The sequence below is a fragment of the Trichoplax adhaerens genome, genomic scaffold, assembly GCF_000150275.1.
Source record: "Trichoplax adhaerens TRIADscaffold_24 genomic scaffold, whole genome shotgun sequence".
Lineage (NCBI taxonomy): Eukaryota > Metazoa > Placozoa > Uniplacotomia > Trichoplacea > Trichoplacidae > Trichoplax > Trichoplax adhaerens.
The window spans coordinates 435,494-507,582 of NW_002060965.1; the positions used below are offsets into that span (position 1 = coordinate 435,494).

The 72,089-nt window shown below is 32.8% G+C and overlaps 8 protein-coding genes across 8 annotated transcripts; 3 read left to right on the forward strand and 5 right to left on the reverse strand.

Moving 5' to 3' along the window:
* Positions 1-4,008: 4,008 nt before the first annotated feature.
* On the reverse strand, positions 4,009-16,359 carry TRIADDRAFT_61461 (uncharacterized protein; the record flags this gene model as incomplete). Its single annotated transcript, XM_002117432.1, has 37 exons — positions 4,009-4,119; positions 4,390-4,512; positions 4,813-5,018; positions 5,156-5,194; positions 5,327-5,365; positions 5,560-5,617; positions 5,734-5,782; positions 6,065-6,153; positions 6,314-6,357; positions 6,551-6,588; positions 6,959-7,007; positions 7,164-7,240; positions 7,358-7,460; positions 7,603-7,655; positions 7,778-7,866; positions 8,096-8,204; positions 8,324-8,407; positions 8,514-8,538; positions 8,682-8,739; positions 8,822-8,968; positions 9,396-9,499; positions 9,883-9,970; positions 10,120-10,167; positions 10,293-10,363; positions 10,455-10,566; positions 10,684-10,729; positions 10,824-10,868; positions 11,499-11,526; positions 11,622-11,709; positions 12,054-12,201; positions 13,423-13,504; positions 13,601-13,691; positions 13,809-13,933; positions 14,057-14,085; positions 14,187-14,261; positions 16,132-16,181; positions 16,315-16,359. 37 exons carry the CDS (start codon positions 16,357-16,359, stop codon positions 4,009-4,011), a joined length of 2,865 nt encoding a protein of 954 aa, XP_002117468.1.
* Positions 16,360-21,957: 5,598 nt separating this feature from the next.
* On the reverse strand, positions 21,958-24,826 carry TRIADDRAFT_61462 (uncharacterized protein; the record flags this gene model as incomplete). The annotated part of the gene is made up of 8 exons (XM_002117433.1): positions 21,958-22,041; positions 22,217-22,338; positions 22,433-22,487; positions 22,573-22,695; positions 22,842-22,914; positions 23,377-23,448; positions 24,477-24,586; positions 24,758-24,826. The coding sequence occupies 8 exons, from the start codon at positions 24,824-24,826 to the stop codon at positions 21,958-21,960; spliced, it is 708 nt and encodes a 235-aa protein (XP_002117469.1).
* Positions 24,827-27,251: 2,425 nt separating this feature from the next.
* TRIADDRAFT_32599 (uncharacterized protein) lies at positions 27,252-29,864 on the reverse strand (the record flags this gene model as incomplete). The annotated part of the gene is made up of 1 exon (XM_002117434.1): positions 27,252-29,864. A coding segment is annotated over one exon (2,613 nt), but the record flags the coding sequence as incomplete, so codon positions are not given.
* Positions 29,865-33,522: 3,658 nt separating this feature from the next.
* On the forward strand, positions 33,523-34,120 carry TRIADDRAFT_61464 (uncharacterized protein; the record flags this gene model as incomplete). Its single annotated transcript, XM_002117381.1, has 2 exons — positions 33,523-33,778; positions 33,954-34,120. 2 exons carry the CDS (start codon positions 33,523-33,525, stop codon positions 34,118-34,120), a joined length of 423 nt encoding a protein of 140 aa, XP_002117417.1.
* A 635-nt stretch (positions 34,121-34,755) lies between these two features.
* TRIADDRAFT_61465 (uncharacterized protein) lies at positions 34,756-40,521 on the forward strand (the record flags this gene model as incomplete). Its single annotated transcript, XM_002117382.1, has 22 exons — positions 34,756-34,908; positions 35,069-35,226; positions 35,310-35,422; positions 35,727-35,836; positions 35,959-36,063; positions 36,174-36,256; positions 36,349-36,469; positions 36,704-36,836; positions 36,950-37,068; positions 37,153-37,230; positions 37,521-37,766; positions 37,951-38,025; positions 38,260-38,371; positions 38,455-38,543; positions 38,660-38,737; positions 38,812-38,865; positions 39,559-39,610; positions 39,703-39,767; positions 39,907-40,008; positions 40,088-40,135; positions 40,231-40,299; positions 40,450-40,521. 22 exons carry the CDS (start codon positions 34,756-34,758, stop codon positions 40,519-40,521), a joined length of 2,235 nt encoding a protein of 744 aa, XP_002117418.1.
* A 1,384-nt stretch (positions 40,522-41,905) lies between these two features.
* TRIADDRAFT_61466 (uncharacterized protein) lies at positions 41,906-53,069 on the reverse strand (the record flags this gene model as incomplete). Its single annotated transcript, XM_002117435.1, has 11 exons — positions 41,906-47,508; positions 47,625-48,168; positions 48,278-49,260; positions 49,328-49,553; positions 49,844-50,005; positions 50,316-50,397; positions 50,530-50,636; positions 50,684-50,810; positions 51,666-51,769; positions 52,952-52,983; positions 53,051-53,069. The coding sequence occupies 11 exons, from the start codon at positions 53,067-53,069 to the stop codon at positions 41,906-41,908; spliced, it is 7,989 nt and encodes a 2,662-aa protein (XP_002117471.1).
* Positions 53,070-63,482: 10,413 nt separating this feature from the next.
* On the forward strand, positions 63,483-65,414 carry TRIADDRAFT_61467 (uncharacterized protein; the record flags this gene model as incomplete). The annotated part of the gene is made up of 4 exons (XM_002117383.1): positions 63,483-64,405; positions 64,854-64,927; positions 65,109-65,228; positions 65,326-65,414. 4 exons carry the CDS (start codon positions 63,483-63,485, stop codon positions 65,412-65,414), a joined length of 1,206 nt encoding a protein of 401 aa, XP_002117419.1.
* Positions 65,415-68,353: 2,939 nt separating this feature from the next.
* On the reverse strand, positions 68,354-69,441 carry TRIADDRAFT_32564 (uncharacterized protein; the record flags this gene model as incomplete). The annotated part of the gene is made up of 4 exons (XM_002117436.1): positions 68,354-68,519; positions 68,618-68,803; positions 68,912-69,103; positions 69,260-69,441. Coding segments are annotated over 4 exons (726 nt in total), but the record flags the coding sequence as incomplete, so codon positions are not given.
* Between the last annotated feature and the right edge of the window lie 2,648 nt (positions 69,442-72,089).

Here is a 72,089-nt window from a genome sequence, read left to right on the forward strand (position 1 = left end):
GTACTGTACTTCACTCTACCAAACTGTCATGTAACATGGTGCAGAACTGAACTGACCTGCAGTTGCGTACTGTACCATGTTCCATTACAGTTTAGTAGAGTACTGTACACTGTACAGTAATGTTATTAGTTCAGTAATGCAGTACAGTACTGTACACTACTGTACAGTGTACAGTACCAACCGTCATACAGTGTACTGCACTGTGGACTGTCATAAAAGAGTCATACTGTACAGTACAGCTTGCTACAGTACTGAACTGAACGAAGACTGTACAGTACAGTACTGTAAACGACCACAGTGGAATGTACTGTATGGTTCAGTACTCAACTGCGGCGGTCAGCAATACTGCAGTTTTGCATCATGCTACAGTTGCGCAGTCGAGCCAACCTCGATGAGAATAGTGTGCTTGGTACTGCAGCGCTGGATTGATACTGTACTCTACTGACATGGAGACGCTGTCCTATACTCAACTTATACCTGCTGTTTTTGCGCATGCGGTCGACATCAGACTCATCACTTGCCGATCGTGGTGGCCATATTGGTAATGGAAGTCGCTCCAGTAATTCGAGTAAGTGAAAATGATTTCCTAGACCGATGTGATCTTTCCACTTTAATATCAAACACATCATTTTCAATCTTTACATTTCTATTTTTACTGTAGTTTTCCCGTTATGCGGCATTGCTCGTTGGCATAGCTTATGGTGTGAACAGAAACGGTAAATTTTTTTCTATTGTATCCAAGGCTACTACAGTCGCTTTTTTTTGAGTCAATCCAGCAGTCATCAATGGCTATCAAATCCATCCATTGAGCATCAGTGAAATGGATGGATAGATGTGTAGTGATAAAAGTCCATTATTCAAGTGTGTAGAAATGATAGAGTCGACAGGAATGAATTGGATATCATGTTAACTAGTGTTATTAATGTCCATCATCAATATGCTACTTAGCCAAATTAACACGATACGAAGAAGAGCAGAAAAAGGCTGCTGAAATCTTTAAAAAAGCCAAGGAGAAGAAAGCCAATGAAAAGGAGACAACATCCATTTCCTAGTGACTATTGTAAGTGAGTGGATAGCCATTGCAATGGATGCATACTTTTCACTTGTCACCTTCTTTCAAGATGTTTCAACTATACTCTACTTTGCTTGTCTTATATTGCAATGGATTGTAGCCAATTTACAAGCTGCAAATCATCGACCTGATCATGAAATCCCATTTATCTGACCCTCTCATCATGACTGGATGGATAAAATAGTGGCTTCAAGGATGGTCTTTTGGAAAAGGCTATTAACTTGTATTCATAAATGTTACCATCAGATATCTTTTGATAATATCTGTTCAAACCTTGCTATCCTTTACAAATGGTTCTTATTGCAATGATAACATTTGATGTAGTGACTATCACTGTTATTTCTTAGCGCTATTAAAAATTCAATCTAATCTTGCATTCGTTGTTTTCATTTTCTTTTACCCAACACTCTTTTACTAGCCCAATAGTTTACTAAACATACTTATCCTTTCAAACATGCCTATTACTATTAATACAACTACAATGCAAGTAGGTGATAATCATACGCGCAAAACGACACAGCAGTCAGCTAATACGCGTAAAGGCATGGATAGCATCAAGCTCGGACGAGAACACTACGATAAAGGATGACCATAACTCCGTTTTAGTCAATGTGGGATATAACCGTCTTGCTAACCATCTGGCAATACTCTTATCCAACCTGTAGACTATTCATTAGTTCAGGTAAAATACTTTCCAAATCAGTTGATTCTTTTATTTCCTTACATATGGTGAGTTATTATTAATCGTCTTTGACTATAGAATGACTACAAGTAATAATTCTTACTTTGCCTTAATATCAAAGTAGAGTCTAGGGCCTAGGGTTCAAAGACTGCTAGGCAGATAAAGACGCCTTTCTGAGCTCAATGTCAATATCAAAGTAGTTCCACATACTCGCATTATAAATGAAAATATACAGTACAATTGCATGCTTTCAGGTTTAACAGTTAACAATGACTACGGTCAATCCGATATAGTTTAATAGCGTACAGAATTTGATGCGTGTGCTGTCAATAAGCTCAAACCTCAACGAAATCCATTTTCAACAACTGAATCTAATATTAGCAATTTTACAGTAGTTTAACCGAAAAATTTTTAGAATGGAAGATTTGCAATTCACAATATTGTACTACTGTATGCCCCGAACTTTTATGGTAGGATACGATCATATCAAATATCCATCCTAACTATGCATTAAAACGTAGTCTATAATTTATCTATCCTAAATTTGATAGCACACCTGTACAGTAGCTAAGATGTAACGGTAAAAACCATTTTATTAGTCCAAGCATAATTGATCAATCATACAACATAAAAACGTAGTCTATAATTTATCTATCCTAAATTCGATAGCACACCTGTACAGTAGCTAAGATGTAACGGCAAAAACCATTTTATTAGTCCAAGCATAATTGATCAATCATACAACATATCACTTTCATTTGCTTTCAAAATAGATAATCAATTAATATGCGTAAATAATATATACCTTATATACAACTACAGCATAACCGCCACTATGTAGGCGATGTTTTTCAACCTACACTTTTCACATTGGTATTGATTAGGTGATAGAAATAAGTTAATCTTACGTAAACTATTAATCGGCTCATAAAACAATCTAGCTTATAAGTTATTCAATCACAGCGTAGCCGCTGCAAAGTAGGTAATATTTTTACACACGTTTCACATCAGCGTTGATCGGGCGATTTATTGGGTTTCTGAAAAGGTTGATATAGCACGAATGATAACATGGTTACAAGCTTTCCATGTCAGAAATAGAGTTACCGAAATCAAAGTTATAGTATTAACCACAGTAAGGTGACTGCTGTCAATAGAATTATTTTACAATCCGCTAGATCAAATTTCTCTATTTTAGTAACTCCTTCGCTATCTACGTCGTATATTACAAAAACATTCGTAATCACCCGGCTGACGCAAGAAGTAATACCTATAATTACAATTCACTTAATCGAAATGATTGTACTAAACTAAAATAGTACAAGATGCCATCAAATCATCACAGTGTTATTTGCTAACTTAACAAGTTTTCTCAATTTCTTAACCTCTTGCTTTGCAAAGAGCTACAATGAATATTAGTAATTTATTCAAATATTTTATTAACTTTCATATCAACTCTACCATGACTGTTCATGAAACTATCGACGAAGTTAATCTCAACTATCAATTAAATAATTAGACATACATAATGAGATTAATTTGACAGGCAATAAAATAATGAACATACAGCAGCTTGATCACTGGGCATAGATAGGGCTAAAGAATAATCGATTATTGTATATATGTGCATATCAAGCATAGCGGAAGAGATTATTGAGATATACAGCAATACTGCTATTAGCATATCATAATTAACAAATAGATTCATGGGCAGTGGCTACCTTCTCTCAGTAAGCTTCATGAAACAGCAATAAATTACATTAACGTTACAATGTAAACAATATCGACGAAAAAATAATGATATAATATACGTATTGGTAATTTAGTTGGGTATCATCACATTACACTAAAGTTAAATTTATACTTCACAATGTTTTTAACTAATGGAATGAGACATCTGTTTTTACTTGTTTATAGTATGGAATTTACGAGTATATCATTTTTAAACAGTAAATAAAATTTGAAAGGATAAAAAGTGCTAATGTTTACTGTAAGATATTACTGCCATAGAAATCAATACAATATAGTAGGATTTTGTAGCAGTGATAAGATTGGCGTATTAAATGTCCGATCAAATTGGCTATTGCTTAAAATGCTAGAATATCTACGAAAGTTAGCATGACTAATGGTCAATAAAGTATTGTAACACCATCCATTAATATTTTACCTTTGCTAATTTAATATACATATTAGGATGCAATAACATCATTGTAGATCTCTAGAGGCCATAATCAATCCAATACTACTGCAGTAGATATTAAAATAATGCTTCTTCCGGAATTGCGTCAATTCGTCGATTCTGCTCTTCTATTCTTGCATTTATATTCTTGAGATATTCTTCAATGCGCTGTTCAAAATCTAGTAATTGCTTGATGTAAGGATGAAATATTTAGACATGATCAACTATTTCGGTAGATCAAATCTATTTGCTAATAGCTTACTATGTGATGTACCATAAGAGTACTCAATAATTCGCGTAAATGTAAATAAATCGCGTTTAGAACACAAATTACTCACATTTACCGATAATACTTTAAATTTTTATTAACTAAATTCAATCAACAATGTGCACTTTCAAAGTAAAAAAATAGATAAGGATACAAGGGTGCTGATTCGTCTTCGTACCGTCCATACTAACATACTGTAATCCATTATAAAAACATCCAGCAGGCAATGGTTTTGCCTTTAATTCATTACGAATTTTTTGTACCTCTCCAGATGTTAACGACTCTTTCGTCCTTAATACTTTTTTTTTCGGTTTCTAGTAAAAGCCGACAAAAACTCGATGAATAGAAGCATCGCAGGTTATTTAATTACTATAATGTAATCTGTTTTCTTCGATATGTTTGAAAAATAAAAACTATAGGTAAAAACGCCCAAAAAATACCAATCGTTATACATATTAAAGCCATGCATTTGTGATCAATTTTGTACAAATTGATGCAAGAAATTGCAACATCGAATGTATGGGATCACGTCGTACATTAAATTTCAGGTGATGTCATATTTATGTACAATGCTGCAACATTTCTCAGTAGAGCTATATTACTACTAGACCTACCGCCGGCCTACAGCCTGTCAGCCATTGTTTTAATCGGCCTTCGTCTAATCCGGTACCGCTAAATATCATAAATGATTTAGATGCATTTTCTTGCATATTTTGTGCAGCCCCAGATGGCTTAGGTGGTGTAGGTAAATGACCAACAGATTGCATTACTACTTTTTGACTATAAGGGCAACAATCGATCTCATGATAACCAGTTACATCTAAATCAGGTAGTTCAATAATTTAATTATTTTATTAAATAAGCATTGGCATGTTGTTTGGCAAGAAGATATTTTACATACTATTTGGAAGTAAAATATAATACAAGACATTAATTTTCAAAAGCTCCGCTACATACCAATTAGTTCAGTCAAGCCGCGAATATGATAAATTTTGCCTAAAATAAAGACATTTACTTAATAAGTTTAGTAAAGTTAATAATATTAATGTTATCATTTCTTTCAAGATATTAGAGCATTCATATAGAATGCAAGATGTAAAATATTATTTCATCCTAAGTCATCTATACCTTGATTGTTGATAGTAGAGGAATTGCGATCCCTAAGGTCTACAGTGTCAATAGTAATTCATTGATATGAATCACAATGATTATAAAAATTTATACGCACGGACGAAAATATGGTGGCTTAAAACGGCAACGCCATGCTTTCAATAATTGGCAGGTATGTTTCCGTTAATTTAATTTTGCGACTTACAAAATAAATTTAACCGCGTACTGTAATTACAATTTTTCAAACCAACCTTTACATTGTTTCAATATTTTGGCTTTATCCAACGGTAAATTGAATTTCAAAAAGTGCTAAATACACCCACAAATAAGAATTAATTAAAATTAAATAATAGAATAAACCTCTTGCAGCATTAATAGAAGCATTCCAAAATCCATCACTTTTCTCAAGAGATATAAATCTTAACCTCAGTTACTGCAGGTAGAGTTTGACCAGAGGCAAAAGCACCGATAGATCTAGTCAGAGTAATTATTTTTAATTAAACAAATTTCAGCTTTAAATCACAGCACTATTACAGCTATTCAATCCGGAGAATTTACATATCAGGATAAAGTAATAATCGCTTCCGAGCTAGAGAGGCTTGGCTAAACGTATTTTCACTAATAATCAAATCGATGTCTGAACTCCTAGATCCGGTTTATAAGCAATTAAAAGCGGTCCAATTAGTAAATAAGTTTGAGCGAAGAACAATGATAAACAGTACTTGATTCAAAATCTCGGCACCATAGTAATTTTACCTCGTAATTTTTCCACTTCGAGCAGCAATAAAGGCAACATCAACATTTAAAGTTCTAATTAATTTCTGTATTTGCAACATATCTTCATCCTACAAAATTTTAATTTTACGTGTGAAGAATATTAGGGATGCTGTTATTTAAGATGATTGATCTTTCTAAGTAAAAAATTGTCGCGTAAAAATTTTAGTCAATTCGGAGAAGCAATAATTTCACAAATTCTTCAAAATTTGTAAAATACAAATGCCTTACTTTTTGCTCGAAGCCATCATGAAAGACAATGTTATTGACTAATCCTAAAGGATAAAATAACGTCCTGACATTATCATATCATAGAACGAGAATTTTAATACAAGAGCACTTATTGCTAATCTCAAGTGATACCAATACTGTACCCAATAAATTTTATAACAACACGATTTAGCTACAATAATCGACACAGCAGTCAACATAGCTCTAAAGATATGCATTATATACAAGCCCTTTTACCCGTTGCACAAAACTCCAACAATTTTGGCATCATAGTTCTGCAAAGTTAAACGTTCATTGTTTTAAGTTAGTAAGGATAAGATCACAACAACGCAGTTAATCACATGTAAGTTGACGCTACATACTGTATAAATATATGGCTTAAATAGAAAAGAATGATACAAAAATTAAAAAATTGAGGAGCAGTTATAAAATCAAGAAACCTTAAAAAAGTGCAATCTAATTCTATAGCAAATTGAGTTTCAAATGTAAAAGTGTAAAGGCTACAAATTATTATTACAATTCTGGCTTGATACGCATAGTAACGGTGTAAGAGAAACAAATAAAATTACTGCGAAAATCAGGTATTATTTAAGATTCTACCAGTACTGCGATCATTAGGTGAAAGTCTTTCATTATCTCACTTACTTCCCCTCCATAAAGCAATTCTGATGATCAAGACACGCAGTTACGGCGCCTAAATAGAAGAAATGACGGCAAGAGTATCACTCAGCGGTATAATACCTTCGAAAAACAGTTGATACGCACAAGCAGTAACTAATTTTCCCTTAGTAACTCCTACTAACTATACTATAATCAATTTAGCATACACGCATGAGTAAACTTAGCTAACCGATGCGCAGGTTTTTAGTTAAAGTCTTATCTGGATGAGATAATATTGCTTGAATAACATCGACAATGTCAGTGAATCTACCAGTGAAAATAAGAAAAATCAGTTGTTATTAAATACAGAATGTACGTCCATTTTTTTAAATTATAAATCATTTTAATTAGTGCACATTTTAAACTCGGGTATAACAAACTAACCCTGACGTCTCCAAAAGCAGCCTAATCCTTCTACCAGTAGATAGACGCGATGAACGAGAGTTCTTGTGTTTGCTAATCAGATTACTTAACCTTTCCTGAAGTTCTGTAACCAGTAAACGCATAGCGCATCCGTATTAATTAGTAACATACTCTTTAGCAAATGTTCCCGTTAGTATGTTATAAAGGCATTATATCAATTATTAAAGAATATTTTTCACTATACGATATTCAATATTTGACATTACTTTCTCCTTTGAAAGTATTCAAGTCGTTAATCGATTGACGCAATACCATCCACCTATAACGTATTAATAATAATCAACTTTAAATATTAATTAAGTAACTACACTATTCTATTTTTTGTATAATATAAAACACAAACTTTAATTTTGTAGAATTATATGAGTGGATAGCGAATACCTATTGTTCTCTTTAGCTAGGGAAGTTAATGAAGTACATAAACTTTCCTTTCCACAACCAGGAATGCCAGTGATTACAGTGATGATGATCTAGTTTTAAAGATTCATGAAATCATAATCGAAAGGACATATAGTCAGTAGCTGATACGGTCATAAACATAAATATAAGTGAAATCCAGGAATTAACATAGTCAATGATGGATTTAGAGTACATAACCTTACGTTCATATCAATGGTGAATACTTAAAATAGTGTTACAATTTAAATAATTTCCATTAGATGGATAATGTAATTTTAAGTTCGCTTAGATAAAACATACTTCGGCAGTGTCTTCCATTACTTGCTGTGGATTGCTAGACTGCAATAATGCTATATCATCTTCTTTGATATTAGTGGCACAGTTACAGAATTCAAAAATAGGCCAAAAGCTAAAAGCACATAATAGTGTAATAATACGATAAAATCAATTTCCGTTGTCTTAATATAACACTAATTAACTATCAACAAACCTCACGCTATTAAGTTATGTCATATTGCTTCGATTTACCTGGCAAAGTCGTATAATCTTTGAGCAGCATTCTGATAAACACTGTTACCAGCTACATTCAAACTACTTTGCAAAAAGTCGTACCTATTTAATTTCGAGCAAAAATTTAATTAGCAACATAACTACTCAACAACTATAAAAAAACAATTCAATTTCTGCATCAAAACCAAATGGTTTACTCCATACTTACACATTTCTTATCTTTTGCTGTAAATCTACGGAGTAACGATTAAATAAATTAGAATGGCTTAATATAATACATCAAGCATATCCTACGATTACATGAAACGTTTCACTAATGACACTATTACTTAATTCTTAGACGATAGCTATTTATTGCATATTTGCAATGACTAACCTTTCATTATTTCTACTTGAGGTCGCGAAGACATCGTCGAATTCCATGAATTCAAAACCTTTATGGTAAGAATTTGAGACAGCAGAAAATTAATTGGTTAACATTTTAAAAATAATTCACAATTCCAGGTACAGCCAGACCTTATTATAAAACTCCCGGCGTGCTTTACTTTTCGGTGGTAATGCAAAGATATATTCCAAATTATCATGTATGAATGGTATCGGTAAATGATGAAGTAACGAACTTTTACATTTAATCAACAAAATTGCAACTGTACTGGTTGAGTCCTACCGAAAAAAATAAATCCAATTAATAAATAATAAAAGCATGCGCATGCGGATATAAAATACCTACAAGTGTCAGAATAATGGTATAGACGTTGATTTAAAGTGTGTGATCCAAGATTGATCGTATTTTTAATTTAAATTTATGTGTAAGAAAGATAAAATGACAGCAATTCTTTACAGGTACATATAGATTTAATCTAAAATTCACTAATCAATGAGCTGATGACGTAAGCGCTATACAACCTGTATAAGTATTTATTAGTAGCCTGATTCTTTCATCACGTTTAATATATTTAACATGTCCATTTATGCAATTAAAATTCGAATTCTATTACTAATAAACGCATCTAAGTGGAAGTACATTTATCATAAATGCATTACATTATTCAAATATTAAAAAATCTAGATATTACATTTCTTAACTTACTCCATCGAATAACTTGATCGCCTCAATTTCGTTTAGCGACAATACCAATGTTCCAAAATTTTTACAGATGATAATAATACATCGCTCAAATATGATGACTTGCTCTAAGAGGATGATACAATGACGCTTAATAGTTTTATAAATATCAACGTTAAAAGTTGTTACAAATTGAATCATATCACTACTACTTAAAATCTAAAATAGCAGCGCGCAACCAAAACTGCAAGTAAAATACACAACCTCTTATCAAGATTTGTGTAAGTAGAATAATATTATCATTGTAGTAATAAAACTATAACTTTATTTCCAATCATAAAATTCGTACTCCTTTTTAAAATTTTTATTACAATACAGTATGAAAACCTATTCCTGACAGAAAAATTACAGCTTCAATGTTATAAATTTCGTGGCTGTAAGTTTACCCTAAAATAGATTTTTGATCATTTTACAATCGTACCTTAGATATTATTATTACTGCAAATCTTACCTTCATTCAAGTAAACATTTGCGATATCCCATACAAAAGGAACATTTTCCATTAAGGCCAACTTCTTACCCCAGTTACGGTTTTCAGTCTACTTGCACAAAATAAAATTTTTCATTATTCTTAAATACTTTTAGTCGCTAGTCTTACATAGAGTTTGCTGTATCGCTGATCTGACAGAACGTTAATGGCCAGAATATAATCTAGTTTCAAAGAAATTTCTATGAAGCAATGCTAAACCTGTAATAATTCTTTAATCTCATTAAACGATTTCTCTTCTGTCGAATCCTTAAGAAGCAAAACATATTGTATGTAAGACAATTATACGAAAGTAAATATTTGGCTGTAGAGAGATAAATTTTAAGGTATTCGTGAAAATCACACAGTATTAAATAACCAACTTTTCCACGTACAGGATGAAAAAAATATTTTGGGACATTTCTAGTTAATATTAGGTGTTTTCCTTTCCATGATATTTTATTATCTAGATGTCAAAGAGATTAATCGTGAGTATAAATCGTTGAAAGATTATTATATAATATGAACTACAAAGCAATAAATTAAAAAATCTTTACCGGAATTATACACTCTAACTACGGAATCGACAAAGGTTTCAGCAAAAGCCACAGATCCTAAAGTTGTACTTGAATTATTGAGACTCGGTATATCGGTTATTGCAACGTAAGCCTGTCGTGATTATTATTCTATTACTTTTCAAAGTCAATACATCGGGAATGTTCGATTTAACGCAACGTAGTAATTCTTTTATTAACTATTTAAACAAACTGACAGTTCTTAACCAACCAGTTTTATGCGATGGTAGTGCTCCTGATTAGAAATATGAATACTCCTAACCAATAAATAATCATTTCATTAGTTATGAATCGAAGCTAAAGTCTATGGTATCCAAATATAGAAATGTATATCATCGCTTAATATCTAACCTGCCATAGTTGTCGTAACATTCAATATGGAACTCCACGTGCTTTCTAATAAAAAAATCATACAAAGACGATTAACAGCGCTGATCGATGGTCATTCTTATGGCAATAATGGGTACACAGTACTTTTCGACACAAACTTTAAGTAACTCATTTAATGTTCGCAGCTATTAATAATTTTATGTATAGTAACAAAGTGTTGGTCATGAGTCTCTTACTCTAACGGTAATAGTTTGGTATAGGCAGATTGATCGAGATGCTTTTCTTGCAATAAAAGATGCATGTTCTGTATGACAACTTCGCGTGCCTAAACACCGTGTGGAAAATACATACACGGTTACTCGATATTTCAAACACGTCTTCATTGCTGTAAGACCATTTTTCGAGTCAATCATTATAAAATGACGATAACAGTTGAACAATAAAATAGAATTAGCCTAATTTCGAGAAATACTTAGGCGACCTTTTCCACGTTTAAACATCGGGTATAAGTATTGATTGCTTCATGAATTACTCCAATGCAAATGTGGTACAAAGAATGAAGGAATCTTCAAAGATAAGAAAAGAAATTTATTTACGAAGAATATATATCAATTTCTTGAATTATCATATAAAATTTTATAATTATGGAAATGAAGAAGTATTACGTATTGACATTTCTCTACACTAAAACCTAACCTGGCATCTTTATTAATGTCTTTCTTATCTATTGATTTAAATTGTTATATGAATCAAATTTTATATAGAAATACTTTTTTTAAACTAATATCGGTAATTGTAATTATAATCACAACTGCTTACCTGCTGTACCGTGCGGCACATAACATCGAGATAAAAAGTACGTTCTGATACAAATTAACTTTGTTCGGGGGTCTATAGCTTTACAGATCTGAAAGAATTATAATAATTAAAAAGTAACCCCAACAATATATCATAAATTCTTACTGGCGAAGCATTAAATCATTCTTGTCTACAGTGTATGTCTTAAATCATTTTGTAGTGGTACCCTCTGCATGAAATGATTAAAATGGAGTCAAGTACACTATTCAATATATTAAAGTATCTTTGAATCACGCTGATGGCTATAATATATTCTATAACCATAAGGTGTATTTAATCTTGAAATTTCAAAATTTCAAATATACTCCTCTTAGCTCACATCAAAGAATTGTTGCCATTTATGCGTACGTATTATTTCATCGAAAAGTCAGTCACTATATCAATCAGTCTTACCATGTATAAGATATTGTTTCTTTCATCACATCGATTAATACTTTCGCCGTGTTTAATGACATCCTTAGATTCAAATCCGTTCTTTAACGCTAAATTTGTTAAGCGGTTACCGAACTGAACAAATGGTCGTCCCCAATCTGCTACACTTCTACAACATCATTAGCATATCAAGTCAACTGGTTATCTACACATTTAGTAGGCTTAAGTAGGATATCAAATATAGATATTATACATAAAAATTCTTTAATACTAAACTGGTCAAGTAAAGATGTATTGCCAAGGCATCCGTAATCGTAGTAGGTCCTAAAAGGCTATCGAATATTAATTATATATTACATTTTTCTTAGCCCAATTGCACGGTAGAGAATAACAAGTTGGCATTGTTTAATCCTCAGTAGATACAATTGTAATATATTCAAGAATGGACTTAAATTCTAGGCTAAAGAATTAATTTAAATACTTTCGTGCCGTCAGAGAAAGGAGTATTCCTTTTTACATGTTATTCCAATATCTTATGAAATTAGTTTAAAATTAGCCCATATGTTCTAATATACCTCACACATAAATACAAAGTCAAATTAGAACGCCTTAAGATAACGTTTTATTTATGACTTTCACTGAGAGGCGTCAAGTTGCCAATACACCATAGCACGATATTCATAAACCTACCTCACATAAAGAGCTTTCAGTTAAAGTATCAGTCGAGCTCCTAAATTAATTTCACAATTAAAAAATTAAATTTGCCTAATGATATCATTTAACAATTGGTTAATAATAATGTAATAAACACCACATCTTTACCCACCCTAGTAGTTTAATCTTAGACAACAAAGTGGACCATAGCTGCTCAAATCGAGGCAATTGCTGAGAGTGCACAAAAGTATCATTTGTAAAATTTTCGGCATCTTAAGCTATTGTATCCAACATTAATTACGGTAAGAAAATTGACAAAAGTATAAAACCTTTGACATTAATATCTCCAGATGAACTGAGTCAATCACATTGTACACTTCCTTTTCGAGACTAAGTGTCACGTCAACTAACTAATTCATAAAGAAACAAGACAAAGAAGCATAAATTGGCGGATAACATAATTATTAGTGCTACTCTATCTTCATATATACAAGAGACCCAAGTAATGCAACCATTTCGATTAATCACAAACCTTGCGGTCCATAGTAAAAAATCCCCGCCTTTATCATAATTTAGGCAATAATTAGTTATTTTGTTAGTAAGAAAATGCCCAGGCAATTCAAATCTTATAATACACGGCTACCACAATTACTGTCAGTATGCTTTCGGTTTTATAATAATTCCATGATCAAATCGCAATAGCATATCATTCAAAACTATAAGGGCGTCAATTTACCCTCCTTCACGGATTCCTTCATATGCATATGCTTGAATTAGTGGCCATGATTCAAAAACAAATGGATCTAAAGGTTTTTTCCCTAATAAGATATATATCAGCAATATCAAATAAGCGGTCTTAATAGTACATTAGAACTTATAAAGCTCTTTAGAAATCTAAATCGAAGCTTGCATACCTTCATACGGTATACCGATTCGACGAGAATCCCCTACCATGTCAATAAAACTACATATTTTATATTCTTCAGCTACCTCATCATCTTCATACTGTAAAATCATGCGTAAGCAGTGTAAATACAATGTACCTGATTGCATTTTTGCTCATAATGGTCATCATTAGTGTTATATAAAACAATTATAAAATATATATTATTGACTACTTACTTGCAACTCAGATAAACAATATAGCTGAAGATTTCTCCAATGGATAATATAGGGCATGAGATATTCATAATTTTTTGCATTGCAATAGACATGGACACAATCTTCTTTGACAAAAATGACAACATCTGGTGCAGCAGAAAAAGTAATAAAATAGATTAGTGGATTTTGGACAATATGCATGAAAATTACGTAATGATTACTCTTTCGACTAGAAATTTCAGAAAATTTATAAAATTCGTAAGACTTACCCTCTAATATTTCTTCAGGAATTCTAATGCTAAACGGCGATGTATATTTTAGCAAACCAAATTACGAAATGTTAAATTGCAATAATTATTTATAATAGAGAATATGATACTAAGAAATCAGTAATTTTACTTTGCTAAATCCTTGATGGTATAGCAGTAATCAAACAATATGTAATTGACTAGTTGTCTGGTGCCTTCATTGTAACTGCAATGATATAAATGTAAAAACATTAGTAAAATGAATAATGTTGAAGGTATATTTCTTGACTGCAAAATATCAGTAAACATTATTACATTCAGAAAAGATTGTCGAAAAGTAGAATACAGAAACGTATCCACTCTTTGCACTTGCTTCAAACTATAGAATTACACTAATGCCACTTATAACGTATCAATAAAGAAATGCTGCTATGCTGGCTTTCTTATTAATTGACTATTCTACGCAATTGTGAATTCAACTGATATGAATCTATCGACTTACTTGCCATCAACACCTGTTAATTTTGGTTTGTCCACAGCCCAGACATGGTTATCGCCAAATATTTATTTTTGAAGAATTATAACATTATTAGCACAATAATATAATTCAGAAATTAGCTATATACCATGTGATTTAAATAGTATCAATCAATACAACTCTCAGACTAAAATTTTAATCATTAAGTAACTAAACTACGACAGAATATCTAGTATGTGTTATTGACATAAGGCTTGCAAATGCGCACCTGGTGTAAATAAACTTATCAGTAGTTAATACATTACATACTGTACATGACCTGTTGTTATCATTTCCATAGCGCTCTAAATTTATTGTGAATCTAAGACTGTACCTAATATGCAGAGTATTCCATCAATCGGATTTGAGTTATTGTCGCTAAAATTGTTGATAGCAATAATGGATTGTATTTTTCGTAGTCGAGCGTTACTATATTCGTTAAAAATCAACAAGAAACGAAATTATTCATCATATACAGTAGATGATCATGCTCTGATGTAATGAATTCAAAAATTAATAATTTAACTGCATAGTACAGCATATAACCGAAGATTAACAGCAGATATTGAATGCTTTCATGCAAAGTATTTACCATTACTGTACCATGATCATCGATACAATATCTAGCTTGGTTGTAAAGAACTGCTAGTATAATTAATCTACGATGGGCGAATACAGCACTCTAGTACACTCAGGCTATAAATGATGCTTATAAATGATCGATGGAACGGCGCCACTCAGAGCAGTCATTATCCGTGCCGTTCAGGTTAACTGCTTATATTGCTTACAGATACCAATAAGATCATTAATCTCTACTGTGGTTGTAGTAAATAGCCTGATAGTAAATCTAAAGTATAACTGATTCTAATGAAAATAAGCGTTATAAACGAGCAGCATTAATAAGTAATTGTTTATAAATATTTTAGCTAGTAAACATTATGCACAACTCTAGATTAGTCAGACAGTCCCAGTTAACTTCTTATATTACAAATAGATTACAAGTGCAAACATCGATATCTACCTTGACTCTATTATGCTACTTAATCATTAACCTATAGTATAATTGGTTTACCGAAATACGCTAACAGGAATCATACATTCCTAAGTAAGATTGATAACATTTATTTGCACATACTGTAGTATCAGGTACATTTACTATGCATTACTGCATTTATCATGTTAATTTCTGCTAAATCTCATCAACATTTACTAGCTCTAAAAAAAGTTGCAAATTAATGGCTAGTATCGTAGGCGGATAAATATTAAGGACGTGAAAGTTAAGCTAATAAAAGACATATAGCCGATTCCTGGAATTGCAATCACGCAACAACAATCAATTACACTTATTTATTTATCAACCGACGACTAATGTTGATCGTGATCAATGTCACATCTGGATGTACCAGATACCATCATCATTTATCGATGTAATGTCTAGCTCATTTCCAATACACTGTCCGGCTTTGAATTCTTAATGAGTAAGTTTATCAGCTAAGAAATTTTCGTTATCCAAAGTATCTTTCAATTAGATCAACCTTGTCAATTGGCTAGATTGCACCTTAAAATGTTAACTACATACTTGCAATTTCTACCCATACTAAATTGCCATCCTTGAGATCTATTTCGATTCTGTTGAAATTTTGGTATGGACGAGACATTTGTATTAGACTACACATAACTGTAAAGTACTTCTTCGTTCAGCTTATAGTCAATATTTACGTAATGTGCATGGTTACATACGCTAGATTCAATCATTACTTACTATCAATGTCATATACTGTAAAGCTCGATCGATAAACTGTTCCATGCCCGTATCTTAGTTAATTGTGAATGGTCATGCAGTCTTGCAGCATAGCGTACTCTATCATCATCTATCGACTCAGTTTTAATAAGCCGCCTCATTCTAACATTCATGGTTTTAATTACTTGCATTTTTGTTATTAATATCTAGTAGTACCATCATCGATATCTACCAGTTTTTTTATTCCAGCAAAACCTCAATACGAACCCACCGTTAGCAGACAAAATAAAGATACTCGTACTTGTAAAGTATGATTAATACAGTACTATATAGATGATTAGTCTGCGTATCATCGTGCATGTCTGCAAATTGATTTCTTACCTAGTTTAGAATTAGTGTTCATGAAATGCATACTGGTATGCTACGCACAACCATGACTTATCAATATCATGCACACTATAGGTCAATTGTGATAAACCGTTCGATCTTCATGTAGTCTAGAACGAATGTTCAAGCAGTGGATAATGATATATTGTAGCAGGTGCTAGCCTACTGTTCATGACTTATCAATGTGTTATCTAGTTCAAATTCGATAATCGTTTCATTTAACTATTTCATCATATTAACTTTTTGCAATTGTAATAATAAAGTATCATCAATATCGATCATAATTATTTATTGTAGTACAATTTCAACGTAAATTCACAATATCATCATTTCTGATCAACTCTCCTATTTTGATGTGCATGCAACTAACGTCATACAATCTTTACAGTACAGGGAGTGTACACTATAGCAGGTGCCATCATCCATCATCATTTACATCCATATCAAGTATTGCTCAATTCTGACTGGCTGTCCTATCTAGATATTTTTGAAGCTATGTTGACATAATCTATAGCATACCAGGTGCTATCATTATATTTATTTGTCAACATGATTCTTTGCTCAATTTGGATAAACTATCTCATCAGAACTTTCATCATGTTCATTACTGTTAGTTGCCATCAGTAGACTATCATCGAAACGCATTTTACTATACTACATTAGTGGCCTTTGATTGGAACCGAATTGGAACATTTAGCTACCTGTTAATGACTACAGTCCTGTATACTATTGCTGGCTAGACGATTAGTCTGCTTAGAGACCTGAGGTACCTGCAATCCACCCTTCTCCATCTAATTTGTAACATTATTTTTAATATAGGGTATAGACAATCCTCGATACATTCATTTATCAATGTTACATCCAGCTCGATTCTGATGAACTATCTGAAGTTCTAATTTACTATTAATCAAGTCGCTAATTAACTGTAAGTTAGCGTTGCTAAGGCAATCTTTCTCCCCTTACGCTAATTATTGGCTACTCTACAATTCCTGAAACTAATCGATTACCTAACAACGACACCTACACCACAGCAAGATAGGACATACGTATGCATCAATCAACTACAGAGGCCATCACTGAGCAAGAACGTTAGACCACGGCATAGTCAATTCTTGATCGATCGAAGTGTACTGTTGCTGTTGAAGCAATACTGCCATCTTTTAAACTCTTATGGAAATGGATGAAAGCATCTACTACAGCAGTCGATTGCCTTACTTTTCTACACACGTGGATAAAAAAAATGAATCCTCTTAGAAAGAATTTAAACTAGAAAATGACGAGGCTGATTGAACTAGGCAAAGGAGTCACTGAATGACTGGAATATCTCAATGATTAATTGGCTTTTCCTCTTGAATCCCATACTCGATCATGACATTGGTGTCGAATTTACCGCATAAAATGATTCCAGTTAGCAATTACTTTTACCTTATTGCAGCAGAATAACCTTGATAGGGTATAGTCTTTGGAAAAGAGGTTAAATGACTTTTGCTACTGCTTGGACGTTGCCTAAAACCAGTGGCGGTCGCCATTTTCACTGCCAACGTTGCCAATGAACGAGTCAAGTCAACCTACTAGGGATGACGTGCCTTGTTGATATTGACTTAACAGGCGATTGACACCACTATCGTACCCAGTTGGGGGTAGGTTCGGTCCGTTTAACGACTCTTTGAGCTGCGTGTCTTGCTGACAGGTGTCACTACAACAGTAGCTGCACTGGCAGGGTAGAGCATAATGCCGCAGTCAATATCTATGAGAACAGTATGGCGAGAGAGAGGCGCAATTTGAATACAATCCAGTTGTGTTGGTACCATAAGCGTGTTATGTGTTCTATTCAGTATCAAGCACTATACAAAGTCCACTCTCGACGTTGATTCCCATACTGTGCCTATCATCAGCGGTCACGATCCAACAAAATGACGCACGTTGAATGCTTAGTTGACGTCAACTGGAGAGAGAATCCGAAAGGAGGATTGCGCCAATTTGCAATGGCCGTAGAAATCCAACATTCCTCCATCTACGGTCCTGCTTTGAAGGAAAATCGACTAGAAATTCCCTATATTATTGAGCAATGCACAATACGATAGCTTAAACATGCCCATGATATACTTGTACAATTTTCTCAGATGACGGTGATTGACGATTTCATGCTGACCATTAATAAGGCAATCGCAGCTATGTTACTGCGATCCTATTTGCTGATCTTCTTGGTGTGTGCTAAGAATCATCACAGCGCCAATTTGCAATGGCCATAGAATCCAACATTCCTCAATCTACCGTCCTACTTTGAAGGAAAATCGACTAGAAATTCCCTATATTATTGAGCAATGCACAATACAACAGCTTAAACATGCCCATGATATACTTGTACAATTTTCTCAGATGACGGTGATTGACGATTTCATGCTGACCATTAATAAGGCAATCGCAGCTATGTTACTGCGATCCTATTTGCTGATCTTCTTGGTGTGTGCTAAGAATCATCACAGCGCCAATTTGCAATGGCCATAGAATCCAACATTCCTCCATCTACCGTCCTACTTTGAAGGAAAATCGACTAGAAATTCGCTATATTATTGAGCAGTGCACAATACGACAGCTTAAACATGCCCATGATATACTTGTACAATGTCAATGCATGTCTAATGTATTAGTAGGACAGCTTAAACGAAGTGTATAAAAAAATTTATGCAAAATGATCAGGCCTATTGTACAATTTTCTCAGATGACGGTGATTGACGATTTCATGCTGACCATTAATAAGGTAATCGTAGCTATGTTACTCCGATCCTATTTGCTGATCTTCTTGGTGTGTGCTAAGAATCATCACAGCGCCAATTTGCAATGGCCATAGAATCCAACATTCCTCAATCTACCGTCCTACTTTGAAGGAAAATCGACTAGAAATTCCCTATATTATTGAGCAATGCACAATACAACAGCTTAAACATGCCCATGATATACTCGTACAATTTTCTCAGATGACAGTGATTGACTATTTTATGCTGACTATTCAATGAAAAGTAGACGCTAACTAAAGCAACACTGCGCCAATTTGCAATGGCCGTAGAATCTCAATCTACCGTCCTACTTTGAAGGAAAACTGACTAGAAAATTAGCTATACTGTACTGTTGAGCAGTGCACAAGACGACAGCTTAATAAACATGCCCATGATATACTTGATATGGATTATAGAAACTTGTTTGCGCCGTATATCCGATATGATATACTTGACACTTGCACAATTTTCTCAGATGACGGTGATTGACGATTTCATGCTGACCATTAATAAGGCAATCGTAGCTATGTTACTGCGATCCTATCTGCTGATCTTCTTGGTGTGTGCTAAGAATCATCACGGCGCCAATTTGCAATGGCCGTAGAATCCAACATTCTTCAATCTACCGTCTTATTTGAAGGAAAATCGACTAGAAATTCCCTATATTATTGAGCAGTGCACAATACGTCAGCCTAAATATACCCATGATGTACTTGATACTTGTATAATTTTCTCAGATGACGGTGATTGATGATTTCATGTTGACCATTGGAGAGTCGACATAACCTGGCCATACTTTAAGTGATAGTATACTCGGCACGGACTCGATAGGATTGTAATAGGGAAATGATCAGCATCTATTTGAAATGTTTTAGTGTCTTTCTATTGATTTATAAAACTACGACATTCTTAAAGACAGACCTGCTGTGTATACCATTTCGTGTGTAGTTCTTACCTTTGCGGATGATCTGGTAGCTGCCAACAATCCGCAACATTACGGATGCTGCGGTTACTTAGTGTATAAATGTACATTGTACATACTCTCGTACAATAGTCTTGCTCATGTATCATCGACTAGAACAAGAATTGGACGGGGCATGTTTTTCTTTATAAACAAAACACTGTACAGTACTTGGTCATGGCCTACTAGATTTTTGTGCTGGCGGATAGGTGGTGGACAAAATAATTGGGTAAAAATTTCGAAAGGGCAAAATATTTAGTCAAATGCAGGACACTGCTAGGTATACAATCTCGTAGTCCATGATTTAGTACAGTACAAGAATTTAAAACCTTCCCACTTACCGCGTTATGACAGATATGCACGAACGTCGTTGTGCAGGAATAATGATAGTATAATTATAAGCGTATACGAGTATATAATGTTGAATAATTGCAATCATTAATTGAGATAATACAGTATACAGGACTATATTATAATCAGATTCAATTTGTTGCTAGTAGTAACTATAACTGCGCTACTTAAAGATGGAATTCATCGTTTACTTTTTATCTGTGCAAGTTTAAAGTTCGTAGTCTTCAAGCTATATCTGCTGCGGACTTGTAATGACATGCATAAATTCCACATGTGTCAATAAGCCGAAAATATCGTCGACATATCATGCTTAAAAGCTATTTCGATTAACTTCGTACCACAATGACGGATATAAGTCATATGACATTGTAGCATTTGGACTGTTCGAAGGGATTTCTGATATGCCTACTAATATCGACTATTGCATGCTTATTTTCTACAAGTCGGCGAGTTATTACAGTAAATTACACATTATTAATCAAAATAACAGTAGAAAATGATATTGTTCTAGTCGAGTAAGTCAATGCAACAATCTATTAGAATCCAGCTCGAAAATCGTGTACAAACACCCATTGAAAAAAGGAACAACCGATTCGAGATTATAGATTAATAATAATAAACACGTATAAACAACAAGGGTTTTAGGTATTCCCGAAGTTGCTTCCTGATACGTTGATTTTATTGTTTTCATAGCTATAATTACGAATATAAAAACTCTGATACCGCTAAAAGGAAACCTTTCATTAGCATACCAAGTAGATTAAAAGTGATGACTCATCTTTGAATAAAAATTCGAAAGTATTTTATACAGTTTGAGATTAACCGCTAAACGGATAGTATTATACAATGGAGTTACAACAAATTCATCATTGTCAATTCAATATATAATATACAAACAAATAGAAGATGACCGAGAATAGATTCAATCTATCAAATCGCCATATGAACAACTCTGTTTATCAAATAGTGCAAATATCAGACATTAAACAACGTCTATATTGCTACTACACAAGTTTGATCATTGATAATTAAAAAGAGGTAAGACAGAAACATCTATCGAAACTTCTCTCCTCGCCTTTGATTTCAAGTACTCAACTCGTAACGATACGAAATTTTCCAAGCGAATCATAGCATATAATGATAGTTAGTATTTTATACATAAAATGAAATTACTGCTGCCTTAGTTGATTAGTTTCTTAAATAATTTTGGATACGATTGATTTTATTAAGCATAACAGCTTCACGGTCTCGTAATTTCTGGTTAACATCAACCTAATGAGAAAGATTTTAAAATGCATCAAGGATAACTTTTAAAAGTATCACTTGTCCCTACACAAGTATTATAATTAGCAGCTAGCACAATACCGAAATGCATCTAACGGTTAACATTTACATACTATACTATCTAATAACATAAGGGAAAGATCAGAAAGGCAATAATTCTTACTTGTAATCCATCTAAAACGTCATTGGTTACTGTCTTAATTAAATCCTTCACGTCCTTTAGAGGCAAAGTAGATTCTTCTGGGACTAATTCAACTTCGTCTTGCTTATTCTCTTCTACAGTCCCTATCATTCATTTAAATGTATTATTGCCATGATTCAACAAAATAATTTTTTATTTCATAAACAGAACAGATGGAATCCTTCCATGTAGCAATACCTTCATCTTTGGCTTCTTCTATTTGAGCGGCTAGTAATTCAGCCTCTTCCCTTGCCTATTAATTAACGAAGCTGCATAAGACTTTACTGGAATAATCTGAATAGCACATTCGCCGAGTAACACAATATATGATCCTATACCTTTTGTGCTTCAGCTTCTTCAGCTTTTGCTTGCTCATCAAGCTGTAGCACTTGTTCTGAGATACCTTCATCCATTGGAAGTGGATAGTCGATATTCAAAATAGGCGGATGTTCAATATCATACTGCCAGAAATAGGATGAGTTCAATAAAACGTAAATAATGATGATTTGAATTGTGAATGAAATTCATCTGCAGTCGATAAAGTAATTGGATGGTAGCTATGTGATCAAATTCTGATTTTTAACCAGATAAAGTGCAGTATACTTACCGCTAAATGTAAGTTCTCTTGCTCTTGATCTGTAGTAAAGAAATTCTTGTACAGCTTATAGTGCTGATAAAGGCTAATTTACAATTGTAAGATATCGCAAGTTAGATTACATAAATTAAATCTCACTTCATTGAATATCATAAGTAGCATTTCTTTGTGACTACTTACGATGTCATAAAGTAGTCGATAATTACTTTACTGTTTTGATTATCAAAGCAGCTTAATGGACTGTATATTTCTCCTATTGTTGACATTAACTGTCTAAAATATTTCATATTTTCTTCAAAATTCATTTTTTTATCTAAACAGAATGTCAAGAGAAGATTGAACATTAATTCAAGATAGCATGAGGAGTAAATTACCAATATTCCTAAAATCTATTTGAAAGCTAAGCTTGATATAGTACCCGACATATCAAGCACTAATTTATAGTAGTAGTAAATGATAAATAATTAATTTCTTATCGATCAGAATGAAAAATCAACTCCTAGAATACACGAAGATAGATTACAGCAAAAGCTTTGAAAATAGTTACCTTGAATATTTTCCAGTAATACTTTCAGCAAGGTAAAGAACCCTGATCCTTGCTGTGGAGAAAAGCCTTGCTCTTTAGCGAACGTAGCATTAGTTAAGGTAAACACTATTCAATATTTATTGATCATTAAATGCATCCTTAGCCTAATAGTAATCACTCTTGTCATCATGAACTTCACCCTTTGCCCTAAATAATCGTTCTAGCGTATCTTAGAACTGACGCTAAATATTCTCATAAAAGTGTTTTGGCTACAACCGGTCGCGCTGTTATAACTGCATGTATTGTAAACTGAAATATTTTATCACCGTTTTAAACATCATTATCGCATAACATAGCCGATCCATAATGACATAAATGATAGTCTTTAATTCTTACGCTATTAATTTTGTGTCATATTTCAAATTATCAGTGCCTGAAATACAGCCTACATTTTTACACCAGAAGGAAGGAAGAATCAAAAGCTAGAGTCGAACATAGTACTATCCTAACATCCATCATAAGGCTTTGGCATCTAATTGTAAGCTATCTTAAAAATGGAACAATTTTCTTACTTTAAAAATTGACTATTGGCTTCGGCTTTCGGCATTTCTTATAATTTTCATCACTTTTTACGGTATACACATTCCAAGCCATTACTGAAATTCTATTGCATTCGTGTCCCTGTTAAACTATCTTGATTAATTATTAATTATTATAATAACGGCCATCATTTTGGTACTGTAAAATCAATATTACATTCTAGCTTAATTAATAGAATTAACTAGGTCTATGCGTATCTAATTGTCAAAATGTTGATAATAACCAATCAGTAATACTAAATTATAATGATTGTGCGGCAATAGATATAGCTTTAAAAGAATTTATCTTTTTAGCTACTGGTCATGAAGAGGATATCATAATCCGGCTACATAATAATCCAATACGATTACTTGTGATAGGGAAGTCTCGTAGCCATCGAGAAGTAAATATTCAGACATTTTCCTAGGCAAAATTTGGTAACACTCTCGTTAGTATCGCAAGAGATTGCTCATTATTAGCATTATATAGGAATATTGGATCTTACTTATGACGATATAGATAGCAATCAATCATTTACTTACTCCTGTAACACATCAATATTTAGTTCAAGTAGTGCTTGAGTTTGCTCAAGCGTTAAATACTTAAACACAAATGATTCTGGCTTTTCGATGCCGGCACTTTCATCATCACGCTATAATAAGAACAAGTATATATCGTTATATTCAACGCCAGTCCTTATTCCAAGATATGTATTCATTAATCCATTTTACATCATCAGAGTATCTTGTTACTAATGTCAGTGTATAATCGACAGGAATTTAATGGATGTCCCAATTTAAACATCTTCAATATTGTAACTAACATCACCTAAGTAACTTTTTCGAACGAGAATATCTCCCTTATCTGGTCTAATAACTATCATTATCGTCATAATGGTCAAATTGCTTTAGCGATCAATAGTTAGAGCGTAATTTTGACAAAAGTCCTCAACTAAATATGAAATTCTCGATATCCAGTTCATCTACTGATAGTAAATCTACCGTGCTTAAGTTATAGTCTGCATTAAATGTCGACAAACTTAGGACTATCGAGACTTTATTTAAATGGCAAACCGATCGCTGACAGACAAGTACTATAGCGTGATCGATTAACATTTTGATAATCTTGAAGGACGAATCCAACATTGATTTTTAAATCTTCTATCAATCGAAATATTTTCAAATTTACTTACTGATGAACGCCTAATTCTTGTCTCTTTTGTCGATGATGATCTTATTTTCGGCATTGGTACTTGGCCTAATAGAATTTTATGACTTAGACCTTTAAGACTACCTCTCCTTTTCAAGTTAACGTTATTAGCCATAAACCGAAATTAGTCACCTAATCGTTTTGTGATCAAGATATTATACGCAAGCGCATCGCGTTGTTGCCATGGATACTTCTGTAACAGAAAAGTTTTCATTTGAAATGTATAAGCATTTAGCCCTAAGGTTATAAACAATATAATACTATTATGATATAGTTGAATGTATTTTATGTTAGAATAATGCCCACTTTACATAACCGTATCTAATTTAAACAATGCAATAGATGAATGTAAGATATCCATCTGGAGCAAAATACGAAATAGTTAGCTAGATTGAGCTGTGTCAAGCTTCTTCAATTTTGTAGATAGAAGCATTTAGACGGGTTGACAGCGCAATCGATTTCATGATAACACACCAGGAAAAATCTATTGCTTGATCTTGAGCATTTACCAATTTTAAGTTTCAAGGATCAGACAACAGTGAATAAATTTATGAAGCTTGTAGCAGAGCTACAATGCTGTCGTACGTTATAATACTTAGCAGGTTAACATAGCAGCTGATTCTTCGTAATGTATAAGCGAATTATAGCAAACACGATCCTGTTTTGATCAGACGTTCGGTAAAGATGATTGAAATTTGAAATTCGCTAAACTTTGTACAACTGTTATTTATAATTATACTCCAGCCCTATTATAAGGCATGAATATCGCCCAGACTTAAATGGAGGCAGTTGACATTTATTTGTGATATATCTGTGGTTTTACTATTCAAATAAGCTATTTTGAAAAGCGAAAATTATGGGCACATCGGAACTAACGCAGTTTTATAGTACTTAAATCCCGAAATATATTCAAGTAATCAACACTGCTTCACATCAAAAGGAATATTAATTCGTGGATAAATTACAGACTTTGCATTATTTTCATTTAGACAGTTAATTAATAATATTAATAAATAATTACATAATTACCGACGTGAAGGTAATTATTAACAGTACCATTATAATTACACACTCGTATACGAAATATAATTGTTATTTTCATGAAGGAAATGCCTGGATTAGTACAACGGTAGGAGGTCAAACTCTTAAAACCTCATAATAAAACACTATAGAAGCAGCTGTAGGTATAATAGTTGTACTGTAGATATGATTTCTATATAGTCGAAAAATCTTTAAAATTTATCCTAGCAATCAATTATTTATTACAAGTGAAAGTATGACCAATGCGTGAATAATCTCAAACTTTTTACTTCTTCGGGTAGCCGCAGTTGCTAGCTTAAGCAATTATTTTAGAAAAAACAGACTCTAAGTATAACTGCAAACAACAAGGTCTGCATATGCGCCAAAGCTAGGATCTGTGTTTTCAGTAGCCATGATACCTGATTACAGGCAGTCATTATAGTTTCGTTCCAACAAAAGTAACTAACTGTGGAATTATCGGAAGTGAAGAATTTAATACTTATATCGGTGCACAGTTTACGATTTGGTTTCCATCATAAAGCTATACATCTCTTTGCTTGATTATACTGTAATCTACAAGTTTAATGTTATTATTGTTGCAAATTTGACTAAGGTACTGCATAAACCCTTACAGTACAAGCATTTAAAATTGTAAAACGTAAAAATTGCACCCACTGACTGCACGAATCAGCCAGCAAACTGAAATTTTAAACTAAAGCACGATGGAACGATTCACAGCAGTCCTCGGTATAAGTATGATCATTTATTCCTTTAAGATTAAAAGTATAATACACTAGAATAACAATAATATACCTGAATATTAATGGTTATAATTATTTATAAAAGTAAGGTAGCAAGAAACGCTAATTCATGCGTGTATAAACGAGATTGTACTCTTAACACTTACTTAAATGCATTAGAAAACAACCGTTACATCAACATCGTATTCTAATTATAGAGCGATTTTTCAGTTATGCTAATCTACAGACAACCAGACGATTTATTTAGGTAGTAGATCATCTCGAAGATAAATGATATCAATGATTTCTAATGTTACGATGACGTTGCATATCAATAAAACGCAAAAATTAATCTGCCCCTTCTTCCGTGTTCTCCTGGTTTTCGTCGGTATTATTGGACAGTAGACATTGTTTAAATTTTTGTAAGGCTTTAAGGCATATTTTATCGTTTACAACTTCAAGCGCTTCCAATACCAAGTCAGTTAATATTTTAACATTTGGCGAATTTAATTTATCAATTGAAAGCGAATTAAGCATTTTACACCACACGCGAAGTAAGGGTCCTTCGTGGTCAGATAAAATCTCGTTACAAATCTTAACAGCCAGATCGTCATGGACATTCACCAGATTTTCTATTGTCCGCTTTTCCTTTTGATGTTCCTGATTAGCTTGGAAAATGTGTAATGACGTCAAATGTGTCACTAACTCTGCAACATTATTCGCATCAATATCTCGTAAAGCAGAATCATCAGGGGCATCAGCAATTGTGTGCAATGTAGGAAAGAATGCATCCAGTAGACATTGCTGATTTTCATTGCTATTTAGAGCGAAGGCTTGAAAGAAAACACCTAAGCAATGTCTTAGATGTAAGTCGTCCTCGGACGTTGGACTATACCACAGTAACAGTAACCTTGAGATCAGCTTCGGACTAGATAATCGACCCGATAGAAGTAATTTGGCAAATCCCTCGGCTGCTACTTGTCTTATTTCGCCCAGTTCATTATCTAAGAAACTTGTTAGAATCGCTAACAATTTACTGGAGGTATTGAGGTTATTCTCGTCTCCATTTTGTTGGTTACCGTCCGAAGTTTGTTCTGTGTCACTTTCGCTGCATATCTTAAATCCAAAAACATGTAGCAAGTCAAAGACAGCCTTCAGTGCCACTAGCCTCACTTCTAATTGATCTACTTGCATGATCTGTAGGAATAATATTAATTGAATGCGAGCCCGTTCCTTGTTAATGATGCTACACACACTAAGGCACTCAACAGCAACCTTGCGAATAACTGGATCTTCATTTTGTACACTGGGCAATATCAAAGAATCCATTAGATCGTTAATAATTGGATGTACAGATGTCGATATTTCTGTTACATTTGCAAGCATTTCTTTAAATATCGACAGACAACGATAGACAACTTCATTTTCATCTTGAGCTATAACTGTTTCAAACTCCGTAGCTTCGCAATCATCTTTCAATTGTGATTTCTGTTCCTCCAGTTCTTGTATCGATGATTTTATTTCACCTGCTGAGCTGAAATCTTCTTCAGCTACACATTCTTCTAATTTCTCTTTTAGTTCATTTATTTTAACTCGTAAACGTGCAATCTTGAGTTCCATTTGTCGGATTTCCTCTTTAGAATATTTCAATCTTGTAGAAACCAGAGGTTGACGAATATCAGATATGACTTCAGTAATTTCGGAAACATAATTTTTACAATCTGGTGATAGCTTCTGATATTGTTCCATCACAACAGGTAGTAGAGTTGGTAGTGAATTAAGTGCCATCATTTGCTCTTTTAAAAGTTTGCGAAAGTTCTTCCTGCCAACTTCATCAGTTAAATCCATTACTCCAGCAAGCATTAGTAACTGTTCCAATATGAATGCACGAGTTATAGTGGATTCTTCATCTTGCTTATCATACGGTAAAGCAATAAACCTTTTAATATATTCGCAAAATACCGATAATTCTGGTAGTATTTTATCTAAGTATTCCTCGCCATGATTCTCGATACTATTTAAATGCTGTGTTAAACAGCGCCAATAAAGAACTATTTCACTAGTTACAGAGTCTTCTTTGGGGACCTTAGCTCTACCATAAACAACGACATTAGCATCATTGCTGACAAGTGGAGCGATTAAATCTTCCAATGGAATATCCATAAAGAGCATATTTAACACAGATTGAATTGTCTTTGTGGCATTTTCAACGTCTAAATGTTGTAATAGTACTAGGACATTACTGCCTAAACTCACTAACCAATTTGTCAATAGTTTACCCTTGCAGATGAGTTGGATACCTTTCGATCTATCTTTTAGGCCATTTTCTAATAAATCTAGTCGTTGATTAATTGTCAACGATTTAATACCCACTCTTTCAGCTAAGACTTGATAGGCGACACGTCGTACACTTTCCTTGATATCTTTAGTACGTTCAATAATTTCGGGTAAAGTAAGAGCATTGATTGCAATATTGGCAAGCACAGCACGGCGAACTTCGGCACTGGAATCCTTGCTAATTAATTCAATATATTTTTTGATCACTATACAGTCTTCATCGGTTGGATCTTGTAGACGAGCAACTGCACGAACTGCTTGAATGCGTACAGCGGGTACTTTATCGTAAAGTCTTTCAAGCATGGCTTCGTATATTAAGTTATACAAATCATCATCAATTTGCGCATCTTCACTTAAATTATTGAGTAATTTGCAGACTAGTTGACAAGATCGATAGCGTATTCCACGATCCTGAGCTTGATTAATTGATAATAAAAACTGTAGTAAAAATATCATAAACTGATTGCTTCGCTCTTGTATTGCAGTTTGATCATCGTCATTTTCGTAGTCGCCGACTGTTTCAGTAGCAAATCTGGCAATAAAATCGATTAGTCTTTCAACAGCGGCTTCTTGCTTGAAAACGATTAAAATATGGCGTAAAGCAGCAACAAAATCTTGACAAAATTCTTCATATCCGTCGTCTCTTAGCTATAAAAGTATAGTAGTTTACAAAGTAAGTTAAAATTGTTAGTATAACAAGTTTTAATTTTAATTTATTTGTAAAGATGCCATCGTAAATCATTATCAAGGATAGAAGATCAAGTACGCTCTGGAATTTTTACGATTTATTCTTGCCGACTGGTTTACTAAGGTAATCAATGTTCTTTACTAATATTTAAATGTTATTCTTTCAATGATCAATGATGAGACAGTAATAGCAGGTAGAGTACTTTTAGTTGTATCTACTAGTAGATCTAAAACCAGTCACAATTCTTTCCAACCTGACTATTGCAAGAATTCTATATCTACAACTTACTTCTCTCATTTGTTCCAGTAATCGAGGATGGCTATGAATACCACGTTGGGCTTCATTAAAACATTCCACTACGGTAGAACTTGCCATTTTTCTTTTCTTACTTTATTAATAATGTTTGTCCAATGAGGATGGATACACGTTTCCCTGCTCGTGGATGGAATATTCAATGAATGAGTAAAAGAATCAAGAATAGAAGTTGCTTCAATGTATTTCAATATAACAGTACAGTAAGACTGTGAGTACAGCCAAATGTTGACCAACTTTTCTTCTATCTCAATAGTAACAACTAGGTACAATGTTCAATAGCAAACTACCTATACATGTTGTCTCCAACTGGCAAAGACAAATTTCTCTACTACCGTGTTAGACAGTGGTACAAACTTCAATGTATTTCAATATAGCAGTACAGTAAGGCTGTGAGTACAGCCAAAATGTTGACCAACTTTTCTTCTATCTCAATGGTAACAACTAGGTACAAAGTTCAATAGCACAATAGCAATACATGTTGTCTCCATATGGCAAAGATTGATTGCAAACTCTGATCTACTATAAACTGCGTTAGATTGATTTACAGACAAATTTCTCTACTACCATGTTAGACAGTGGTGCAAACTTGAGCGCTTTAGGATTATTCTACTCTTTAATCTTTAACATACTCGCATGGTAGGGCATGTAGTATAGAAGTAGCAAGAAACGACAAGATATGCAGGAACTACTCCGAGAAAAGACACAGGCGACACTGATACAGTTTGCATTTTCATTTTACAACGTGAATTTTACTGGCAGTGGATTGACGCATGATGAAAGACGTTACCACTGCAACATCTACTCAATTACGATAGCAATGTCATGTTCTCATTTATTGTATCTTTCAACCTTACCTAGAACAATTCTAATGGATGCTCGTCTATCTAAGAAGAAGAAGGAAATGATTTGGCGTTGCAAGGCAAAGGCTAATGGCGACGATGAACAGGCATAAACTGTAATGGACGTTTTGGGTCAAGTGAAGTCAAGCGTCAACGTACGACTGCACACATCAACCGTTTTTCTATTGAAAAGAATTTCAGATTTAAACTGACCGCCAATAAACAATAGGTAGACGAGACGCGTTTGCGCAGAACGTCCACTGGAGTAGGTTCAGTTGACTTGTCGTAGCGTCCAGCACAATATATAGTGCTGTAACCTACAGTACTGTACTGTACAGTAGACCCTTCAAATTTTGACTAAATGCTTTGAAATCCCTATGCTGAAACGTCTTAAGGTTAGGGTTAGGGGTTAGTAAGGGGGTCTTAAAACGATGGTATTCCCTTAATGTCAGGTCGAACTAGAACTCATCTACAAAATTGCAGCTAATTCTATCAAGATAAACACCCTAACTAACCACCCTAAATCTTGATACAATTAGCTGCAATGTTGCAGATGAGTTCTAGTAAGGGAAAACCATCGTTTGAGATGTTTCACCATAGGGATGAATTCTAAACATTTAGTCCAAATCTGAAGGTCTACTGTGCATGTCTAATGAACCGGAATTTACTCAAGAAATAAAAATTAAAACCATTCAAATCATGGAGTATTATACAAATAATTTTCTAAATATTATTTCTACTAGTAAATTTGTAAGTTGAACTGCACCTAAGCTGCACTGCTTGCCAGTTTGTATTTTCAATTTTATCGACTGTAGTAGTGTCATATCAGGTAGGATAAATTCCATATTAATGTTATAAAAGGAAAGGATGGAAAATACTCGTCGTATGCAAGGCTGCTGATCTCTGTCTCCTAGCAGCACTTCATCTAGGCTGTTTTCAATTTTGCCTACTGCAGTTTAATAATGTCATATTCATACTCTAAAAATAAAAAGGATGAAAATAGTATGCAAAAGTGCTGATATCAGCCACATTATTATACTACGTACAGTACATTGTGATCCGAATTGAATACGGTCATATTGATATACAGTATGAGCACACTGAATTTTACTTCAGTATGGTGCTGTTTACATTAGGCTAGCATCAGTATCAGGAAGCTGTCAAGGGAAACAGTTTCAAACGGTTCTATTGACCCATTATTAGCTAACTCTACGCTACTCATTCTCTAAATTATACTTGTTTCAAGAGCACTTCTGAGTAGGCATGGCGTAGCGTAGAGTTAGTTACTTAATTGCGCTGCAGTGGATTCTACTGCGCTGTAGTCGAGGCCCTCAATTCGAGCCTATAAGGATCATTTTAAGGTCTCTACTGCACTGTACTGTGTTGTATCATTGACAGTAAAGTCATTGATCTTATTTTAAAGTATCTGGGATCGCAACGTCGTCAAGTTTTGCACACGGTGTTCAATCACTGTTCCTAGTTCATTGAGGCGAAAACTACAGCCAAATTTCGTTTGGTATTCTCTACTACAAGCATGCACTACTCTATCGTGCCCTTCCATAGCTAGTTTGGCTTGATAACGGCTCCAATAGCTTACATCCCTGTCATAACGTTTCAAATGATCAACATAACAAATAACAGGTAGTAAACAAACGGATAACTTATTCTTCACCATGACAACCGCGACAGCAATGGGTAGGGCATCTACTATACTACCTATGGCTAGTAACTACTGCTGCGGATCTCTATTAAGTTAAAATATAGTTCCACGGCAGAGATTGAATCATAAAAATAGAGTGGATGATGATAGAATTCATTGTCTGTCAATAATGGAATACTATCAATGCACAATATCAACTTGGGTAATCACAATCAGGCTGAAGAATCTTGCTTGATACACTTATACTGTATTACTACTCCAAGTAGTCAAATTGTTATACAGTTAATAATCATGCTATCATTTATTCAACATGTTAAAAAATCACTTGTGTACTGTATAGAATATAGAGGTAACAAAGTAGAGATTGCATTACCATTACAATACACTGATTTGGATCGAATATTATCGTCATCTCATCCAATCTCGAAGCAATCTCATCGGCTTTAGTAACGAGGACATTTAGTTCAAGTTTGCAGATTATATCATTTATCTAGTGATTTTCCGCCATTATGATCATATTGATCCATATCTGATATCGACAGCCCTGATACACTAGATTAATTAAACTCTATGTAAAATAAATACGTACGACGCACTACTTTATTAACTCACCGGATGACGAGTTCAAACGCCCACTATTATTACCAACAGACTAGGGACGATTCTAACATAATGTGGCCATAGATTATCGTTGTATCGATTGATTTAGATAAAGATTTAAATCTAGAATTTTAAAAATATTGACCGATAAAGCTATAATAATACAAGCAGTGTAGAAAGATGGAATTTGGTGCCGTTCAAGCCTTTGCTAATTCAATTGATTTCAACATTCAAATACAACAAGTTCAACTTAGCGATTCTGGTAATTACAATGTAACATTTACTCTAGATGGACAAGGTTCAGATACTGTTATCATCACCAGCGATTCCGGTGGATCTAAAGCATTTGGAAAAGTTACTACCGATACTCAGCAACTTGATACTCAAGGAATCGCCAAGTTTACCAATTGTAGTTTTAATTTTGCTATCCCTCAAGGTAAATCAACTTTTATAAAAATCTTGATCTAACTGAGAATTAGCTTTTGTGTATCAAGAAGCCTATCATCTTACTTATGACTACTAATACCTCAATATCTGTTAGCTAATAGTATAAATTTTTCTTCTATCTCCTTCAATCTACTAATCACTATGTCCTAATTCTTATACTATAGATTTTACAAAACGGCAAGAAATAAAACTTGTTATTACCGTTAATCGAGAACTTAACCAAGACGAACACGATACATCAGAAACACTGTACGCCCAAGGCGATTTTAAAATTTATCCACGCCAGAGAAATGATGTTGATGCTGATAAATATTATCAAATACAAGAGTAAGATAATTAACTCAAATGACTTAAATGAACACTTAAAATAATTACTTGACAGCTATATAATGTCATTTATACTTACTATACAAGTATTGTTCTGCTTGGTCTATGTTAATATGTACAGTATTTCACTGATTTATTACCTACAGCTAATCTTTATTCTTAAAATAGTAACAATATTACAGTACTTTATTCAACCGAGAGAAACCGCAAATAAAACATTTATCGGTAGACTCATCTTCTAGCAATCAAATACTGTAAATTAAAGTCTAATGACTCTATCAAAGGATATACTTTAATTAATCACTGCATCGTGCCAATTTAAATCAATGAAGTAGGTTAAAGTAATTTCTAGTTTCACTCAATAATTTCATAGAAATTTTTAATTATTTTAAAGCATCCGTAATATCTACAACTGCTTAAATCCTCTTATCTTGCTTTAACTAATTTTTATCCATTTAATACACGTTAAATGCAAGTAAACCTTCAGCTTTCAACTTAAAATGTATAAAGTACTTTATTTTCATCGTCTGCATCAGTGACCACAAAATATTTATAATAATTCATAGGGAAATTCAACTATACAGTACCGCTGCTGCAAGTAGTAACAGTACACCACAAAATGTAGGTAAACTCAGTATGATGGCCTCGCTAAAAGGTGAACTTCCAAAAGTTGAAGACCAATCGAAACAATCATCACCTATACCCGACACTGTACCCGATACTGTCCAGGATGAACATAAAGCAGAACCTTCACAAAATGCAACGACTCCGGTACCTCATCAAGCGAGAAAGGTTGTATCTTAAACATTACACTAGGAAAAACCAACTATATCATTCTATAGTCTTAATCTGTGTTAAATATCTTCATATTTAGTAATATATTTAAAGTCCATATTTACATCTTCATCCATCCATGCTAGCTCTTTCTTAACTTTTGATAACTCAATTGTAGGTTTCAGAAAGTCCTCTACCTCTAAATCAAAGTAGTATTCTACACCTAGCTAGCCAAAAGGTAGTAGACAGCAAGAAAGAGTATATACTGGCTCGCATTTATTGTGCCACAAATGTTTCAAATGCATCAACTGGTCAGCCCCAGCCTTATGTATTAGGGTATGTACTATATCTCATTCATGTTTTCTTTACACGTATTGATTGATTTTTTTAATTTTGTGTTTTCTGTACTAATAATATAGAAAATACGGACATCAAAGTGCAGTTACCAAAGCTACTATGACAACAACAAATACCCCATTTTGGAATGAAGTTTTGGTGATTGAAGAGAACTTACAATCACAAGAAGATGAAGGTTAGTATATACCACTACTCGTTAACTATACTATAATGAATTATCCAATATTTTAATCTTCAGTTCATTCTCTTTTATCTAAAGATAAAAGTTAGCATATACTCGTCTACTATACTATAAATAACTATTTATTACTTTAATCTACACTACTTTGCTTATCTGATATAGCCCACTATGCTATTATATAGTAATAGCATTAAAAAATTGAAGAATGAGCTGAACAATATCACTTATGTGTATGAATTCAAGATCAAAATGATCGTTAATTCTGACCAAATTTCATTCATTTCCTCTATCTGTATAGTTTTAAATTTGAGTATCATCGACGGTAATTCCAAAGAATTATTGGATGAATATCTCATACCCATGGTGCATTTCTCTCCCATGCGATCCTATCATTTAGAACTTGTACAAGTAAATCTAATATATTACTAAAATATGGTTTTAATAGCCAATACGAAATAGAGTAGGATTTGTACTGTTGTTATTTACTAATGTACGTACATTTGTCCTCGCTCTTGATGCAATATTTATAGCCGTCTGAGGTATCCTCTTCTGAAACACGTTTTTATGTCACTTTAATCAAGAAACCTGCTGATTTACCTCAGCAATTATTTCAACACAATAATTACGGACTAGAGGTAAAACAATAGTAATCTACTAATACTATCACAATCGATAATGCTAGATATTATTTTAAGTGAAATTTCCGGCGTGATCATTCTAAATTGCTATAAACTTCCTTTTTTAGATCCAGTTAAACGGTTTTGACAGCGATCCAAGTCATCCAGTATTCTCTGTCGTTAGGCTTTTACCAGACTGCCAAAACTACCTGTATGGACTTGCCTGCTAATTATAATTATAATCATTGGTGTAAAGTATTAGAAAATTATAGTATTGATATATTTTATTTATTCACATGTTAGGGATTCTACGTTAAAGAGCAAACCACGACAAGCGTATTTTTCGTTTACAACCCTTCAATTTCCATCACCTCATCCTTCATCTTTAGCTTCTATAATCCCCCAACACAATATACCACCACAAGTAAACTGCGCAAAAACTGTCGATTACTTCATCTTAAAGATATAGCTCTGTTCCAATAATACTTTAACAAAATCGATATATAGATTTATATGGTAGTACTTTGGGCTCGATCACATCTTCTATTAAAAAAAGATAGGATTATTTCATATCTAAGATCTAGCTACGATTGTAGTATTCTCTGAATTTCGAATGAATTTGATATCTAATTTTATTTACACCTATTTTATGACTTAGATTTCCTCATCTATTAAGGAAGAAGGGAAAATGTCGGAAAATGAAATACCCCAAGTTACATTCTACTCCGAAACTGAAGAAATATCATCAGACTCTACAGGAGTTATAATAGAGTTTTATTCTGTTGCTGAAAGTAAGTTTTTACCACGATGAAACGTAAAAGAAATGCACTTTGATCAATCTAATGACGTACGTATACAATAACCTAACAAACAAATTTTATCCAACTGTGCTTCACTTCTATAGCATTAAAAGAAACTTGTTTCGATGTTAGCCAACCTTTCGCTTACTGCTTTCTTGACGTAAATCAAGATTTACTGAAGTTATCACAGTCCGATACTGTAACTAAAACTTTACCTATTCAAGTAAGTTATTGTAACAATCAATTTCTTAACAATTCAACTCGTATATCATCCGTTTATGAGATGATTGAATATTTTCTGGCAAAGGGAGCTGAAAGTGAACTAAGTTTCGGACCATATCCCCCGCAACAAATTAAAATTACAGCGAAGTTATTTTCGAAACAGGTACGATTTTTATATTTAATTTACTCGAAAAAGGCTTACACTTATGCTTTACATAATATTCAAAGGTAGGAACTCTACCATAATGTATAAATAATTAGTTTACAATATCATGTTACAGCTACTCTAAACGGTATAAAATTTTAGTGTAATGCACAAAGAAGTAATTGGCATAAATCATGCAGTAGACTGAAAGAGAATTTAGTGGACTATGATCATATTATAATAATGTTTATCTATAATAATTTTATTTATAATCGCAAACGGAAAATGCTGCTAAAACTCCTGCTCAGGATACTCAACCATCGCCAATAGTATCGTCTTCACCTTCTCAACAACCACAAAGAGATGACGGAAATGACCAAGAAGCTAGACCGTTAAGTTCAGCTAATAGAAGCCACAGTCGTGAAAGATCGCCTGCGGGAAATAGGAATTTCTTTCCTTCATCCGCTAAACAAGAAAGACCAGTACAATCTCCAGCAAGAAGTGATAGGCTTTCACCTTTACCAATAACGCCATATGTTAGATCAAGCATCCAGGTATAGCCAGCGTAGTAGTATCGTTCAGGAATAGTATTTTCCCCTGTGAATTACGGATGTTTGCTAAATGAATATAATTATAAATGGAAAAATAGATAATGTAGCTAGTTGTAATAATGTAGTGTGTGAGCAAATATTACAAGAATTACGCATATATGTAAATGATTCAATTATTGACGATAAGGACCCTACCAAAAAGGAAGTTGACGAATTAAAAGAGCAGCTTAATGCCTTGAAAGATGAATTAAATGATGTAAAGGTTAGCCTTTGAACAGATTTAGAGATGGATTATTACTCTTTAATTTTAGAAACCAGTTCTTTCTACATTATTCACAAACATTAGAACATTCACTTGGCAGAATCTATCTTGATCCAATTAAATCTTACTAATATATGGTTTTATATAAATGATCTTAAATCATTCCTATTCTAGATTTTAAATCTGTATTTACGGTATTAGCGTAAAGTAACAATATGTCTTGCAATATTTCAGGATGAGAATAAAAAATTACGTCGGAAATTAGCTAATAATCATGATGGCTCCGGCCTTATCGACGAGGACTATGTAGGTGATGTGCCACATGACGAACTTGTACAAGAATATGGTAAATTGTTAGCGTTAAGTTCAATATTTAACGTCCTGAATATAGCAAAATACAGTAGCCTGACCCTATGTTTACTTAAACAGTTGCATTACAACAAAAGTATATGGTGGAAGGGATTCAATGTCGTGAATTTCAAGCAAAAGTGCAAGATTTACAAAATACATTAATCAAGGTAATATTCGTACATGTTGGTGTTTTAACCTACAAAAATTGGTTAATACTGTCTACAGAATCATAAATCCAACTCAAGGATATTAATTCATTCTCTTTTTTCTTGCCTATTGATAGAAAAATGATAATGAAAAACATTATATTCTTATGGAAAAGTCCTATCAACTTCAGCAGAAAGAATTACAGAAATTACAAGTACTTACTACTTTAAATTAAATCTTCTGTACTCTCATTAGTTGATCACTCTATTATTAAACTATACGTACTAGGACAAAGTCAGAATTGTTCAAAAATGGAAGGATACATGCCGAAATCAGGAAAAGGTAATTGTAGCTACAGTTCCTATCGACAGACAAGGATATTTCAGTATTCAGCATGACTCTTCAAGCGTAATATGAGATAAATCTAGTACTTTTATTAGTGTGATGGATATGTTTGATAGGAAATATTATGTAATAGTAAATTTATTATATACTGCATACGTTGTTCTACTCCGTTCTTGTAGTCCCTAAATTTTCATTAAGGCAATTATATGATCATCAACATACTTTATATGCTCTAGTAAAGTAATATAAACATGGATAAATACTACAATAGTAATTGAACTTCTATAGGAAATAGAGTAATTAAACTTTGGAACCTTAAACTCTATATACAAGTGCTAACTGAATGAATGTAAATTATAGGACACTGTCTCAAACGAATCCGCTAAAAATCTTGCCACACTTTTATTTTACATTTGAGCTCTTTTTTCTGCATAACTATGCGTATTATATATAATAATTTAATTATTAGACACTTAATCCTTTTAAATGCCCGAAAAACCTTCACTAACTCGGAATTTGTGCAGAAATCCCTTAATTTATTCGTTCCTAAATTATGTGTTGCATGAAAAGTTCCTGTAAACATCAATCGAATTTGTTACATAAGAATTTAAACTACTATAGCTAGCATATAAAGACATAGATAGTCAGAAAATGTTCTGATACTATTTTTACTTTATTCTTGGATAATAGGTTATACGAAAGATGGAACTGATGATTAATGCCGATGAACCTAGTCAAAGCGGTTTGTAATAGGCTTTATTCATTTTAGTCTACTTTATTCCACTACAATCTTTTTGAACATTTATTTTAAAGCGAATGTTTTCCATTGACTAGGTTCTAACGAAATTCAAGTACTTCGAATCGAAAATAGGAAATTATTAATTGCCCTTGAAAAAGAGGTATGCCAGGCTTGAAAATGAAAGAGACCATTAAACTGCATTTCCCTAATCTTTACTCCCCATACGTAAATATGAATTTAAAGGAAAATAACATCTTGCTAAGTGAATTAACATAAATTCTGCTATTCCATACGAACAGAAGGAAAAAAATAACAGCGATTCTAAATTTAATCAAGAAAGACTAGAACTATATCAAAAGCTCGATCGAGCAGAGGCAAGAAATAAAACACTAGAAGCTCAGGTAATGACGTCATATTTAAAGTTCTGTCGTTATCGTCAATAGTGCGTTTGTTAAAAGACCTTCTAAATTTGTTATACAGATGATAGAAGATGCACGTCGATGGGCAAAAGAAAAAAGTGACTTTCAGGTATCTTATATCTAATGCTTAGTCCTTCTATCTTGTCATGACTTGAGCTTAAATTCTCAACTAAAATTTCATTTTTTTCTCTAATTTTCCCATAGATTCGACTAAGCGAAAAAAATGCGGCTGCCTACGCCAAAAATACAGGCCCAACGGAACGAAATCGTAAAGTAATATTTTTCTCTTTCTGATTAATTTACAATATGTACCTAAAAATGATGATAAATCTTAATCAGCTCATGATCTATAATATAGAAATGTAATAGATATGAGGACTTTAAAGATTAATAATGTTATATGAACTCCAACATTTTCTGTAGAATGGAAAAAAAGCAGTGTCGCCAGCTCCTCGTTCCAGGATTAATCCTAAATTGGATCCTTACGAATTGTAACTTTGCCAAAATATCGAGTTAACTGGCATCGCTACGGGCTTTCTGTCCTTGATCCTGACTTAGAGTTTTTCGAATAGTAATCTTATTGAAGTTCATAGTTTGCGACATCAATTATTCGATCTAGGATATTTAACTTGGATCTTTTTAAATACCGATTTGTACAAAATAGTAATAGATTATCCTAAATCTTCGTTCTAGTTGTAGATCCCTTCAGATGCAATAGATGATCTATTACACAGTTTTAATGGTAGCGGCCGAGAGTATTTATGAAGAGGAATAGAGTAACGATTTAGACGTGATAAATGTACATAATGTAATAGAATGAAATACTGTATATCGCGACCTCTGACAACAAGCTCCATGTCTATATTATCCGTGTTATGTCATCAAATCTAGTAAAGGCAAACTGAAATTGAGATATTTTTACGTTGCTAGCATATATAGTAAGGCAGTAAAATTATGGTCAAAATAATTTCATAGTTATATAATTATTAATATGGTACGTATCGTGTAAGCAAACAAAATCCTTCTGCAAATAAATCTGCAAAAATTAATTAATTTCTTGTGCTCAATATAAGGTATGTTTCGATCAAATAGAATAGGATATTGATAACAGTATTCTATACTATAGAATTTATTGCTATCGATTACAACAACTCAGAGTATGTAAGCAAGGTCTCAAATGGAGAAATTGGGCTTGTTAAATCTCAATAACAAAGACGCTTCTATTACGTAGGATCAAATAATGTTTATTATTGTAAATGCATCTAAATCACCTATGCAAGTAATCGCTAAGGTGACTGACACAGTGCGCTTACATTAAATGTATTGATTCCTTATTTGTATTTCATCATTCTGTAGCAATGTCGATATACTAAGAGAACCATATATCACAGGGTTTGACACAAAGTTGTTCTTAAAAGCAATGGATAGTTTTGTTGTCATGTTAACACACCAACCATAACATTTATAAAAGTAAACAATATCCACTAGGCATCTCAGAATCCACATAATGATATCTATAAACTGGCAAATTATGAAGTGATATATCTTAAAATATACCATAAGGTTAAATTGAAATTAAAACTTTAGAAAAACTTTCCTAAAATTTAAGAAAGGCTACTTATTACTTTGGCTATTAATTAATGTATGAAGTATCATTTATTTTACCGTAAAATACGTATACATGAATGCATAATATAACGTTAGTTCAATAAGATGGAGCCAATTAGATAAAAAAAGGAGATATAAACTAATAATATGATACATTAGAGCATGGTCTTATACAACCATAAAATAAGATCTGTTATATCTACCATCCAGTATACAATACTGTGATATAATTGGCCATATTATTTATTTACAATCAGTATCTAATGTCCCATCAATTTAAAGGAACAGACTTATTCGCCAATCGCCGAGATCGTCGAGATTGGACTGGTTGGCTGTCTGCACTATCTATATTACTAGATTTACTGTCATTATCCATGGATGATGACTCTTTTGTCGCAGTCAATAATTTTTTAACTTTCCGGGTTGCCTTAAGAACAGGTTTCCCTTCTTCACTACTGTCGTGGGTAGTATCAGATGTTCTTAAATTATCTTTTTTTTGCGTACGTCTTGATTTTCGTCCAGTAGTAGAAGCAGGAATTACATCCACAGTTACATTGTCACTACTAGAATCATTAGGAGCTGCAGAACGAGTAGATGATCTAGTTTCACGTTTGATTACAGTTGACGATCTTGTTGATGTGCGGTTCTGACGTTCATCTTGACTATCATCACAGCTCTTACTATCCTTTCGACTCTTGCGTTTTGGCAGCACAAAGGCAGTAACCTTATCTTCTTCTTTTGCGATAGTACTGATGGCATGTGAGGTAACTGTATTTACAGGAGCCTCTTCATTTACTTCAACTTGTTTATCAACGTCCTTACATAAATTTATTTTTTCATCATTACCAGCATTTGCTTCGTCAGCATTAGTTTCGCTTGCCAATTCACTTATATTTTCATTTATCTTACGGGCAGAACGACTTCTTTTTGACACTACTTTTTCAGATTGAATGCTTTCCTTACTTGTAGTTTCAGTGGTAGTTTTACATCCTTCTTCAGTTGCATTTTCATCTTTCCTACGTGCTAAACGAGTCTTTTTTGGCAAAATCTGATCAGATTGGATACTTTTGTTAATTGTTTGTTGCTCAAGAATTTTACTTTTTGTACGAGTTGCTCTTGCATTACTCCTTTTAACGGGCTCTGGCTCCTTTTCGACTAACTTTTTCTGTCGCAAATTTCTTGTACTTGTTGGATGATCGCTCACGCCTTCTTTAACAGCTTCTCGCTTTGGAGTAAGTTTGGTAGTTTTATTTTCTAACCTTACCTCTAAATCAATTACATTCTTTCCATCAGGTGTAACTGAGCACTCAGAATCCGCTTTCTTTGTTGATACAATTTTTCGTTTCCTACTAATTCTAGTAGGCTTGCCGTTTTCTACAACTGCTGCTGCCGTATTATCAGAATCTAGGGTCATATTTTTATGATTTGCGTCTATAATATTGGTTGAAGATGTATGGTCTACTTCTCCCAAATCATAAATCAAATTAGTTTTATTCTCTTTGTTAGTATCGCGAATAACCTTTTTACTTTTCCTTCCTTTTGCAACGATATCCGGTGATGACAAATCATTTTTCTTACAACTTGACGTTTCACTTTCAGATAATTCAGTTATAGGTGTCATCAAAACTACGTTATTCCATAGTTTTTGTTCAACTTGTTCGCTTTTGTAAAGACGTTTCGTAGCCTTATGATTGTTTTTCTTTAATTTTTTCATTCTTGGTTCTTCAGTAACTGCATCGTTTATTTTACGCTTACCACCAGTGCGTATTAACGTTGAGGTTGAATCTTCACTGCTAATGACATTATTTGTAATATCAGGGTTAGTTGACTTGACCTTACGTGAACTTGTTCGCCTTGAGTTAGTCGCTTTACTTCTGGTGCTTTTGGGTGCACGCTTGCATCGCAATGTGGAATTCTTAAGAGTAGTGGCTGTCTCAACGTTCTTTGGTGATGTATTGATTTGCTTACTTTCAGAAAGTACTATTTCATCTCTTTTAGTGTCAAGGCTAACATGCCCTTTGTGAGTCTCGGTATCTATAAAATCTGCAGTTGTTGATGTTTTAGAAGTCGGACTTGTATTTTCAACCGTATTTTGTTGATCATGCTCACTAATATAAGTAGAGCTGTTAAATAAATCCGCCAATTCAGTCATAAATTCATTAGTAGTCTCATTGGAGTCTTTAGGTAATTGAAATAGTTCTTTTAATCCTTTGTAGATAGTTTCTTGTTGACTTGCTGATGTATGTACTCCAGATGGTAATGTAAATAATCGCGGTAATAAACCAACTTCAACACTGTAACGAGCACTTTTCTTATTACTACGTGGCGTTTTTAAGAGTCTTTTCAACCCTTTCAAGCATTGATCTTTACTCACATCTCCTTTACCTTGCTTAGAAAGTGGCGTATTTGCTATTTCCTTCAATGCAAACAAAATATTATCCCGTTCAGCTATACTTTGTGCACTCAATTTGGCGCGAGGAGTTTTCAGCAAATATCCCAAAGATTTCAAGGCTTCATCTTGATTATTCATTTCTTGTTCATTTACCTTAGGGCTGTGTTCGCAAGTCATTTCTGCCATTAATGGCTCGCTAATCGCAGCAGCATGTTCGCAAATTTCAGAACTTTTATCTGAAATTGGTTCAAGGTGATCTTGTAAGTTGTAGATTGTAATCTCGCCATCGTTTAATGCATCTGCATTCACACTATTTATTGACTCATTCTTATCCTGTTGCATAATAGGTACAGTTTCTATCTCGGGAGAATTAGCTATTTTATGTGAGCTGGGCATCTCAAACATTTGTTGAAGACCATCAAAAACTGGTTCAAGTGATGTATTCTTGGCACGTTTGGGTGTTTTAAACCATTGTTCAAGAACAGATAAATATTCATCTGAAAATTGACTTTTCAATTTAGGTGTTTTAAGCAGTCTCTGTAATCCATCATATGCGGGTTCTAACGACGGATCCCTCTTACTTTTAGGTGTTTTCAACCATTGCTTCAAAGCTAGCAAGTTCTCACTACACGAATTATTTTTAAGCCTTGGTGTTGTAAAGATATCTTGTAGACCCTCAATGTTACTTTCTTCGAGAGATACTTTAGCTGGTGTTTGCATGATATTATTTTCTTCTGAATTGGATACATCCATTGCAGTTATCTCACTAGTAGATATAGTTTTGATATTTCTCTTAGGAGAATTCATGACTTGTAGACCTTCAATGTTACTTTCTTCGAGAGATACTTTAGCTGGTGTTTGCATGATGTTATTTTCTTCTGAATTGGATACATCCATTACAGTTATCTCACTAGTAGGCGTAGTTATGATATTTCTCTCAGAAGAATTAATGACCTTTAGTGAGCTAGGTGTCTCAAATAATTGTTGAAGATCATCGAAAACTGGTTCCAGTGATGTATTTTTGGTACGTTTTGGTGTTTTAAACCATTGTTTAAGAACAGACAAATATTCATCTGAAAATTGATTTTTCAATTTAGGTGTTTTAAGCAATCTTTGTAATTCATTATATACTGGTTCTAGTGATGGATCCCTCTTACTTTTGGGTGTTTTCAACCACTGTTTTAAAACTAGCAAGTTCTCATCGGACGAATTATTTTTAAATCTTGGTGTTTTAAAAAGATCTTGTAGACCGTCGATGTCACCCTCTTCAAACGATACTTTAGCTGGTGTTTGCATTACATAAGAATTTTCTTCAAAATTGGATAAGTTCATGGAAGTCTCGTTATTAGTGAGTATAGTATTATTATCCATCTCAAGAGAATCAGCAAATTTTACCGGGCTAGGTGTTCTAAATAATTGCTGAAGGCCGTCGAAAATAGGTTCAAGTGACGTATTTTCAGCACGCTTTGGTGATTTAAACCATTGCTTAACAGTAGATAGATATTCATCTGAAAACTGGTTTTTGAACTTAGGTGTTTTAAGCAGTCTTTTCAGTCCATCATACATCGGCTCTACTGCTGGATCTCGTTTACTCTTTGGAGTTTTCAACCATTGCTTTAGTACCTGCAAATTCTCCTTACACAAATTATTGTTTAATTTTGGTGTTTCATTGGGATCTTGCAGACCTTTAATGTAACTTTCGTTGAGAGACACCTTAGCTGGTGTTTGCATGATATCATTACTTTCTTCTGAATAAGTTGTATCTATTGGAGTTATCACTTTGGTCAGTACAACTTTGCCTTCCATTTCGGGAGAATCGGCAATTTTAAGTAAGCTGGGTGTCTCGAATAACTTCTGAAGACCATCAAAAACTGGTTCAAGTGGTGTACATTTTGAGCCTTTTGGTGTTTTAAACCATTGTTTCAGAACAGATAAACATTCATCTGAAAATTGACTTTTCAATTTAGGTGTTTTAAGCAGTCTTTGTAATTCATCAAATACTGGCTTTAGCGATGGATCTCTCTTACTTTTAGGTGTTTTCAACCATTGTTTTAGAGTTGACAAGTTCTCATTACGCGAACTATTATTAAATGCTGGTGTTTTAAAAAGATCTTGTAAACCTTCAATATTGCTTTCTTCGAGAGATACTTTAGCTGGTGTTTGCCTAAGATGAATACTTTCTTCCAAATTAGATGTATCCATTGCCGTCATCTCACTATCGAGTGTAGTTTTAATTTCTGTCTCTGCAGAGTCAGCGACTTTTAGTGAGCTAGGTGTCTCAAATAATTGTTGGAGACCATCAAAAACTGGCTCAAGCGATTTATTTCTGACACTTCTTGGTGTTTTAAACCATTGCTTAAGAGTAGATAAATACTCATCTGAAAATCGGCTTTTCAATTTAGGCGTTTTCAGCAGTCTTTGTAATCCATCATACACTGGCTCCATTGCGGGATCTCTTTTACTCTTTGGTGTTTTTAACCACTGCTTTAAAACTAATAAATTCTCATTACCGGAATTATGCTTCAAGCTTGGCGTCTTAAAGAGATTTTGTAAACCTTCAACATCATTCTCGTTAAAACTTGTTTTCGCTGGCGTTTGCATTTGATATGAAGTTTCTTCAGAATTGGATATTTCTAATGAGGTTACCTCATTCATTGGAGAGGCAATATTCTTAGAAAAAATAGGTGTCTGGAATAATTCTCGAATTCCATCTACTACGGGTTCCAGCGGAGGATTTTTAGCACCTTTGGGAGTTTTATACCAATGCTTTAATACATGCAAATATTCATCTGAAATTTTTCGGTCTATCTTAGAGGATTTTAGTAACTTTTGTAAACCATCGTAAGCAGGTTCCATAGTAATATCTCTTTGATTTTTGGGTGTCTTAAGCCATTCTTTTAAAACAAGCAAATTCTCATCAGAAGATTTACCTCTAAACTTTGGCGTTTTAAAGAGATTTTGCAATCCTTCCAAATCATAATCTGAAGGCAAAGTTTTAACAGGAGTTTGATTATAAATCGAATTCCTTAGTAGATTATTAGACTTTATTGCTTCACTTGTTGTTTGCACTTTGCTTTCATCAACAGCAATTGTTGTCTTGTCAGCATTATCTAATTGCTCAGTAATGGCTTGATCATTATTATTAATAGGAACCGATTCCTGTAACGAATCAACGCTAACTGATTCATATTCTGATCCATTTTGATACTTGTCTTGATTAATGGAATTTACCGATGATGACCTAAAACTGCTTCTTTTAGCTGTATTAGCTCTAAATGTTCCTGCTATTAAGTTATCATCACCACGTCTACCACCTATGGTGGGTATCCAATGATTACTATCACGCCTTGGTTTAATAAGTGGCTGATCACTATCAACAGTAGTAAACTGGCATTCTTTCTTATTGAGATTGCTAATACTGCCTAATTGCAAATCGTCTTGAACAGAGACTATGTCCCCTTGAACTTTCGTAGGTATATCAACTATTAAAAAAGATACATTTCCAGCATTAGACTTTATTTTATTTGTCCATCGAATTATATATTATACATCTAAAGTAGCTCTGTACTATTTCTATCGTTTATGTGAATAGCCTTACCTCTTTCTTGATTTTGGGACTGAGATGTATTGCCTTCATATTCATCTTCATTCGTATCATGAACGCTGCTCAGATTTGATTGATTAATGGACCTTGCTTCAATAATAAGGCCATTTGGTGTTACGAAAGTTGGAGTTGACATTAATAAATTGATTGGATTTTGTTGCGCTTTACCAATCTCATATGCTGGAGTCATGCATTGTTGCTGATTGACTTCAATAGGAGTATTTTTTTCATCTGTTGAGCTGCTGCTACTACTACTATTTAGCAATGTTGATAAGGAAGATTCATATAATGTCTTACTGTTTTTTTTCATTGAGCTTTTCGATCGACGTTTATTTGTTGGAGTGTTTATTGGTGTTTTACAAACATTGTTGGTTTCAGTGGTAGAATTAGGTTGAATCATTTTTTCAGTTGAAGTAGCAACATTATTATTAATAATAAGCTGGTGATTCAGTTTATCGGTGTTTGGCGTGGCGAAGAGATCTTTAATCAAGTGATGAGCTTCTGCAAAGCACCTATCTGGTGTTGAGTTTTCCATCTCCTGGAATGCGAATTAAATATCAATATGACATTCCCATATCATGACTGTTTCGTTTATAATAATATAATTAATTAATATAAGGTTAAACTGCTATAATAGAAAGACTTACCGATGGTACAGATTGAGGAACGTCATTATCTTGATTATTATCATTACAGATATCTTGACTAGCTTTGTTTTGCTGAGATGAACGCCTCTTTCGAGTATCTTTCTTCCACAATCCAGTAATCATTATATCATCGCTTCTTTTATCACACAAAGTAGGTACCCAGGCGTTGCTACGTCGTTTAACACTACTTTTATCGCAAATTTTCTGCCGTCTTGAAGTTTCAGCTGAATGTCGTCTCGTTATTATATTGGTTCGAAATGACCTGCGTTTAGTAATACACGGGTCATCATTTTGAGATACCGCTGTAAATTTCAATTCCGGATCCAAAGAATTAGCCATAGAGATTTGACTTGAGTTATTATCGTTTGGATGATTTGTTGTTGCTGAAGATCTAGTTTCTATATTATCTTCCGCTTTATCTTGATGATTTGATTCTTGCAAGGAAACTAGGTCATTACTATCGAAAGTTAGCGTAGAAACGATATCAACTAAACTATTGCTTTCCTTTTCATCTTCATCGAGAGCAATTACAGAGGGAGTTTTAAGTATCGATCTACGTTTGCTATGACTCTTTACTTTACCAGCAGAAGGCATTGGAGTATAAACTGGTTTTCTACCTCGCTTTACAGGAGTATCAGTCGGATTTTTCTTACTATATAATTCAGGACTTAAATGCGGTCCAAATGTTACACTTTTTCGATTCCTTTTCGGTGCAAAGAATTCATCAACCGTCTTCATTAGACTATCAACAGAAGTAATATCATTCAGAATCCTCTTTTCTGGAGTTTTCGAACGAACATTTGCAGATCCATCATTATTTTGGCTATTGCTCTGTTCAGTCTTTTTTTCAGCAGTAGTATTATTAGCTGGAAAGGATGTTGATGAGCGTCTTCCTCTAGATCGGCGATTTTTAATTTTACCATCTAATCGAAAGCTATCATCCATGCTTTGATCTGAAGTGGACACCTTGCTATCACCGTGATCTTTCATTAATTGGTCATTGCTAAGAAGTGTGTTAATCTCAGAGATCAATATTTGCTTGCTGCTTACACTCCGATGTTAACGAATCATTTCGTAGGGTAAGGACAATATCAATTTGATCTTGCTTCTTACTGTCCGTATCGTCTACGAAGCTTTCTTCTAACTTAAAACTTCTTCTCCTAATTTGTTTGAGTTTCTTAGCTGAAAGCTGTTGTTGACATTCCAAGCCAGGTATTAAGATGCCAGTATTTCTGTCTCCTTGACCTGAGATATTCTCCTTGTCATCGATGGCATCCTAGACGTATAGCACAATCAGTCATAATGCATTACATTAGTTGGCTCAATTTTTAGCAAAACTTGATATAAATATCTATATGCTATGAGTACATTAATTTGTTTATTTCTATCAGATAGTCAAAAAAGAACATACGCAATACAGTACAATCACGTTCAATCTGAATGGTCCAGAATAAGAGCGTACGTATATTACTTGATTTGACGAAAGATGATCACTATTTTGTTATTTGTTTATAAAATGATGGCTACGAATCAATATATATTTATCCAATCATCTTATATATTTACCTGCTTGTTAGGTGTATCTATTATGATGTCACTTTTTTTGTATAGAAAGGTTTTATTGCCAATTTTAATCTTAGTACCATCTTTTATTCGACATTGCCTCTGTAAGAGGGCTTCACCGGCTACATGGATCTGTGCTGAAGGTTGTAAACGCTCTATCCAAGCCTGCATGTGTTTGACATTGATAAAAATAAATTAAAGGTAAAGAATTAGAAAATATTTTGTGATACGCGTATATATCGATTCTACAGTTACTTTATCTTAACTACAGTAATAATGATTGTCTATTTATGATAAGCCACTTTTATAACATGTTGAATTCAAAATTGATTTTACTGTGCATACGTCTATGATGATATCAAGGCGACGAACATTTATATTTTTATCATTCTGTCGTAGCACTGTACAATACTGTACATTAGTAGCCTTACAATTGACTATTTAGCATCATGGTGTATTTGACATGGTACATCACCTTGTTGTTGGTGTCGATGAATACTCTCGCATGTTGATTCTGAACACTGGCATTACGAATACGAATATCGCAGTTGTCGTCGCTACAATGTGGATATATTTAATAAATGATTATATAATTATTAATTGTACGCGTATATATTTAAGCTTGATTTTATTCGAGGTTATTAAGATGCAAATAAAGCTGTTTCCAAGAAATAATTGACTGAACATACCTGCCAAAAATGCTTTGCTTATCAATTAATGGCACTTTAGATCCCTCAGTTCCGTTTCTTCGAATCAAGACAACGTTACCATATTTACCTGCACTATTGAATGAGGACTGTTCCATAGTTTCTGCGTCCAGTGAAGAAAAGAACAATACTGTACTTTAACCAAATGATTAGGATTGTTTGTAAAATGGTGATCAATAGAACCATCGGATACATATCCGTATCGAGTAAAAATACTGGCACTAGTACAATATAAAGCAGTTGCTAAACTAGGACTGTTGTAGCTGATAATTAATAAGAGAAACTGGTCAAATTTTATTTAAAAGTTTTAAATTTCAATTTCCTTAAGCCTCAACGTGGATAGAATGAATTTCAATTTGGCCATTTTTCTTACCCGTTAAACGATGATTAATCAAGGGATGAGCGATTGGATGGATTAATGAAGTTGACAAGGACGAGTTGTCTGCTTTGCACGACTATTTGGTTAACTTTAGTATTCAAATAATGGCACTGCAGGTCGCTAAACTATAAAATCAACTAACCGCTAGCAAAGCTATCTTGACTAGAAGTGGTTTATTAACCTTGCGTCGACAAGATCAATCTGACTAACAGTAATTATGATTGCCCCACGATGGTTGTTTTAGGTTATATAGCTTACCGGTCAGATTCGGTTCAGCCCCCTTGGCAGCAGTTGCATTCCATCGATCAACGGCCGATCAGTTGCGTATTTGAAAATTTAAATTTTTAGTATCCAATGAAAGTGCAGTATCTCAATGACGTCAAGAGATGACTGCCTGACTTGTTGCAGTGCGTCCAGATGTCATTCTGTCACTGTCCAGGAGACTGGACTGCGAAAAAGAAAATCTCGCTAGTACCATAGTACGGTACCGGTACTCGTGTACTAGGCTATAATAATCGACCATTATTATTATTATTATTATTAGTCTACAGTCTACACTCAGTCTACAGTAGTGTACTGTACAGTACTGTACAGTATAAGAAATTTTCAAAGAAAAAAATGACTTAATAATGTGGTTAAAAGTAAGCAAAACATCATGGACCTTTTAATGAACTCAACTTATGCTGAGGACTATCTTTAAGCAGAAATCTTTCCAAAAAATAAGCGATTTCATTCATACCTTTTTAGACTAATGAATAGTGCTAGAACTGTTGGATAATGTCCATCTTGTGCGTCAATCAAGGACGGTTCGTTCGGGACCAGTTCCACACCGAGCAAAATTGACTGCATAGTTCATAATAATTAATTAATTAATTAATTAAATTAAGGAGCTTAAGGTTATGATAATCGATTGATGAGGAACTGGAGCCAATTTGAAAGTAAAGGCCTGAAAAATTAAATGGATGATCTAATTAAAGGCAGCACTATATAGCTGAACACACAGAATTTGAGCTTTCAACCAGCATAGAGAGCTCGCAACATTCCTGAAATAGTGGTCCGATACTATAATATTTTTGATATTTCTATGGGTCCGATAGAAGGAAAAGTCTGTTCAGTAGACTCCAACATTTCTCTATGATATTATCTAAAAATGCCAATGAAACGGCTCTATCCTTCATGATGCTTGTCTAAGCAAATTTACCAAGTTTTAACCAAATGAACTACTGGCAGATATGTTTGCATAAATGTGCAGTATTGAAGATGTGTAGCCGTTTCAGTGGCATTTCTAGATACAGTTTATCGTAGAGAAATGGCTGGGTCTACTGTAATGTTCAGTACATTGTGGGTCAAAGTCAGTCATTATATCTTAAAATGCCAATGAAATGGCTCTATCCTTTATGATACTTGTCTAAGCAAATTTATCAAGTTTTAACCAAATAAACTGCTGGCAGATATGTTTGGACAACTGTGCGGTATTGAAGATGTACAGACGTTTTAGTGGCATTTCTAGATACAGTTTATCATAGAGAAATATCTGGGTCTACGTAATGTCCAGTACATAGTGGGTCCAAGTTAGTCATTGACTATGGCTTTTAACAGCAACACGTAAAGCATTTTTACATCATTTACAGTTTTATGAATTATTTTTTTTTAGTGAAGACAGTACGTCATGTTGATTATGAAGCATTAGAAGATAATAATTCCGGCCAAGTCCCCTAATATGGTCAACTTGCTCAGCTCAAGTTTTGTAATGATGAGAATTAATAATCTTAAATTTTTGTGATGATTGATGACTAATTAATTTTAATTATTATTGACGCCTGTAATAATTCTAGCGTTTTAACTTGAAGGGAAGTATTTAATAAACACCGTACGTATATAGGAACAATCATTCATTCAAGTTTTGTTATCCTAGTGTCATAAAAGCATATAGACTACAAATTAACAAAAATTATGAAATTTCAGTAACTTTACAAAATAAAGTATTGCTGTAAGTAGATCACTGTGCAATGTGCATGTACTAACCTGATGGAGAAAAGTGGGAGTTGCTAAGAAATCTAGTAAATGAATTAATCTAATAGAGAACCTAAAACCTCTATTTATTCATTCATGAAATAATATTACCTTGAAGATAATCACACATGGCTTCAACTCTCTTCCTTTAAAAATATTCACACATAGTCAAATTAATTTTTTCGTCGCCATGATTTTTTAGATAAAAGCCTGTAGTAATTGACTCGAATATCAATACCGTACTCAGTACTTTTTGTTATTTAAAACTTTTTCACTTACAAAATACGCTTTGCCAATAATCTCCTCAAATTGCAATAGCTATCACTCCAATACTAGAAGAGAGAGAACTGAGAAGTGAAAATTTAGTGCAAAAGAATGTCAAAGCCTACTAGTTAGGGTTACTCTACACTACTACTGAAACTCTATACAACACTGTACAAAACCAATCAAGCAGCTCATTTGAATAGCAATTTGTGGACAGTATAGTGTATATCGACATTTTAGTTAAATGACCAGCAAATTAGTCGGCCTGTCTATTTTGAGTAGAGTATACTAAAGAGTTCTTTCCTGTCCCTCTCTTTTAATTACAGTACAGTAATAACGTGCTTTGATAGTGCAATAATAAAATCAATGAAGCAAAGTACTATGGGAAGTAGAATAGTCGAAAGCTTTTTAAAGCCTACGTCGATTAAGGGAAAATTATCAACATAGAAGATAACTTTGTCAAATTTATTAAGGCTGGCAGGATGAAAGGGTGGATTTGTACTATATTCGTCCTATGTACTGCAAAGGCTATAGCTGACGGCTATATAAAGCTTTGTTTTGGAGTGATGTGCTAATGTAATTCTTGTCTTAAGAGAAGTTAAGGATTTCAAACCCATTCATGATATTACCATGTAGTGATTCACCCTATGGTTGATTGCCTTGATAGGCATATATTTGATAGAATTGGATTTAGATGATTGCTAATGACTATATTATACCCATCTATATGATACGGTAATTTTATCTTATTAATTGATAATTGAAATTATGGGCCCGTTGATCAGTTATGGAATTCAAAGACAATTTTAATACATCGATAATATAATAATGCAAAAATGGATTACCCTACAAAAATAGTCTGATTTTAGTACCTGCCAAAATAAATGATGCTTAAAAACTCAAACTTATCTGAGTGTTGATCGTGATAGATAATTAATATAACTGTTCGTTTGATGTGTTCTCGTAATTGCAAATTGGAAGGCGACAATCTCGAAAATAATTACCACGCCATCAATTTGCGTCCAAAGTTCAAAAATAACTTTTAGTTTGTCATTTCTGATCTGGTGACAAGGAACTAGCGTAAAGGACGTGGTAAGAAGTTACTACTTCTACCTATTAGTGAGTAATTTCTTTCGAAAACTTGACACTCTCAGGCGCTTGAGGGACAAGTTTTACAGCTGTTCCCATATTATTTCTAATCCAGCATATGAAATTATAATTTAGGCTACTATGAAATTAAACGAGACATCTCCGGATGAAACAACCTCCATACACACTATTGGCTAATAAAATTGATAGCCAGTAATTGGTAGTAATCTTAGATCTCCATTATATACGATTATAAGATGTCAGAAAACAATTTAGCCAGTAACAACTGCCATAATTAATTATATCGAAACTAGTTCAAACCTTTAATATTGAAAAACCTATCACTGTATTGTATGGTAAGAGTATATTGCACGTAAATGTATATAAACTGAAATTTGACACTACAAGTAGATCTTTACCGAACGTTACAAAATTGCAATTTTATAGTAGTATTTGCTGAAATTATTTTAAATGTTTTAATAAATGCGTCGATTTAATAATTTCTACGATAAAGGTTATTTATATTTGACATCCTAAGAGATACTTTAGAGAATTTTAAAATCAACAGCTGCAGCTCTTGTCATTATTCTTAATAAATACGTTAGGAAAATAACTATAACCATGAAATGTTCGCGTTTGGCATGTGCTATTCAATTAATAATGTAGTTCACAAAAATTGCTACTATATGACAATCAGTAAATAAGAATATGTGGGTGGGAAGTTAAATATATTTTTTAACAGTAACAATTAAAAAAATCAACATTATTGTGAATTGAAATGCTTAAAAACTGACCATTTAAAGCAATAATTCCTTGAGCGTATTAAGTCTAGTGCAATAGTAAAATTTACTATCAGATTTTTTGCTGATATTGTGTGAATTCGATTATATGAGTAATAACTAATTGCTCTGATGATAATCTCTAGCTTGTTCGTTGATATATTTCAAAGTGCAAGGTTTTATATCAATAAATCTATGAATTACTTGATCATTGATATTACTTCTAATTTAGGAATATTAGTAAGACCTAGTTCAAGAGATTTTATATCAGTTAAAACTATTAGCTATTTGATCAATTACTTTACCTCTGCGTAAGGAATATTAGTAAAACTTAGTAAAAGAGATTTAATATTGACTAATCTACTATATTTAATTAGCTATTTGATCATTTGTACCACTCCTACATTAGGAAAATTAGTAAGACTTAGTACAAGAGGTTCAATACCAACTAATCTATCAGCTGCTGAATGAATTACATATTATTCTTGTATTATGAATATTAATACGACTGTGTACAGGAGATTTAACATCAACCAATTTATTAGTTGATTAATTGATTCAGTACCGGTAATTAATTGTGAAGATTAATCAAACATTAATTCTGCGACTACAATTCCAGTTAAACTACTCGCAGCTCCTCTGTAATGTGACTGGTCATTCCACCATGAAGACTTGATTTGCTCTAGTATTAAATAGAGCAATAATTAAAAAAATAAACAATGACCACGCCAAATGTACTACACGCAGAAAAATTATAACTTTTTATTACGGTTATTACTAAAGATTAACTTTTATAAACAACGGAAATGCTACTGCGCCAAGCGGTAATATTTTCATAACTTTAAATAACCAGAATTCTTATTCCTTTGGATTATAAACTCTCTAAAAATTATCTAGATATAAAAAAATAACTAAAAGTATTTAAATTACAGCATGTTTCAATCTTGTTAAACAAATTTTATATTACCAGTTTTAGGAAAGCAACATTTTGCGTTAAAGCTAGATACTATATATGGCTTATTACGCCAGCATCTGAATGAGGAAATAATATCTAAGAAATAATGGTATTTCAAAAATATCTATTTCCGATCTGTAACGAAAATAGGTCTATTTTAAAAAAAAACTTTGAAGGATCATTACATAAAAATTCCCTATCAACACTAAGTTAATGAGCTTTCTAAAATACAGAACAGTAAAGGATTTTATTGAAAGTCTATGCGTTTTGTGCCGGAAATAAATGACTTTTTTTAAATAGAAAAATTAAAGGAAATGGAATTCAGCGACTGATTTCAATATTAAAAGACACGGAAATGGTTCCTTCAACCTTATCTATTTACACTGATGCATCTATGTAAATCTTTGCTTTTACTAAACTCATAAACTATTCTTTAAATCGTAAAATTTAATTACTAATGACCTCCTTTATAGTATAGTAAATTTAGAGCTCATTCTGAATAAAAGCTGACACATATACATATAACAAAAGGTAAAAGAGTAAAATTTGTGATGACTTCCTCTAGGTTTATCTACTGTATAAGAATCATTCGCAAATAATCACAACAATTTATCAGAATCTCTTGGCTTTAGCTCTATTTCGAAATTAAATAAACACACACACAGGAAAAGCGCAAAAAATTTCATCACGATAGCAGTAAATCGGTTGTCAAAATGGCCAAAATTAATACAGATTGTAGTCACATATTTCACAGTAATACAGCATTTGGATGATTATTTCCGGTGAATTTATTTTGTCTACGCTCATGTCATGATAGATGAAGAGGAAATACAAGATAGAAAGACGGCGACTATGGAGGATCATTGATAATGGTGTCAATATAGAGTAAATTTTAATATGCCTTGTTAAGGGAAATGAGGATATATTCCTGACCCTTTCAAACTATGGGCTGAAAAGGTAGAACTGCGTCTATCTCCAACTGTGGGTACTGTAGAAATGGCTATTGCATACAATTTTTGGTTTATTATTATTTAAAACTTAATAAATCACTACATTTATTGGGGAGAAATAATAGTAAATCACTACTATGTTTACTCTAGGGGCATTATACTAAATCATTTCTATACTTACTCAAGGGGCATAATATTAAATCACTACTATGCATACAGAAGTAACGATATTAGATTTAGCCAGCATCGTTTTCCTAAATATAATGTTAGAATATATGGAAAAGTGAATAGTTTTAAATTGAATATGCTCTTATAGTCGAAATGGTTATTGTCCCCGAAGATCGCTATTCATTGACTTATAGCAAGTTACAGTATAAAGCGTTGATGTTGTTGTAAATTTTTCATTCTTATATTACAGCATATGCTAATTAAATTTATAAGATATAGAAGCAAGCTTAATACAATAGTTGATCATACGCGTACATCATCATGCGTTATCATAATCATTTACTGCTGTTAGTGAAGCCAGTTTGCTGCAGTGTCACAAACCCACCATATTTTCTAGTAAGTTCCATTGTTGGAAAAATGGAGCAACAATCATTACTTGTGACCGTCTTGATAATACGGAAAATCAAAGGTTAAGTTGTAAATATTATTCGACTCTGCAAGATCAAAGGAATTGACAATAGACTTCGTTCTTGCCACGCATCATAAGTTAGATCAACCATAAAAGTATACAGTAGCACCCACATATAAACGAAGGCGCCGAAAAATATTAATAATTTTTATAAGTAGTGTTGACAGTCACTGTAATTGATCTCGGATAAAATATTAAGGACAGATAAATAAAATACCCTAAATATCTTGTAAAACGTATAAAAAATAGATAGTTATAATGTATTATCCAAGGAAACAGTAACTTATAGATGGTGCTAGGTAATCTACTTTCTTGCCGTAGAAATAAAAAATTGTACACGTATGGATGAACATCTAAATCTGGAGATATGATTCGTCGCATATAACATCAATCCATACGAAATAAAAATGCCTGAATTAAATTTTTCAAAATTCTAAGTATACACAGTATACCTAAAACAACTAAGAATATGCGTACTATAATCTCAGTAAGAAATCATCCTTCTTTTTGGCCTCTTAGAACGGAAAGAATTTATGCATATTGTGAAATTTGCGTAGCATTTTATGCAAAGAAATAGAATTTTTTTGCAATATCCATCTATTCGTTCATATCGCTCTGAGATGTTATTAAAGGTAACTACTTCATTGATGCACATAATCTACTAATTAATATTAAATTCATTAAATATTGATCAACCTATTAACTTGACCATTGGAATCCGAGCAGCCAGTAACATACGCTTAATTTATCTTAGGAGCATCATTACTTGCAAGTTAATCTAGTTATTGACACAATATTCTTTAAATATTCATTAATCAATTATATATAATTATCTTCGCTATTGCAATAAAATGGAGGCAACATCATCAGCTTCAGTTGTTTGAAACTGGCAATTACAACTAATAATAGATACAAAGATTGTTACAAGGGCTTTCCTGGTCTGTATGACGATCGATAGGCCTAGAATATCTCTTGGCAAACGTCTTGTTCTAAGCTGTATCCAATGACATATCGTTACTGATCCTTTGGTCTCAGCGTATTCTACAATAGAATGTGCTGAAACGCTTTATTGGCACTCATTTTCTATTTCAACACCCATTAAAATCGAATGATTATCGAAATTACTGCCATTCCAATTTTATAATGGTAGGAAATGTCAAAAATTGCTTTCTTAATAAGAACAGAGCTGGCGTCGAAATGTCTGCAAATCTGGAACAACTTTTGTTTTACAATAGAATAGCATATCCATTTCTCATAGAAATGGAAGACAACATAGCATAACACAAGAAAAACAGAAGCAGGTATTGTACGCTTAAAACCGATTGGAACTTCAAATGAAAGAATCCTATAGAAAAGTGAATGCAATTTCAATATTGTTTTAATGAAAAGCAACAAAAATGACGTCAACTTAGAATGGCCAAATGCTGATAGCCTTAATCTGGTGCGATAGTCTATGGTATTAATTTCTAGAATAAAATAGAAGTTTACAAACCCATAGTAATATGACTATAAATACCTTGCAGCTGCATATCATCACTGCCATTTCTCCCTTTCCTTCCTGCTAAAGTGTCAAAAGCATCTTGGAATAGTCTAAAAACCAAAATTAACTGGATACAGTACTGAATTTTTACACATACAGCTTAAAAAAAATCGATTCCGTCCAATTAGTATCATTATTAAGTCATGATTCCTTAAATTATCATTTAATTTCTACCTTTCTAGGCTACTTATTCCTAACGGAAATACTGTTGATCGATTTTTCATCTTAACAGCTAGGTTATTTTTACTATCGGATTGGTCCTTTCCGTATGCAAATATATTATCTTGCTAATAGGATTATCAAGCGTTAGGAGACAACTTCACCAAGACTCGCCTGTATGCAACACCCAAATCATTCTTACCTTTGCAAAATGATGGATTTTTACGTAAGTTGAAAATAAAACTATAACGATCATTTTTTTCCTTGAATATTATCATTATAACTTAGTTTGACAAGATCATTTCAACTGCTTAGATAAATCAGGCAGATCATAGTAATTAGTTGGAAGTAGCCAAGTTTTGTTCATTAATTTCGGTAAAAGTAGGGTAAGTAACATATTGCTAAGATAGCATTGCTCAGGTAAATATAATATTTGTTGCCTTGTAATCGTTAATTAATAATCTTTGTAACAGCTTTACTAAATTCAAAATCGTTCAATTTTTATTTTAGTTTATTGATCATAATTCTATCAAAAAAAAACAATTACACTTTGATCATGGAAAAACATTTTTTCATTTATTTGTTATTCTGGTCTTGATATATCTCATCTATGGTAATGTATTGTCCCATTTTCTATTTGTTTGAAATATAACATTCATCAATAATGAGTCAATCCAATTGAATGATTTTTCCCGACATAGAAATTAGAGCTGATCATCATAGTTTATCTTCTATATCCTCACAATCCACAATATTCAAACTCCAAAGAGAATTGCGTAACAAGACTACTTTACTTACTAGAAAAAATTTGCATTGTTATTATTTATTGAAGATGACATTGGACAATTTGTTTCCGTATCCTCTTACTTTAGGAGGTTATATAAAAAACTATTAATAATAATATTCATTTTCTTTTTTTCTTGCCAACATGGCTTGACTATACGGGCAAAAGTGATCGTTATTTCCTGTAAATTAAAATTTTCTTTCAACACTTCGTTTTAGTTTTGAGTCATAGTATTACATTATGCTTTACGTCTATGGAATATAACTATTGAGCGAATATTTAACGCAATACCAGTAAAATTATAATTTTAAGGAGAAATTCTAAAATTTTATATTTGACATTTTTGATAATATCGATCGGATAACAGTAGTGGCAACACAAATCGTTATTCCCGAACTGAAATCATCATCGTTTTATAATATATAATCAGCGATCAATCTATACCTGATCTAAGTTTGCCAAAATCTCTTCTGTATCTATCATGATAATATACTGTACTTAATACATCCTTAAACTATAAGTTTTGCTTAAAGTTTATCAATTACTCTTGAATACAGTTAATAGTAGTAGATAAACTATTCTTAAAATTTTGTGATACTTTAAAAAGAATAAGTAAAAGCGTTTTCGAAATTACTCTTTAAATACTTCATCGTATTGACAACATGAAGCACTGTTAATCAAAAAGTCATTCTGTTACTGCCTTGACATTATAGTTAACACCTGCCAAATATACTTAAATAATGAGTGCTCAAAGATTTATCAGTTTTTACTTTTGAACGCAGCTGATAGCAGCAGATAAAGTATTCTCGAGTACTGTGTTGTAATACTTTAAAAAGAATGAATTAGGTATTTTTCTAAATTACTCTTTTGATAATTAATTAATCGTAGCAATCATGCTGAACACTAAATTGGCTTCGAAATTTCTTCAGTGATTTCCTTATTAGTGCAGTTAATCCTTGCTGCATCTATTAAATAAATTAACCTTCAAAATTGATTTATTACTTTGGAACACAGCTGATAATAGTAGATAAAATATATTAGAGTAATTTTAACACTTTAAAAGGAATAAACGAAGCATTTTGTGATTTGCTCTTGAAATAATAAATCGCATCAACTATATTGAATTACTCGATTGGCAATATATCTCTTCCATAACTGCTTAATGATATACTGTAGTTAAGACAAGCTAAAATTATCAAAGTAATGATACCTAAAAATGTTTATAAGTTACTCGTGAATACTGTCGATAGTAATAGATAAAACATTCTTAAATACTTGTGATGCTTGAAAGGAATGAGTTAAAAGTACTTTCTAAATTACACTTCCAATAGATAATTATATCAGCAAAGTTGAGAACTAATTTGAACAAAAATCTCTTCCGTTAACGACATGATAATAGGTGCTCATAGTTAATACATATTAAATTTACTGAATAAAAGGATGCTTTAGTAAAATTGATCAGTTATTTTTGAACACAGCTGATAGTAGTAGATAAAATAGAATTGACTATTTGTAGTAGTTTAAAAATTAAATTAGGATTTCTGAATTACTCTCGATCCATTTATTTACATTCATAATCTTATCTTAAAGTTGACCAAAAAGTCTTTCCGTATCTGGCTTGATAATAGAGTTAATACAGGCTATAATTAATTACTAAAATAAATAAGCTTAAATGTCTCATCAATGACTTTTAAATACAATTAATTAGAGTAGATAAAAATAGAATTAAATGCTGATAATGCTTATAATACTTTAAAAAATCGAGTTTTAGCATTTTGTAAATTATTTTTTTGATTTTTAATGTTTTCATCTCCAGTAATTCTTGATACCTCTAAATTAGAGACTTCAAGGCCATCAAAATTTTTATTTCCCTACTTCTTTGATTCACATGAGAACAATAATGGGATGATTAAGCTAATTGAAATCGTTAGAGCAGAATTTTTTCCTTAGCAACTTTATAATGGCGGTGATAGTAAATAGTGTATTAAAAATGAATTGATCCAAGCTAATTATGAACATCTATTTCTTTGAACACTGAAAGAGTATCTCTCGCCAGCAATAAAAAGTGATACAATTGGTCAGTCCCGCTTTAGTAATCTGCATGCATAGTCAAATTATGCTCCTATCTTTAATGGTTAACAATGTACAAAAAACAACCAGTGCAGACAATCTTTCAATGAATAATTTCTCACTAACTGATGACTGATTTTAAAAAATTAAACTGATCAATAACTTCTTAATTCAGCAACTTTTTTGAGCTCCGATATAATGTCTATTGCCTATAGCAGACAAGTAGAATTTGTTAACTTTTAATTAGCTTTCTAGATGATTTTATGATTTTACAGTTTTCTCTTTTGCCTATATCGATTTCTTTTCAGGCTAAAATAGACTTTTCCAACTATCTAGAGGCTAATAGAATTTGTTTAAGTTGTAAACGGAATTTGGACACTTTACTAATTATGTCATCTTCTTCATAAAGTGAACGCGATTTTTTCCCTTACTGAAGTAGAATATACAGCTTTATTGTAGGCAGATAGAAATAGTTGATTTTATACGCCAAAGGTTTTTTAACTAGTCTATAAAATCAGCTATTTTGATTACTACTATTAAAACTAGTCTACTACTACGTGATTTCCTTCCTTGAACATAAACTGCATTACCACTATTCAATAAAGCTTTACTTACAATTCGAAGGAAGAATTGTTATTCTATTTAGCAAGAGAAACAATCATCGATTTCAAATACTATGTTCTAGGCTATAATAATAGCTGCAAAATTAATTAAAGCAGGATAGCTATTGCCCATGTCATTTGCTTAAATGCTATAAAGTATTTCCTTTTCCTAAAGTTTGATTCAAACAATCGCCTTCAATTTAGCCCATGTTAATGGTATTCGGATACCGTATATCATAGCATAACGATTATTTTTATTTTATTCAAGCATATGCTTCGTTCTGATCATCTATATCCTCCTTTTACTATTAATCGACAAGTTGTAGTATGTCCAAACTTCTAATGTACCCTTGTTTATAGTCATTTTGGTCGGATATAATAGTATGCAGTATTTTCCATTTAAATTGTTTAAGTAAGATGTTAAAGTTTTTCTTTGATTTTTCAACCACGAGATACTATAGCTATAATATTCTATAAGTGTTAATGTATTTCTTATAGTATAATGATATTATTATTCTTTTTCCTAGATTTTAGGATTGTTCAATTGAAATTAAAAAAAAATAGACTGGTACAGCTTATATATTGTTAATGCTAGCTAGTTTATACATGATCTTTCTATAACTGCATACATAGAAATTCTTCTTTGATGACTTCAATCGACTATCAAAATTGGAGTTATCCAATCGCGATCATCACTTGATGGAAGTAAAAGAAATGGACTCCATCAATAATAGCAATGAAAATTTTCTTGACGCTCTATATCATGATAGTGATGATGATGATGATGCTATTGATAAAGAATTGTGTGATCTAAAATCAATCATACAGGATAGTGGAATTCACTTTGAGCAATTTTATGATCCAGCTCAAACATTAATCGATTGGACCGATGGGCTGGATGAAATTGATAACATTGTACATCATCGATTGCATTCTATTGCTACATCGCATAAGAATCCACTGCAATTACAGAATGAAATCAATAATCCATTACAAAATTTGGTCGCATATACAGAAGAATCTTATTCTGATTATAGCAACTTCTCTATAGATAACAATTGGGATATCAACGAGCCTGCCGCAACAACTATCCCGGATGATAACGTTCAAAATATTTACTTATTGCAATCTAATCGAGATGAAAACTCTGGTCGTCATTCCATGGATATCATTTACGAGACCGGAATAGAACATGATCCTACAGCATCAAATGTTGATGGTCCAATTAATATGGGACTGTCCACAGATAGGAACGAAATCGTGAACGATATTATTTATAATTTGGATATAAGCCACGATATTAGTCATCATCTAGGCTATAGTCATTCAAAATCTGACGAAAATAGCCATCAAGAAAGTCACCATTCCAACTATCAATGCGAAAACGAAGTCGATAACGGCAATGATTTCCAAAAAAACAATTTTACTTCCTGTTCATCATATCAGTCGAAAAATGTCGATCTTTTATTACGTCCATCACGACACAATGATTGGACACCTAATCCACAAAAATTAATCAAAGCTGGACAAGATTTAAATAAATTATTGTCCATAATGAATAATTTAACACAGAAAGATGTTATGAATCCTGGATTTCAATCTCAAATTCGTCGAGAGAAGAACAAAATTGCATCCAGGTCAATAAAGTCTATTACCAATTAATAGATAACATTTGGATAGTGTAGATTTTATTTTAAAATTGTACTCAGGTGTATAAAGTATATTTCCAATCAATACAGAACATTAAGATAGTGTAGATTTTTTGTTATATCCAGATCAATAACGTATATTACCAATCAATATGTAACATTAAGATAGTACCGATTTTATTTGAAATTGCACCCAAGTCAATAAAGCCGATTGCCAATTAATGCATAAGATAAAATAGATTTTATTTTAACTTTCGAGATAGATAATCCTAGCTTGAGAGAATTTTAACATTATAACTAGGAGTTGCATTTGTTACACCAAAGACAAAAATAGTACAATGGCGATAATTTTCTGAATAACTTTACAACCTAATTAAACGATGATAAAGTGTTAATATGATATGATAGCATATTTTTCCATTTATCCTTATCATAGAATATGTAGATTGAAGAAGAAGCAAGCTTATGAATCAAATAAGATCAAGCTGCATGGATTAGAGAAAGAACATGGTAAAAATTCTTATGATTATTAAATAATTAGCGGTATCAAAACTTTTTAATGGGCCGATCTTATGTAGTAAATCCATTCTGATTGTAATAAACAGCGTAATTATTTAATAGTGAAAATATTATTCAGCTATACAAAGAAATTGACAGTATCTACCTGTACATTTGTGTGTATTTTTTTCAGATAATATTAGTAATATCTTAAGAACGCTTAAAAGTGAACTATTAAACTATCAAATGAATCCCCCCTTAGCAAGCAACCTTACGTGGAATAAGATAATAACAGATATTGAGCAATCTTGCAGTAAGTAGGAGTTTAATCCCGTAAGCTAAATAATTTAGGTTAAGATTGGAAATTCAAATTTTCTAATCTTTAACCCAATATTTTATACCCTCTTTAGATCCTATCTCGAACGTAGCTGGTCGTTCGTCCGATTATGTTAGAGAAATCCTTAGACAAGTAGTTCAAATTAAATCCGAAAAAGAGTGAGCTTGGCAAATTAAATTTGCAGCTTTCGCCAATTTTTGTTGAAGATGATGACCGTTATTATATTTATTTATAACTGTATCTTTGCTTATCTCATAAACAAAATATTATAACCTGGCTATTTTATTGTAAGACTTGATTATCGTATATTAAGTTTTAGCTATACAGTAGTTCTAGTAGTTTAGTAGAATAGAAATATATAGATGCCATAAATCAAGCATATTCTCTCTTATGTTGTTACTCTACTGAATCATTTAATAACGACTAATAACAATAACAATTATTATATAATCTTACGGTCAGCAAGTTATAGTATTTTAATTAAAAAGATATCTATGGCAACAAGTATTGTAGTGTATCAGATAGATAAGAAACATTGTAGTCACGTAGTCATTTGATTAGTTTTAATAATACTGCTATCTAGATTTTCAATTTTTTCACCTGTTACTGTATTTCCTTCGTAAATATGTGATAGCTAATTTATTTTAATGTCATTTATGGTATATCTTTACCGAGAAATGACTCTATTGTATATTTAAAATAGATTAACTTACAGTAGTATAGAAAAAATCCGGATAAGATAATACTATGAGTAATTAACAAATTTCATTAAGTTATATAATTTGCTTAAACGTCTTATCCTAGATTGTACTATCATATTATAAAATCTAATAAATACCCATTCGCTTGACAGTGTACCGATCTAAGAGATATACTTTGGATTGTTTTATATCGATTAGAAATGACATACATTATTTTAACTTCAGGATAAAGTAATCATGTTATCCTTTTTACAAATAATTTTATGCCAATCAATATCTTGATGTAATAGCTTTTAAAGTAAATCAAATAAATAGGAAAAGAAATAACCTTTCATAGGCTGTCAAATTATAATTGGAAAGTATCCATGTAAAATTGAAAGATTGAATGATTAATATTGAAGTACAGTAACTATATGATCAGAATAAAAGGTAGCTTGCTCTCCCTGATGTTTTAACTTGCTTTTTAATCTTGGCTTTTAATTATATTATAAATTTTGACTTAAATAAATTTTACTTGCAGTGAGAATAAAAAATACTGAACCATTTATAGAATTTATCGAGAATAAAAGTTCGATTATTAAACCTATGGTTGAAAATTACAAAATATCCAATTCTATGATAAAGAAGCTTAAAATATAAACTATGTTGGACGCGATACAAAGCATGCTCTAGATGGAAAGGAAATGGGCCTACGCGGGCTAATAGAATATAAATTATATTATTATTGTTATCATTATTATAGAAAAAGAAATAAAAAGAAGACCGAGCCTATTTCATGGCTTGGACGAGCTATTTTAGTACATGCGTGCCAATTAGTGATTTAAATTTTTCAGCCAGGAAGATATAGTTATGATATCCTTTCTATGTACTATGGGGATAATATTTATATTTTTAAACGAATAAAGAGTTGAACAATTCATTACATTTTTGGCAAAATTAAAAAATTAAAGCGCATGTGGGATATTATGAAATGTATAGATTGAAAGACTACATGGAATATTCTGGTAATAAAAAATTGAAAGAGTGAATGTGACACCGTTCTACAGTTACTTTTAATTTAGGAATGGTTATAAAGGAATATGTGAACTATATTCAGATAACTGACAAAAATACTTTATGTGTAGATTGGCGGTCACGTGCTGCTAGCGTAGAAAGAGTATTCTAAACAATTTAAATTCTACGAGTATTTTTGGAGTTCAGAAAATTGGTGAAAGACAATCTAGAACAACGAAAGTAGAAAGATTAAATTAAATAATAGGTAAATAAGAGCAAACTTAGCCCTTCTATATGTAGAAAGACTGTATTCAGATATCTCTTTCAAATAACATACAGATTTTTTCCTGTCTTGACATGTAAATCACGAGAAAAATTAAAATATTACTTTCTTCCATGTTTTACAATTACCTACGCAAATCGAAATTTTATACTAATTACTGCCAACTGGCAGGAAATTCGTATATTCTACATCATCCTTACATTTGGTGATAGGACACAATATCTAAGTTTTTCAACTGACAAGCACAGCTGGATAATAAAGGAAATTGGAAGGTATGCTTGATTGATTTATTAACTAGCAAATAGCTCTCTTTGTTACATAGGTAGTGTCAATAATTTTTATAAAATAACAATATCTTTGCACTTTATGAATTCAAATGGTTTACATTCTTTCACATATAGAAGACAATGAAGTCGGTCATTTTCGATATCAAATAAAACATGATGCAATCATTTCATTCCAGTGGCTTAAAATCGTATTTAAATTAGATTCATGTACGTTAAGTTCTCTGCGATACACTTTCATAGAGTAAATCTTACCACTTAATATTTCTGTAATTTGTGGCAATGCATTCAAAAGCACGGTTACAAGTAGGCCAGAATAACACAAATAAAAAATAAATTACACTGCATGCGATAGTTTGGCTTCATGAATATTATATAATAATATACAGTATAAGATTTTCAAAGTTTTGTAAATTTGAGTTTGCTTTGAAAGAGTTAGAAATTCCCTTCATTGTTTCTAGGAGAAAAATATATGAAAGAAGCAGGTTTTTCTCTATCATGTATTTAAAGCTGTTGGATTAGGATCCGTCACCTTACTCTGCCTAATATTTTATTTGTAGTAGTATTATAGTTTTAAAATAAAATCCAATTTTTCTTTACTTTCTGAAGTGAACGGCCGTAAATTATCACTGTTAACACAACAGCTAGTAAGCATATAACAAATACAATTTTCGCTTCCCATTCCCGAAATACGATGAAAGCTTTCCATTTATTTTGTAATCTGGAGAAAGATTTAGAAATGGAATGCTGCTGCATATCCCTATTATAGCAATGTATAGATAAACCCATATACTTGAGTCAGAATATACTTGGTTTAAGTTTTTAATTCCTAATTAGTATTTACCTAAGTGGAAGAAATCTGGCACGGTGTAAAAGAGCTCCCAGTGTCCACTGTACTACTCTACCCTTGATTAAATTGGAAAATTTAAAATTGAAATCTTTCTTTGGAAAGTGATGCCCGTCATGTAGGACAGCAGATATCCAGGCAGCTTTGAAACATTGGTGTCTAAAGACATAAATTTGCATATTATGGCCGTGTTTTACTGTAGCTATTTAGTTGTAAATAATTTGTACAAATATGGATCGATAAATTAGCTTCATTACTTTAAAATATTTTGATTGACATTGCCATATCTTCCAATTGCATGATCTTTCGCTATCGATTGCCAGGGCCTACTACAGAAAGTTGCTGCCCGAGCCTTTAGTTTTTCGAAACTATAATTATTCTCAATTTTTAGTGTTCTTTCAAGTGTGTAATAATAAGCAGATAATCCCCAGAATTCATTTGCCCTAAGTTCATTTATTACAATAATATTTAAGATATCATTCACATGTGTACAGTTTGATGAAGAGATATTATTACGTACATGCAATAAAATGTGATTTGTGTTATCTTACCAAAATGCATACTCTGGTAATGCGATACCATTGATGGTGCATAATTTAGTGCGACAATAGGATGTCATATTGAGGAGTGGTAAAACAGAAGAACGACAGTATTCAAAATTGCCGGACCCGGTCACTTTGATATCTTTTTGGCCATGCGTTATCACTTCCGAGGCTCTAAAAGGTAGGCAAGGATCGCGAATCCTGAAATTAAATGGTGATTTCAGCATAATATTTTCAATACAATTTAATCGATTGCTGTGTATTTACTGAGTTCTATTAGTAGTCAGTTAATATTATTATTTTACTTCATCAAATTATTTACTTTGCATACTTCATGATTAAACTAGAGTAACCTACCACGATAAAGATTTATTTTCTTTCTTTAATTGCATAATAAGTCTGGAAACGTAGCGTTGACGTACCATATTGGTACCATGTTTAAGAAAGGTTGAAACAAAAACAAAATATTGATGTGAAGTATCGTGAGCATCACATCCTAGGTTAATTTCGATCAAGCTGCTAGATGAAGTATCGTGCTGCAAATAAAATAGAAAATTATAAATCTATCAAAAAAAAAAATGTTATATTTTAACTAAAGCATAATAAGTTAAGATGTTTCAATCAATCTCAATGTACTGTCTGGAAATGAAATTGTCCATTACTCTTAAAATGGACACGTTGACAAGAGTTGCATGATGAATAGTAAAAGCGTTGGATATTGGCACAAGTTTTGTTGATAGCGAAGACATTAGTTACAGTACATAACATCATTAAAGTTTTGTTATATTCATCAGGATATTATAACACAAACCGGGAACGAATTCAGTTCAGCAAAAGGAGAAAACAACTAGTGTCAATGGATGTTGTACACATAACAAGATTGATCGACAAGACGATTACATCGTCATTTGAAAAAGGAGATTTTTGGTATATTTTCTTTAACTTCATCCTTGGATAGGAGATGACTGACAAAATCTATTGTACAGTATTGTATGTATTCATAACAGTGTGCAGTCTGCCGGAGGCTGGATATGGAAACCACTTGCTACAGTAATGCAAATTCATCTTTCGTATTGCAAGGGAAAATCATATAAGTAAGAAGAAAATTCTATAGTGATTCTGGCAAGCTTCAATGTGCTTATTGTGAGAAACTTTTACTTAAATGGGTTGTGTAGACCCTTTGCATTCGTAGTGTACACTATGGACAAGGTACAATGCTCTATGGAAATCATTTGCCAATGCAGATTCATCATTTAAGATGAATAGACAATCCATATTTGCTAACTTCTATTGACAGTGTACACTATGGCAATGACCATCAGGCAATACAGATTGATCAATTAAAATAGATAGACAATTTGTATTGGCTAATTACAGTACGCAGTTGGATTGACAGCGTACATTATACAATCGGCGCTAGCCTCGATATGAAAACCGTTTGTCAAGACAGATTGATAATAGAATAGACAATTTGTATTTGCTGAGTTAGATTGTCTCACTATGGGTATCCCGCAGAAAGGCCATAGTATAGTATTACACTACTACATAAGAGTAATTTTGTCTGGAAAGGGTTATCCTATGTCAATTTAGTGATGGGTAGGGGGAAGAGATTTGAATTAATTATTATTTTTATTTATCATGATAAAATTGAGGCTCGTCCGTTGGCTTATGAATTAGTAATGGTGGTAAAATCAATTTTCTTGTATGAAATTTTGCAATTTCATTTCAATAAAGTTGATAATGATAGTAAGGACGTACTATACAGTACAGTACAGTATATTGGGAAATGCAAGTACGGTGCCATTCGTACTGTCTTATTAAATATTATATTGGCATCCTAATTTCAAAGCAAACAACATACGAAGATGATCAATAATTCATTTTGAGTAGGGGATTCATGATCTTTGCAGATGGCGAGCATGTCGATGTTTCGTAGAAAGTAACGTACAAAGGAGAATTGATCTTGGAGGTTGCGCTAGCTGCCTTGTTGCACTACATGTAGAATGGGTGAGTAAAATCTATATTCGATGTTGACTTAAGGTTAGAATTCAACTATGAGCAATGGCCGATTAGATGTCCAAGTTGATGCGTTTTCTCTCGTCGTTTAGGGTGGAATGGCTACTGCAAATCCGCCAGTCAAATCGGCCATTTTGCTCAATTTTAAGAGCCCTCATGATCAATGTCATTTTACAAGCAGTTCCGATTGTTCATACCGAGTTTGTTATACCATCGGAGAAACATGTTTACTCCACTTTGGAAAATAAATCCTGGCCTAATTTTTTAAGTTCAATTTTGCATTTTATTTTGTTGTGTGACTTACCTGGTGAAATTCTTTTTACCAAGATTACTTTTCGATCATTGGTTGCCGGTTGGATTTGGAGTAATTCACCACGGCGACCAGAATGCGGTGGCCATCGATAAATGTATAATCGTGAGCCACTACTACCGGCATCAATGACCATGCCGTAATGATCATTTTTGCCATGTTGACGGCGTGGCTGGAATCGATGACCAGGACGATCGAATTGTGGCGCTAGTGATGGATGATGTGACGGACTTATTAATAATAACCAACTGACGATGGCGAAAAAAATAAAAACAACGGCAAGATAGCGTAAATATTTCCACTTGAGGATTAATTGAAGGGTTACTTTGACCGCCATGTTAACTCAATGACGGCAAGCGAACAACGAATGCAGTAGATGGACCCAATAGAAAAATAACATCAATTTCGATCATCACTTGACTTGGACGATCCATGGACTACTGCCTAAAAGAAAGAAAGAGCCTAATGGTGATTACTAAACCTACTATTATCGCCATCCATACTATCGAAATCCAGCCTGGACAAGAACTCATTCATTCATCGACTGAGAGTAAGGCTGTCAAAAACTGTTTCCATTTGCAATCCAAAATAATCGCACATTCAATATCATTTTACCTCATCGTTGTCATCATCCGTGGGTTGTGGTGTATGCTAACTGAGTCTTACTGCCTCGATTTCATCCAGTTAAAGCCAATTTCTGGACTAGAAAATCAACTGTCAAATGATTGGGCAAGGAGCCGCAAGCGGCCTCAGTGGAAAGCCTCCTTCTCGTACCCGGTGACAAACCAATGAATGCAAGAGGTGGCGGCCAGTGCTAAATTGAACAATAATTAATGATGATTATACTGTAGGTGGTAGAAA